At 40.0% G+C, this 72,089-nt stretch overlaps 1 protein-coding gene across 1 annotated transcript; it reads left to right on the forward strand.

Moving 5' to 3' along the window:
• Positions 1-10,874: 10,874 nt before the first annotated feature.
• Positions 10,875-37,080, forward strand: LOC126248006 (beta-1,4-N-acetylgalactosaminyltransferase bre-4-like). Its single transcript, XM_049948587.1, has 2 exons — positions 10,875-11,151; positions 35,755-37,080. Exon 2 carries the CDS (start codon positions 35,900-35,902, stop codon positions 36,902-36,904), a length of 1,005 nt encoding a protein of 334 aa, XP_049804544.1. The 5' UTR covers positions 10,875-11,151; positions 35,755-35,899; the 3' UTR covers positions 36,905-37,080.
• The last annotated feature ends 35,009 nt before the right edge of the window (positions 37,081-72,089 follow it).

Here is a 72,089-nt window from a genome sequence, read left to right on the forward strand (position 1 = left end):
AGCGAGCCGTGGTGTGGCCGGCTGCTGGCTGGCTGTGGACCCTGTGTTGGCCTCAGAGGGTCGAACCAGCGATCTGAAATGGGCTGGAACGCTGGCGTCCCACCTGCTTCTTCGTGCAGCCAGTGGTGTGACATTCCCTGCGTCCAGGAGAGCCGTCACACTTGAATCCCTTGTTAGTGAACCAGCGCCTATTTATATGTGGCTGTGCGCCTCTGTTTTGCTAACACACTGCTCTGAGTCAAGTACACATAACACCTGGCTTGCCCCAGTGGGCCCCTTCTCACTATAACTTGCGCCATGCAAACCGCTGCATTTACTCTTTTCAGCGGGTCTATGGCCTTGTGGCCTCCATTCCACTTCGCAACTGCTGGTGGTGTAACTTACTGTCAACAGGCCTGCACCTGGCTGTAGCTTGTGTGCTCAGAAATATTGCACTGAAGCTAACCTTCTCCCATCTTAACCGGTGGTGTTGCTACATTATTCCCCTCTTCGGAAGGACCCGGTCCCCAGTTCGACCTCTAACCACTCTTAAAGTTGTTTGGGTTGTCACGTACTTATGACATATTTACTATTAGAAAACTTAGATGTGGTGTAGTCCTCTTAAAACACATGACATGACACAAAACGTAAATATTCCCTACTGGATGACCACTCCACTTAATGGTAGATCAACCCCTTACCTACCCATCTTTCGCCCTCGGTATCCAATTCCCTGGGATTCGGATTACCGTCGGTTTCCTCTTGGAACTGGCTCTCTGCCTGATCATAATGAAAACAACACACAACAAAGTTAAGGCTGCGATAGCACCTGGCACAGAGGTGCTCAAAACGATTGTTACTTGTCGTTGCCTTTCCCTATACTGAGCGACATGCTGCATAAGCTGTTCAGCTGATATGCGCCCCTCTTTCTCTGAAATGAACTGGTTTATGGATTTCAACAGACCTAACTCCAGAGTTTGATTTAACAGCGTCAGATTCTGCCTTGGCAAAACTCTAAAGTTGCTTCTGGCCAGTACAGCTGTGACTGTGTAACATTCAATTCCGTGACTCCTGAAATTGACGTTGGCAGATGGAAGGTTGGTCCTATTATGTTACACGCAGTTCCATTGATTAAGATTCCACTCCCCACGAGCACTATACGTTTCGCTTTGGCGAATACTCCCTGCTCAAAACAACTTATTACTACTATTAATTTTTCGTAGGTGGAGAAGACCTAATGCATCCTGACCCATTGCCAGCTCAATTTCGGCTCCGTGATGTCCCTTGGACAGTATATTTCTTCCCTCCTGGCTAAAAGTAACTGCACCGTGTACATGTCTGGATTGGTGCTTATCACCATGGCTGGACATACCGTTACCTTCCCTCTATGGCAGCTCCGTAATTCCTCCCTTGTCATCTCGGCATCCCGGCTGTTAACTGCTGAGATCAGTAATACCTCCTCAGTTTTTACTTCTACAAACTTGCTCAACGCTCCCCTTTTCAGTGACCTGAAGACAGGGATCACCCTCACCCTTCCTCCCTCTTCAAAAAGACTGTTGTCCCTAGCAGGCTCACAATACTAAAAAAACACATACAACATATAAAAATACAATGCCTAATTAATCTACGCAAACCCAGTACATCATGCTGTACTCTATCTTCCTGGTTTTCCCTGTCCTTAACACCTCTCTTCACTCTCTGTTTCTTCCTCTTACCTTCCTCTGACATGCCTGGAATCACATCTGGACAGCCCTTAAATGGCCGCAACCACTCAGTGTGTACTATCGTTGTTCTAGTTGACAGCTGAAGCTTAACATTAATGGGGGATGTGGTTTCAACTACTTGGTATGGCCCTTGACACATCGGGACGATCTTCTTCATTTTCCCTTTTGGCATATGGGGGTTGGATATCATTACCCATTACCCCACTCTATACTGTGGTTAACTTCCTTTCCGCTTCACTGCACCTTCCTGCCTTTCCAAAGCCTTCATATTCGCCTTTTGTACCCGTTTCCAAACATCCTGAATTGTTCTTGCGAATTGACTTACAGAGTCACCAGTCCTTCCTTTCTGTAGCTTCACTAAATCAAATGGTGACGGCATTTTTCGCCCTTACACTACGTCAAACGGAGACAAACCGGTATTGGTATGGATTTTTGCATTGTATGCACATACAATATACTTCAAATACTCGTCCTACTGACGGTGATGAGAATCCACATAATAACTCAGAATCTTCCCAATTGTACTGTGTTCCCGTTCTGTCCTTCCATTCGCCTGTGGATGCAACGCACTCGTCCTCCACTTCTTTATGTTCAACAGTTTACTCAGTTCCTTCATTAAATCCGTCATGGAGTTGGTCCCTTGGTCAGTAATTATTGTCTCAAGTACACCAAACTTCAAAATCCAGTTGTTTACTAACACTTGCATGACCATTGCTGCCTATTTATTTGGCATAGCCACCATCTCCACATACCTCGAAAAATGGTCTATTATTGTCAGAACGAATCTGTTCCCCGATGGTGTTCGACTGAAAGTTCCTAAGACATCAATTCCCAGAATAGAAAATGTCGCTTCCGGCAATCGTTGTAGCTGTATCTGTTTCCAACTCAAATCTGCTATCTGAATTCTTGACATACTGATCCACATCCACTTTCCTGCCTCTCCACCAATACCTCTCCGCCACTCTCCTGTTCATCGCTCTACACCCGCCATGACCAGATAACACGTGATCATGTGCTGCTTCCTCTAAAACCTCATCACTCAGCTTCGCTGGCACTACTACCCTTGACCCTAACTTCGTTTCCCTACACAGAAGACCATCGTACATATTACATTGTGGTTGGGTCCGATACAATTTACAGCCGTTGTCAGTGTCCTGTAATTGTTGCCATACTACTAGGTCATAACCTATGACTTCTACTTTTGCCACTTTTCTACTCAGTGCATCTGCATTACCATGCTTCTTCCCAGGCTTATGCACAACCTCGTAGTCGAATTCACTAAGCCTCACAGCCCACGTAGCAGGTCTAGTGGATGGATACTTCAACCAAAACAACCACTTGAACGCAGCATGATCTGCCACTACCCTAAATCTTCTCCCATATAAATAACATTTAAAATATGTGGTTCTATAAGAGGTTTGTTTTTGTTGTTGCCCTGGATGATAATTAGACGAAATATTTCACAGGATTTGTAAGCAGTGGATCCTTGAAGTACGGCAATACACGAACACCGAGAAGTAAGTTTAAACAGTTTTATTAACAAAAGGTTGATTATAAAACACACATGCTACATGCACCCATCATCACTGTGTCTGACATCCTAATTACAGTCGTATCGAAAGGCTCCATGGTGAGGTAAGAAAAGAGACATATTCGCGCCCGAGGACTCGCTAGTTAAAACGATGCATTGTGGTTGGCGGCCAGTTGCTTACTCTCTGCGTCACACTGCAGCTGGACACAAGTGTACTGACCAAACAAACTGTCAGCATTCCAGATAGGTTGGCTCGCGAGAGGGTGTTACGTACCAAACGGCTGCGTCCAACCTGTAGACCCTTACATCACTCTCCCCAGAGAAAAAGGGCAATGATCGGTGGTTCAAAACGACTTCCTAGGCGTTATGAATCTATTTCGCCATTTGTGGCATCAGAAGGCATTGAAACATGTATTTCATTTGCAGACACAGTAACGTTAAATACAGAGAAGCGTGCCTTCAGGATGACAATTTCATATATGACAAATGCTGTTGACAAAAGACTAATTAATAAAAGCAATAAAAACATAATACTGACAATCAAGTATGCATTAACATTACTGGATGAATCGAAGGACCTAATTCTCTTTTGCTGCTTCAATGAAGTTTAACTCATTATTGGAAAAAAATTAAATTTTCATGGTTATCCTTAATTCAATTATTGGTGATCCAAACTTAAGAATCCATTCTTTTACAAAAACTTTAGCTATAGTCTCAGCGCTCTGGTCAGGTATTGGTATCATGATAAGGTATCTAGAGAAGTGATATAAGATTGCCAATATATATTTGTTTCCATCTTTAGTCTTAAGGGAAATGGCCTTGTTGCAGTGGATACTCTGGTTCCCGTGAGATCACCGAAGTTAAGCACTGTTGGGAGTGGCCGGCACTTGGATAGGCGACAATCCAGCCGCCTTGCGCTGTTGCCATTTTTTGGGGTGCACTCAGACTCGTGACGCCAATTGAGGAGCTACTCGACCGAATAGTAGCGGCTTCGGTCAAGAATACCATCATAACGACCAGGAGAGCGGTGTGCTGACCCCATGCCCCTCCTATCTGCATCCTCCTCTGAGGATGACACGGCGGTCGGATGGTCCCGCTAGGCTACTCGTGGCCTGCAGATGGAGTGATCTTTAGTCTTAAGCAATGGTTCTACAACCTCTAGTCCCACTCTTTCAAATGGTTCACATGTCTCTGGCACTTCTTGCAATGATGCTCTACTTTTTCCTGCATTATTCTGTTTGTTACATGTATCACATTGTGAAACAAACTCGAAAACGTCAGCTTTGCAGCTCGACCACCATAATATTTGAGCTATTTTAATGTTTGTTACTTTTTTACCACAATGTCCTGTGGGTGGTTTCCTTTACCAGTAACTTTGTACAATAATCCATCTTTTTCGACAAAATGTTGATCATTTTTCCATACTTTGCATTGTGGATCTTCTTCTTGAGCTGCCTGTTACTCTTCTGCTCGACTTATTGTAACACAAACATTGACTTTTCGACTCATTGCATCAGCATTCACATGTTGTTTACCAGGTCAGTGAATAACTTTAAATTTGTACACACTCAGTCTTAATGCCCATCTTGTTAAACTGGAACTTGGACCCTTGAAGCTCAATAACCATTTAAGTGCAGCATGATTTGTAATAACTGTAAACTCTCTTCCTGTTAAGAAACAACTCTTATGTGTCGCTTCAACAACCAAAGCACAAAGCTCCCTCTCAGTGGAAGTATAATCACATTCTGCTTTGTTTAATTGTGTGGAATCAAAGGAGATTAGGTGTTCATGACCATCAACTTCTTGAGACAAGATAGCACCTATGGCAAAATTGGATGCATCTGTTGAAAGAATAAAAGGTTTTCTGAAATCCGGACAGGCTAACACTGGGGCTGTGGGTAGAGCAGTTTTAAGTTCTTCCATTGCCTTTTTGCATTCTGTTGACCAATTAAATCTGGCTCCTTTCTTCAGTAGATGTGTCATTTGACGTGCTATATTCGCATAACTGGCTATAAATAGTCTGTAGAAATTTGACAAACCCAAGAATGATTGTAGTTCTTTCACAATTGACGGTTCAGGAAAATTCTTTATATCTTCAGTTAATTTTGGATCAGGTCGAATACCTTCACTAGTTATAACATGGCCAAGACAGTTAACTTTACTTTGTGCAAAATGACATTCATCTATTGATAAAGACAGGTTTGCGCTTCTTATACCCTCAAAAACAGCTTGTAGTCTCTCAGTATGCTGCCTCATGTTTTCACCAAAAATTATTATATCATCAAGGTAAACAAGTGCTTGTTTTGGGGTGAGCTCTCGTAAAACTGAATCCATCAGGCGTTGAAATGTAGCTGGAGCATTACGAAGACCAAATGGCATATGAAGATACTTGTACACTCCTGTTGCAGTTACAAATGAAGTTTTAGCTTGTTCATCTGGATGCACTGTTAACTGGTGATAACCACTTGTCAAATCACATACTGAAAAAATTCGACATCTGCCCAAGTAATCCAAGGTTTCCACTAAATTTGGTAAGGGCTAAATGTTGGGTGTGGTCACAGCATTCAAAGATCGCTAATCAACATAAAAACAGAACTGTGTTTCTCCAGAAATTGATTTCTTCTTTACAATTACAACAGGCGAAGACCACGGTGGGTCTGAAGGATCTCTTGGTTTTATCATTCCGTCTTCTTATTGTTCTTTAACCATATCTTCTACCAACTCTATTTGACTGAATGGTATTTGGTAAGGTTTCTGTGTGATTGGGGCTGCATTCCCTGTATGAATACGATGCAGAACTAAATGAGTGACAGGTAAATTTGCACGTTCTCGGAATAAATGTGCATACTCCAACAAAACAGGCGCTAAAATTTTTTGTTTATCAGCTGTCATATGTTCTATCTTCTTCCAAATCTTGCGCTTCAGTTCATTATTAACTTCGTCTTCTCATTGTAATTTTGTGGTACTGTTACAAAAATCTGTGTTTGTAACTGCAGCATTTGTTACCGCATCTGGAATCTGTATTACGTCACTTTTACTTACATTCGACACTTCAGCAACTTTCGTTCCTCATGTCAAAACAACATCCTCATTGCTCACATTCATTATTGTACCCAGGACTTTTGCGACATTCTGTCTCACCATTGTAGCGACACCTACACTTCTAGAAACATAACAATGCATTGTATCCAATAACTCACTTTTCTCGGATCGCTCAGTTAATAACAAAGTTCCTTCCTTGCATCAGGGTGACTTAACTTCAATGTAGAATGTCTTTCGTGCTCCCTTGAGAATGTGCTGAGGCTGATCAATTTGAACACCGACTCGGACGGTTTGAACTGATGCATCGTTTGGGCGGTCCATTCCCATGACATCAATATTTCAGTTCCTTTGAGTATGATCTGAAGAACGATTTCCTAGGTTGTAATTGCTACGGGCTAGTCTGACCTTTCTTTCTGCGCCAAATATCTCTGCCTCGTTAGCGGACAAGAAATCAAATCCAAGTACGCCGTCGTAAGGAGTTTCGTTATTTGAACCTATTTTCATCTTTGTCTTGGGATTGGCCAAGAATTAGTTCTACGTCAACTTCTCCATAGTTACATAGCTTTAATCCGTTTAACTATACCACTTTTAATAGTCGCGGTTTCAATTTATCCCGTTTATCTATGCCACACCACATTAATGAGGTCTGTGGTCCTGTGTCAATAAGTAGTTTGACGTTTCTCTCGCGATATACAGCATCTAATACGAAGTCATTTTCGATCTGATTTTCGATGGAACTAACAGGAATCACTGTCACTGGCAAGGGATGGACGGAGTGGTGGCCCGTACGTCCCCGTACTGACTTAAAGATCTGGCAGATTGTCTGTTGTTAGCATTACCTTTCTTCTTGTTGCAACAATCTCTCTAAACATGACCCTGCATCCCGCAATGACAGCAGATTCGATTCTCTTTACAATTCTTACGCTTGTGACCCAGCTTATTGCATTTGTAGCACTGTACTGTTTAGATTAGATTAGATTAATACTAGTTCCATGGATCATGAATACGATATTTCGTAATGATGTGGAACGAGTGAAATTTTCCAATACATCACATAATTAAGATAAATTAACAGCATAATTAAGTTAATATAACAACTTTTTTTGTTTTTTTTTAATTTTTTGTTTGTTTTTTTTCTTTTTTCTTAATTTATATCTAAAAATTCCTCTATGGAGTAGAAGGAGTTGTCATTCAGAAATTCTTTTAATTTCTTCTTAAATACTTGTTGGTTATCTGTCAGACTTTTGATACCATTTGGTAAGTTGAATAGTGAAGATCATCCTTTCTCCTAGTATTGTAGTTATGCACACTGCTATTACTTTTGAATTGGGTTTGGTTGTTAATAATAAATTTCAAAGAGTATATATACTGAGAAGCTACTGTGAATATCCCTAGATCATTAAATAAATGTCTGCAGGATGATCTTGGGTGGACTCCAGCTATTATTCTGATTACACGCTTTTGTGCAATAAATACTTTATTCCTCAGTGATGAATTACCCCAAAATATGATGCCATCTGCAAGCAATGAGTGAAAATAGGCGTAGTAAGCTAATTTACTAAGATGATTATCACCAAAATTTGCAATGACCCTTATTGCATAAGTAGCTGAAAAACGTTTCAGCATATCATCAACGTGTTTCTTCCAATTTAATCTCTCATCAATGGACACACCTAAAAATTTTGAATATTCTACCTTAGCTATATGCTTCTGATTAAGGTCTAAATTTATTAATGGTGTCATACCATTTACTGTACGGAACTGTATGTACTGTGTCTTATCAAAATTCAGTGACAGTCCGTTTACAAGGAACCACTTAGTAATTTTCTGAAAGACATTATTGACATTATTTCATCAGTTAATTCTTGTTTGCCAGGTGTGATTACTATACTTGTATCATCAGCAAAGAGAACTAACTTTGCCTATTCAGGAATATAGAATGGCAAGTTATTAATATATATTAAGAACAACAAAGGATCAAGACCGACCCTTGTGGAACCCCCTTCTTGATAGTTCCCCAGTTTGAGGAATGTGCTGCTCTTTGCATATTATGAGAACTGCTTATTTCAACTTTCTGCACTCTTCCAGTTAGGTACAAAGTAAACCATTTGTTCACTGTCCCACTCATGACACAATACTTGAGCTTGTTTAGCAGAATTTCATGATTTACACAGTCAAAAGCCTTTGAGAGATCACAAAAAATCCCAATGGGCGGTGTTAGGTTATTCAGATCATTCAAAATTTGATTGGTGAAAACATATATAGCATTTTCTGTTGAAAAACCTTTCTGGAAACCAAACTGACATTTTGTTAATACTTCATTTTTACAGATATGTGAAGCTACTCTTGAATACATTACTTTCTCAAAAATTTTGGATAAAGCTGTTAGAAGGGAGATTGGATGGTAATTGTTGACATCAGATCTATCCCCCTTTTTATGCAAAGGTATAACAATAGCATATTTCAGTTTATCAGAGAAAATGCCCTGTTCCAGAGAGATATTACACAGGTGGCTGAGAATCTTACTTATCTGTTGAGAACAAGCTTTTAGTATTTTGCTGGAAATGCCATCAATTCCATGTGAATTTTTGTTTTTAAGCAAGTTTATTATTTTCCTAATTTCAGAGGGAGAAGTGGGTGAGATTTCAATTGTTTCAAATTGCATAGGTATGGCTTCTTCCATTCACTGCCTAGCATCTTCTAATGAACACCTGGATCCTACTATATCCACAACATTTAGAAAATGATTATTAAAAATATTTTCAACTTCTGACTTTTTGTTCATAAAGTTTTCATTCAATTTGATGGTAATACTGTCTTCCTGTGCTCTTGGTTGACCTGTTTCTCTTTTAATAATATTCCAAATTGTTTTAATTTTATTATCAGAGTTGCTGATTTCAGACATGATACACATACTCCTGGATTTTTTAATAACTTTTCTTAATATAACACAGTAGTTTTTATAATTTTTGATAGTTTCTGGGTCACTACTCTTTCTTGCTGTCAAATACATTTCCCTTTTCCGGTTGCAAGATATTTTTTTACCCATAGTAAGCCATGGTTTGTTACATGGTTTCTTACGACTATATCTAACTATTTTCTTGGGGAAGCAGTTTTCAAATGCATTTACAAAAGTGTCATGAAATAAATTATATTTTAAATTGGCATCAGGCAGTACACCTCATCTCAGTCTAACTGCTGTAGGCTTTCCCTGATGTTTGCAATTGTTAAATCGTTGACTAAACGTACTACTGTGGAGGACTGTTTAGTACTGGTGAATGGAGCTATGTCATATATTGTAACTAGCTGTGCACCATGATCAGAAAGACCATTCTCAACAGGCTGAGCATTTATCTGGTTAAACTTATCTTGGTCTATAAAGAAGTTATCTATCAGTGAGCTGCTATCCTTTACCACCCGAGTAGGAAAATCAATAACGGGTGTCAAATTGAAAGAACTGAGTAATACTTCAAGGTCATTTTTCCTATTACCCTCTTTCGGAGAATCTACATTGAAGTCGCCACAAATAATAATTTGCTTCCCCCTGTCTGACACATAGCACAACAAGGAGTCCAAATTTTTCAGAAATAGATGAAAATTTCCTGATGGGGTCCTATATACAGTTACAATTATAAATGTGCCTTTATTTTATTTAAGCTCACAGGTACATGCTTCTACATGTTTCTCTACACAAAACTTTTTTGTTTCTATACTCTTTGCACAATGATAACTTTTGACATACATGGCAACTCCTCCTTTCTCCATATTTTCTCTAATTACATGTGCAGAGAGCTTATATCCACTTACATTTACCTTATCCATATCAGTAACCATGTGATGCTCAGACAGGCATAGTATATTTATTTCATCCTCAGCTTCTATATCTTCTAAATAAACCATAAGCTCATCTATTTTATTCTTTAAACTCCCAATATTTTGATGAAATATACTTACATTTTTTTTTAATTATACTTTTATGAGAACGTGTACCGGTACTTTTGGCTCTGACACTGTATTGAGCGAAAGCACGCTGAGAATGTTCGAAATCCAGCCACGAGGTAGCAGTCGAATAACGCCGTTTGCTGCCACAGTAATAAAACGTCGTCATCCAAGTCAACAGCTCCTATACATTTGTTTTTAGGGGGAGGAGGGTGTACGAAGTATTTTTAACGTTTGGAAGCCGAATGGCGACTTGTAAGAACGCGTACAATAGTTCCAGTTCAGACCCTTAATCTGAGTTTAAAAATACTTGAGTGACGCCACTGAAAACTGGGTGTCCAACATTCAGCATTTTGTCACTAAAGTATGTCACTGTGGGGTTACTTTAGCTGCGTATGTGAGCTCGGTTATACGTAATGTTACTAGTATTTCTAGATACTAGCAAACAAGGAGGTTTATTAAGAACTAGTGCTAGTAAACTTGGCCAATCATAAGATATGGCGACTGACGATATATTTGTCAAAGAATAGAAATAGCGTTCTTTTGACATAAACGTTAACTAATCCATAATGCTACTAGTCTGTTGCGGGAATTGTGGCAGATATCGAAAGTAAACGTTGACTACACGTTACTATTATCTCTGAATGTGAGCAGAAGCTTTGGCTGTAAAGAAGAAGAAGGGTGGTGTTGTACTGTGTGTTGAAAATTTCTAAATATTTGAACAAGTAATTGTTGTGTTGCGATTACGCTTGAAGTAGTTCTTTACATTTTTTATACAGCGGGCTAGTAATTATTGGGTGAAGTGCAAGTGATTTCGGTTTACGAGACATTGCTGAATGTGTGCAGAGTAAAAGCCGGCTAGAAAATTGCGTGATCCCTCAGTTCCTTTCTTGCACATGATTCGGAGATAAATTCGGTCAAGTCATTATTATACAGGTACGTGAATTAGACACCATACTTGTTTGAGGAAATAAGACACAATGAAGCAGAAAACCAAATTAGTGTTACAAGGTATGGCAACATTTTTATATACAGTTATCGGCGCTCCTGTCACTGAAGCACAACCAACTTTTTTTATAATTTACACGTTGTGGACAGACCTTCAAATCACTATATGTATATAATTTAAACTGAATACTTTCGTAATAGACCGCATTAAAGAGCGCTCAAAAACGCGTCGTTTGTAATACTTTTTGTGCAAAAGTGGCAGGAAGTCCGATAACAGTATATTAAAAAATCGAAACAGTTCAACGATCTGAATGTAAATATAAAATGTTTATCTCTTATCGTTAAAGTGAAGTTAAGGCTATCCGATTCGCTTTGCGGAAATCGGTCCAGTGTGTGGTATTTGTTATATAGGCCTATAAATTGTGATACCGTGTATGAGTATACTTCATTTTCCAAGAATAACATCGTTAAACACACGTCGTAATAGAGGAGCTGTAATAGTAACCCAAACGCTGTTACCGTATGAAGTCTGAGTTATAGGATCTGAAGTTTTATTTTTGCAGCGTACAGCTGAGCGTTAATTTGCGTAGTTTTTTTTAAATTGAAACAGTAGAGTGCAGACACTTTACGAATTACAGAATTTGTTGGACTTGATAGTCTCTATTTAACACATGGTTTAAAAAAAATCGCTGTTTAATTAAGAGACAAATGTTAACGTTAATTTACATTTACAAGAGGGGGTGGAAAACACTTGTTAAATATTTGTGCAAAGTCATTTTCGGCACACCTCCGTATGGATTAGTTTTCACTGCAAGTGTCGATCATCTTTGTTGTATTTAAACGATCACACATTACCTGTATACCCTGTAACTTTGTGGTTACAAGCACATCATAGCCAAGATTTTAGACATTACCACCCTATGCCTCTTTTATATGTTTTAAGTATCATTCGCACTAACATTCAAGAGCAACTGATAGTGTAGATTCGTTAACTAGCTATTGTATGTAGGAAATAACAAAGTTAAACAAACACACCAAATGTGTGAACTATTGCATATCATGAAGATGATCAGAGTACATTAAAAGAGACTGTATATAACTCATACAACTTGCAACTGAAAATGACTTGCATCAAATACTGACCTGTTGGGAGGGCATTACTGTCTTGAGTATGGGGAATTAATTGTAGGCAAGATGAATGTATTGCTTTTATGCAATTTTTGTGTGTAATCTATGAAAATTGTCATGAACAGCCAATCACATTGTTTGCTGCGGAATTAAGTTTGGCACTGTAAAGCTTACTTGACTCGGGTAGTAAGTTGTCAGTTGTGCCTTATAAAGATATTCATTTGTAGTAGCCTCTTAAAGGCTGGAGCATTGCCAAATTAATATTCAGTATTGCTATTTCTGTGTTTTTAAAAGTTAACTTCTTCCCATGAAATTCTTACTTGGCTCAGTACTGGCCAGAACTGCTCACTGCCATTCATATTTACTTATTTGGCTGGTTAGAGATGATGTGTGATATAGAAGAGTGAAATTGATGGTTATCCACTCCAAACCAGCATCGGGGATTGGGACTTTCCTGTATCCAGATGGTACCCTTCAAATTGAGCTGTGTGAATTGCAAGACACTCTTGCTAATTGAGAAGGATACCAGACCTGGTAATAAGTTTGTCATAGAGAATGTGAGTTGTCCAAACCTATAGACTGATAGCATACTCATTTGAACACAGGCAGATTACACCTGTATGCTCTTGTGAGCTCAAATCTGTGATTCCCAGTTAAAGTACCAATCTGCTGTATGGTATCAACATCCAGTAGGCATTAAGATGCTAGATGAAAACTAGTAGTTCTCCCCATGCGCCACAGACCTTGCCAAGATAGGGTGGACTGTGTGCCACAGTGATGTAGATAGCCTTGTCACAGGTACAACCACAACAGGGGGAAATTTGTGGAGAGGTCAGACCAATATGTGGTTCCTGAAGAGTGGTAGCAGCCTTTTAAATGGTCGCAGCTGCAACAGTCTTTGTAGTTGACTGATCTGGCCTTGTTGTGGTATTCCTGTGAATGACTGAAAGTATGGGCAAACTACAGCCATAATTTTTCCAGAGGGCATGCAGCTCTACTGCCTGGTTAAATGATGATGGCGTCCTCTTGGGTAAAGTGTTCCTGAGGTTAAAATAGTCCTTCACTACAGTCTCCTGCGGGGGACTATTCAGGAAAACCAAAACTGACACTCTACAGATCAGAGTGTGGAATGCCCTTAATTGGGTAAGTAGGCTACAAAATTTAAAAAAGGAAGGGGTAGGTTGAAGTTATAATGGGAATTTGTGAAGTCCAGTGGCGGGACTTTTTCTCTGGAAAATACGGGGTTATAAATACAAAATCAATTAGTAGTAATGCAGAAGTAGGTCTGATGATTAGTATGAAAATAGCAAAAGAATGTGGGTAAGGTACTATGAACAGCATTGTGAATGCATTATCGTAGCCAAGATAGATGTGAAGCCAACACCCATCAGAGTAGTAAAAGTTTATATGCCAACTATCTCCACAGATGATGAAGAGATCGAAGAAATATATGATCAGAAAAAGAAATTACTCAGACAGTTAAAGGAGACAAAAATTTAACTGTCATGAGGGATTGTAAATCGATAGTAGGGAAAGGAAGAGAAGGAAAAACAGTTGGTGAATGTGGACTCGAAGAAAGAAATGGAAGAGGAAACTGCCTAGAAGAATTTTGCACAGAGTATAATTTTATCATCTCTAACACTTGGTTTAAGAATCATAAAAGAAGGGTGGTACATGTCGAAGGGACTTGGAGACACTGGAAGGTTTCCGATTGATTGTATAATGGTGCGACAGAGGTTTAGGAACCAGATTTTGAACTGTAGATATAAACTGAAGATATTGGAAAAAGGTAGGACATTAAGGAGATGGGACCCAGATAAATTGAAAGAACCAGAGGTTGTTGAGAGTTTCACAGGAAGCATTATGCAGAAGTTGACTAGAACAGGGGAAGGGAATACAATATAAGATGAATGGGTAGCTTTAAGAGATGAAATAGTGAAGGCAGCAGAGGACAAAATTGGTAAAAAAGACAATGCCTAGTAGCAATCCTTACACAGGAGGTACTGAATTTAACTGATGAATGGAGAACATATAAAAATGAAGCAGGCAAAATGTAATGCAGATGTCTAAATATGAGACAAATAGAAACTGCAAAATGGATAAGTAGGAATGGCTACAGCACAAATACAGGTCTATAGAAACATGTATAATTAGGGAAAAGATATATATACCACCTGCAGCAGAATTAAAGAGGTCTTCGTAGAAAAGAGAAGCACCTGTGTAAATATTAAGCGCTCATATGGGAAAGTGAAGAAGGGAAAGGTGAAAGGAATACATGGGTGGTCAGAAAAATTCTGAAAAGCTTATAAGGGTTTTCAGGGTAGGTTGTGCTGAGAAATGATTGTAAAGAAAGGGAGACAGGAAAAGTAACCACTGGGGTAGATAGTATTACTATTAAAGAGAATGAGACCATCCTAACCAACAATACACAAGTAGCTAATATATTTAACAACCATTTCTTAAGTGTAGGAGAAAAAATCGGTGAGAATAGTTCAAAAGAAAAAGCCAGGCAGTACATGGAAGAGTCTGTTTTGAAAAAATTTAGTCAGATTAAGTTTCACCTAACAAACTTTTTTGAAATAAGCAAAATTATTAAATCTTTGATAAATAAATTTTCTGTTGTAGTAGATGACATCTCTAATAAGGTATTAAAACAGTGTGGAGCAATTGCAGCTGATGTTCTGAGTCACATGTGTAATGTATCACTAACTCAAGGTATTTTCCCAGACAGGTTAAGATATGCCATAGTCAGACCTCTCTACAAAAAAGGGGACACCACAGATGTCAATAATTATCAGCTACTATCCTTGCTTACAGCGTTTTCAAAAATCTTTGAGAAAATAATGTACTCAACAGTGGTTAGCCATCTCAGCAGTAATGGGATGCTTAGTAAATCAGTTCGGATTTCAAAAATGCTGTTCCACTGAGACAGCAATATACAATTTCACTGTCCACATAATAGAGTCTTTAAATAGTAAAATGTCACGAACAGAAATTTTCTGCGACTTGGGAAAAGCATTTGATCGTGTGAACAATGACATTATGTTACAGAAATTACAATTCTATGGTATAAATGGAATAGCATATGAGTGGCTAAGTCATACCTACAGAATGGGAAAAAAAATTTTTCTTTATATGGGTCAAGTGATTTATTTAAGTAAGTTTGCCACTTCATCTAACTGGGGTGAAATTACATTAGGTGTTCCACAGGGTTCAATAATGGGTCCGCTTCTGTTCATGGTACATTTGAACGACATCCCTTCTTATCTGAAACAAGAAGCTGAACTGACACTGTTTGCTAATGATACAAGCATCATTATTAATCCAGTAAAAGGAACTCCAATTGAAAATGATGCGAATAAGGTCTTTGAAAAAGTCATAAATTGGTTTTCTGCAAATGGGCTTGCTCTAAACTTTGAGAAAACACAGTGTATCCAATTTTCTGCTGCAAAAAGTACAGTTCCTTCAATAAATATAAAACATCAACAGAAGTCAATAGACAGGGTAGAGTATTACAAGTTTTTGGGTGTACATATTGATTCGAATCTTAATTGGAAAATTCATATTTTGGATCTTCTAAAGCGACTAGGTTCAGCAACTTTTGCAATCAGAATAATTGCCAATTTTGAGGATATAGAAATTAGTAAGCTAACATACTTTGCATACTTTCACTCTCTGACGTCATACAGAATAATATTTTGGTGTAACTCAACACTTAGACAAAAAGTATTCACTGCTCAAAAGAAAGTGGTTAGAATAATGGAGTCGACAGAAGCATCCGATCCCACGCGTCTGCTTTGACCCGTGACGTCAGGGTGTTGTCGTGTGTGACGTCATGACGGCGCGTAGTTTGGTTTGAGTGTGGCTGTCTCCAGTTCTGTTTTATCTTATTTTATTTACTTTTCTGATCTGTTCGTTCTATCTTGTGAGATTTTTTTTTTTTAATTTAAAAACACTTATTACTTATTTTAATTATCTGTTTCCTCCAATTTCTGTTTTAGTTTATTATATTTATCTTTCTGATCTGTTCGTTCTGTCCCGTGAGATTTTTTTTTTTATTTTTTTAATGCAAAAAACACTAATCAGCTACTGAAGCATCTTTATCTTCTATGGGTTGCAGGGGTTACGACCCCTGGGAGGTGGGTGGGTATTCATGCATGGCTGTCTTCACTTACACTTTGTAGCTACGCAAGGCGTCTAAATTTGTTTACATTTAGTTTGCCCTCCACCCAAAACACCCCATTTCCCGCACTTGTCCCGTTAGTGTCATTAGGCTTCTTGTGGAAAGTGTGTGTGTTTGTTTTTGTTTCCGCCATATGTGTGACGTCATGGGTCAAAGCAGACGGGCGGGATCGGACGCTTCCGTATTTCCGAATAATGTGTGGGGTTCATAGTCGCACGCTTTGTAGGCATCTTTTTAAAGGGTTGGGAATTCTTACAACAGCCTCACAGTACATTTACTCACTAATGAAATTTATTCTCAACAACATGGACCAATTTAAAAACAACAGTTACATTCATGATTATAATACCAGAAAAAAGAAAGGCTTACACTATCCTTTACTCAACCTATCTTTGGCACAGAAAGGGGTAAAATGTGCTGCTATAAAATTTTTTGACGAATTAGCAGATGAAATAAAATGTCTGACAGACATCAGTAACATCTTCAAAAATAAATTTAAATCTTATCTCCTTGACAACTCCTTGTATACCATAGATGAATTCTTGAATAGGAATAAATAAATCTATTAATATAGTATATGCATGTTGTGACATTTAAGGGAATGGGGTAAATAATAGAAATATTAATCTTTAACACTATACTGTAATATATGTATATTAAAAAATCTTGTTTCTTATGTGCACTTGTGACACATCATAACGGCTACCATACCATGCGATTGATCATTGCAACACGCAACCAACTAACTAACTAACTAACTAAAAGAAATTGAATATGTTGTGCTGTTTCTGAGCTAATTAGCATTGAAGTCAGCCAATCTGGCCATAGTACACACAAATTCAAACAGCCCACCAGATACCGTTAGCGTCAGTTGTTTTTATAGCACAGATGATAGCACACAAGACCGTTAGTCTTTGGCTCTAATTCGATCCTTACTACTGGTCCATGTCAAATTGTTCTATCACACTTGTTAGGTTTTAGGAAACCAGACAAAGAACACATTTGATAACACTATCTCTGGGAACATGATGCAGAGGTAGGTGTAGACAGGACACAACAAACTTTCAATAGGAAATTGAAAAAAAATGTAGGAAAGTCATCGAAAAGGAAGAAAGTTTTGTTGTTAGGCAGTTCTCATGCCAGAGGTGTAGGCCAACTTCTGCAGGAGGAATTAGGACCCTAGTCTGGATCAGGTGACAGAGGATTTAGGTTCACTCTGTAAAGGATTTACCAGGGAAGACACCGTGGTTATTGTGGGAGGGCCAGGGAACAGCATCAACAGAGATCCTGGGTACAGTATAGAGTGTGACCTGGTAAAGATTGCGTCGGCATCAAGACACACCAATGTTGAATTTGTATCTGTCCTGAGACGCCATGACCGGCCTCATTTGAACTCTTCTGTTGGGAGAGTTAATTTGGAGTTGGAACGGCTGCTTGGGTCGGGTGCGGGGGCTCATATTGGTGTGGTTCCTGTTGATTATCTCAGTAGGTGGGACTATACCAGGCACGGCCTACATCTCAACAGGAAAGGGAAGGGGAAACTGGCTGGGGTAATAGCAGGAAATTTAAGGGGGGGTGGCACTGCCATGAATGGTAAAATACCAGTGGTTACAGGTGTTGGAGCAGCACCTTTTTTAGGATAGGTAAGACAGAAAGGTGTCAAGTTCTACGAGAGGTCAGGATTGAAACAAATCTTCAGTTTAGGAAAGAAATTAAACAGCACAATTCTAGCACATTGGATCACCAATCACAGCTATCAATTATAAATTTTCACCAATCACCAGAAATTTTATCTCCACCAAGTTGTATCTCAGTCCTAGGTAATTGCATTGATGAATTAAAGTCACCCAACCCAGTTGACATAATCTGCCTCTCTGAACACCATGTGACCACTGGTATAGGAACTAGGCCTAAGCACAATGAGAAACTCAGCAGGAGAGTACTGCAAATGTTAGAATAAGGAAAGGTTCTCATAAAAGTATAATTAAAAATAATGTAAGTATATTTCATCAAAATATTGGGAGTTTAAAGAATAAAGTAGATGAGCTTCTGGTTTGTTTAGAAGATTTAGAAGCTGAGAATGAAATAGATAGACTATGCCTGTCTGAGCATCACATGGTTACTGATATGGATAAGGTAAATGTAAGTGGATATAAGCGACTTCAATGTAGATTCTCTGAAAGAGGGTAATAGGAAAAATGACCTTGAAGTATTACTCGGTTCTTTCAATTTGACACCCGTTATTGATTTTCCTACTCGGGTGGTAAAGGATAGCAGCTCACTGATAGATAACTTCTTTATAGACCAAGATAAGTTTAACCAGATAAATGCTCAGCCTGTTGAGAATGGTCTTTCTGATCATGGTGCACAGCTAGTTACAATATATGACATAGCTCCATTCAGCAATACTAAACAGTCCTCCAAAGTAGTACGTTCAGTCAACGATTTAACAATTGCAAATTTCAGGGAAAGCCTACAGCAGTTAGACTGGGATGAGGTGTACCGTGAACCTGATGCCAATTTAAAATATAATTTATTTCATGACATTTTTGTAAATGCATTTGAAAACTGCTTCCCCAAGAAAATAGTTAAATATACTCGTAAGAAACCTTGTAACAAACCATGGCTTACTAAGGGTATAAAAATATCTTGTAACCGGAAAAGGGAAATGTATTTGACAGCAAGAAAGAGTAGTGACCCAGAAACTATCAAAAATTATAAAAACTACTGTGTTATATTAAGAAAAGTTATTAAAAAATCCAGGAGTATGTGTATCATGTCTGAAATCAGCAACTCTGATAATAAAATTAAAACAATTTGGAATATTATTAAAAGAGAAACAGGTCAACCAAGAGCACAGGAAGACAGTATTACCATCAAATTGAATGAAAACTTTACGAACAAAAAGTCAGAAGATGAAAATATTTTTAATAATCATTTTCTAAATGTTGTGGATATAGTAGGATCCAGGTGTTCATTAGAAGATGCTAGGCTGTTAATGGAAGAGGCCATACCTATGCAATTTGATACAATTGAAATCTCACCCACTTCTCCCTCTGAAATTAGGAAAATAATAAACTTGCTTAAAAGCAAAAACTCACATGGAATTGATGGCATTTCCAGCAAAATACTAAAAGCTTGTTCTCAACAGATAAGTAAGATTCTCAGCCACCTGTGTAATAGCTCTCTGGAACAGGGCATTTTCCCTGATAGACTGAAATATTCTATTGTTATACCTTTGCATAAAAAGGGGGATAGATCTGATGTCAACAATTACCGTCCAATCTCCCTTCTAACAGCTTTATCCAAAATTTTTGAGAAAGTAATGTATTCAAGAGTAGCTTCACATATCTGTAAAAATGAAGTATTAACAAAATGTCAGTTTGGTTTCCAGAAAGGTTTTTGAACAGAAAATGCCATATATGCTTTCACCAGTCAAATTTTGAATGATCTGAATAACCGAACACCACCCATTGGGATTTTTTGTGATCTCTCAAAGGCTTTTGATTGTGTAAATTATGAAATTCTGCTAGACAAGCTCAAGTATTGTGGCATGACTGGGACAGTGCACAAATGGTTTAATTCGTACCTAACTGGAAGAGTGCAGAAAGTAGAAATAAGTAGTTCTCGTAACATGCAAAGATCAGCACATTCCTCAAACTGGGGAACTATCAAGAATGGAGTTCCACAAGGGTCAGTCTTGGGTCCTTTGTTGTTCTTATTATATATTAATGACTTGCCATTCTATATTCATGAAAAGGCAAAGTTAGTTCTCTTTGCTGATGATACAAGTATAGTAATCACACCTGACAAACAAGAATTAACTGATGAAATTGTCAATACTGTCTTTCAGAAAATTACTAAGTGGTTCCTTGTAAACGGACTCTCACTGAATTTTGATAAGACACAGTACATACAGTTCCGTACAGTAAATGGTATGACACCATTAATAAATATAGGCCTTAATCAGAAGCATATAGCTAAGGTAGAATATTCAAAATTTTTAGGTGTGTCCATTGATGAGAGATTAAATTGGAAGAAACACATTGATGATCTGCTGAAACGTTTTTCAGCTACTTATGCAATAAGGGTCATTGCAAATTTTGGTGATAAACATCTTAGTAAATTAGCTTACTACGCCTATTTTCACTCATTGCTTTCATATGGCATCATATTTTGGGGTAATTCATCACTGAGGAATAAAGTATTTATTGCACAAAAGCGTGTAATCAGAATAATAGCTGGAGTCCACCCAAGATCATCCTGCAGACATTTATTTAAGGATCTAGGGATATTCACAGTAGCTTCTCAGTATATATACTCTCTTATGAAATTTGTTATTAACAACCAAACCCAATTCAAAAGTAATAGCAGTGTGCATAACTACAATACTAGGAGAAAGGATCATCTTCACTATTCAAGATTAAATCTAACTTTGGCACAGAAAGGGGTGAATTATACTGGCACTGAAGTCTTTGCTCACTTACCAAATAGTATCAAAAGTCTGACAGATAACCAACAAGTATTTAAGAAGAAATTAAAAGAATTTCTGAATGACAACTCCTTCTACTCCATAGAGGAATTTTTAGATATAAATTAAGAAAAAAAACAAAAAATATTTAAAAAAATAAAAAAAATAAAAAAAATAAAGAAAAACAAAAAACACAATAAAATAAAGTTGTTATATTAACTTAAGTATGTTGTTAAATTAACCTAATTATGTCATGTATTGGAAAATTCGACTCGTTCCACATCATTACGAAATATCATATTCATGATCCATGGAACTAGTATTAATCTAATCTAATCTAATCTAATTTAAAATTTAACCTACTTCATGATACCTTTGTGAGTATATTTGAAAACAGTTTCCCTAAGAAAACAGTGAAATATAATTGTAAGGAACAGTGTAAAAAGCCATGGCTTACTAAAGGGATAAAAATATCTTGTAAACGGAAAAGGGAAATGTATCTTATAGCTAGGAGGAGTAATGATCCCGAAACAGTGACACATTATAAAAAGTACTGCACTGTATTAAGAAAAGTTATTAAAAAGTCCAGAAGTATGTGCATTATGTCTGAGATTAGCACATCTGATAATAAATTTAAAACAATTTGTAGTATTGTGAAAAGGGAAACAGGGCAACCTAGAGCACAGGAAGACTGTATTTCTATCATACATAATGAAAAGTTTATTAACAAGAAGTCAGAAGTAGAAAACATTTTTAATAACCAATTTTTAAATGTTGCAGAGGAAATAGGATCCAGCTATTCATCAGAAAATATAAGGCAGTGTATGGAAGAAGCAGTAGCTGTACAATTTGATAAAATTGAAATTCAACCCACCTCTCCTCACTGAAATTAGGAAAATAATAAATTCACTCAAACACTCCAACAGAGTACTAAAAGCTTGTTCCCAACAAATAAGTAGAATTCTCAGTCACATATGTAGTAGCTCACTGAGACAGGACATTTTTCCAGATAGACTGAAATATGCTATTGTTAAACCATACCATAAAACAGGGGATAGATCTGATGATAAGAACTACCACCCAATCTCACTGCTGACAGCTTTATCCAAAATTCTTGACTAAGTAATGTATTCAAGAGTTGCATCACATATTTGTAAAAATGAGGTATTAACAAAATGTCAATTTTCTTTTCAGAAAGACTTTTCAACAGAAAATGCTATATATGCTTTCACTGATCAAATATTAAATCCATTGAATAACTGAACATCACCCATTGGGATATTTTGTGATCTCTCAAAGGCTTTTGATTGTGTGGATCATGAAGTTCTTCTAGATAAATTTAAGTATTGTGGTATGAGTGGGACAGTGCACAAATGGTTTAATTCATACTTAACTGGAAGAATGCAGAAGGTTGAAATTAACATTACAGATAGTCTGCAAAAACCATCAGAGTCCTCTAACTGGGGATGTATCAAGAATGGTGTCCCAAAGGGTTCAGTCTTGGGTCCCTTATTGTTCTTAATATACACACATCAAAAAAAGTTTTGCATTAGCCCAGTTCCCAGAACTTCTGAAGACAGGTGTTGACTGTGGGTATTGTATCACCAACACAGTCCCTTTGACTGTTCAGAGATGTCACTAAACCCGCCTAAAGATGTAAACAACCATGCATGAGCAGCACCTATTAGACAGACGAGGTTCAACAGCCAATTATTCCACCAGGTGCGACATACACAGCTCGTGCTGTCTGTAGTTCAACCATGCCTAGACGGTCAAACCGTGGTTCGATCGCGTCCGCATTGTTACTTTGTGCCAGGAAGGGCTCTCAACAAGGGAAGTGTCCAGGCGTCTCGGAGTGAACCAAAGCGATGTAGTTCGAACATGGAGGAGATACAGAGAGACAGGAACTGTCGATAATATGCGTCGCTCAGGCCGCCCAGGGCTACTACTGCAGGTGATGACCACTACCTACGGATTATGGCTCGGAGGAACCCTGACAGCAACGCCACCATGTTGAGTGATGCTTTTCACGCAGCCACAGGACATCGTCTTAGGACTCAAACTGTGCGCAATAGGTTACATGATGCATAACTTCACCCCAATTCCATGGCGAGGTCCATCTTTGCAACCACGACACCATGCAGCCTGTTACAGATGGGCCCAACAATATGCCAAATGGACCACTCAGGATTGGCAACACATTCTCTTCAGCGATGAGTGTTGCATATGCCTTCAACAAGACAATCGCCATAGATGTGTTTGGAGGCAACCCAGTCAGGCTGAACGCCTAAGACACACTGTCCAGCGAGTGCAGCAAGGTGGAGGTTCCCTGCTGTTTTGGGGTGGCATTATGTGGGGCCGACGTACACCGCTGGTGGTTACGGACGGCACCATAATGGCTGTACGACACGTGAATGCCATCCTCCGACCGATAGAGCAACCATATCGGCAGCATATTGGTGAGTCATTCGTCTTCATGGGCGACTATTGGCACCCCCATCGTGCACATCTTGTGAATGACTTCCTTCAGGATAACGACATCGCTCAGCTAGAGTGGCCAGCATGTTCTCCAGACATGAACCCTATCGAACATGTCTGGGATAGATTGAAAATGGCTGTTTATGGTCGATATGACCCACCAACAACTCTGAGGGATCGACGTGGAACCACCATTGAGGTGTGGGACAATCTGGACCAACAGTGCCTTGATGAACTTGTGGATAGTATGCCTTGACAGATACAGGCATGCTTCAATGCAAGAGAACGTGCTACTGGGTATTAGAGGTACTGGTGTGTACAGCAATCTGGACCACCACCTCCGAAGGTCTTGCTGTATGGTGGTACATGTGATGTGTGGTTTTCGTGAGCAATAAAAATGGCGGAAGTGATGTTTATGTTGATCTCTATTTCAATTTTCTGTACAGATTCCGGAGCTCTCAATACCGAGGTGATGCAAAACTTTTCTTGATGTGTGTATATTAACGACTTGCCGCTCTATATTCATGAAGATGCAAAGCTAGTTCTTTTTGCTGATGATACAAGTATAGTAATCACCCCCAAGCAGCAAGAATCAGCTGAGGAAATTGCAAATAATGTCAGTGGTTCTCTGCAAATGGACTCTCAATAAATTTTGAGAAAACACAGTTTATACAATTCTGTACAGTAAATGGCATAACACCATTGATAAAAATAGACTATGAACGGAAGTTTGTTGCTAAGGCAGAATACCCAAAATTTCTTTGGTGTGCATTGATGAGAAAAATTGAATTGGATGAAACACATTGATGATCTGCTGAAACGGTTACGTTCAGCTACTTATGCTATTAGGGTTATTGCAAATTTTGGTGATAAACATATCAGTAAATTAGCCTACTATGCCTGTTTTCATTCACTGCTTTCATACGGCATATTTTGGGGCAATTCGCCATTAAGAGAGAGAGTATTCATTGCACAAAAGCGTGTAATCAGAATAATAGCTGGAGCCCACCTGAGATCACCTTGCAGACATTTATTTAAGGAACTCAAAATATTCACAGTTCCTTCGCAATACATACATTCACTTATGAAATTTGTCATTACTAACCCATCTCAGTTCAAAAATAACAGCAAAGTGCATAGCTACAACACTAGAAGAAAGGATGATATTCAGTATTCTGGATTAAGTCTCACTTTGACACAGAAAGGGGTGAATTATGCTGCCACAAAAATCTTTCGTCATTTGCCAAATAGTATTAAAAGTGTGTCAGATAGCCAACCAACATTTAAAAGCAAATTAAAAGAATTTCTGAATGACAACTCCTTTTACTTAATAGATGAATTCTTTGGTATGAAGTAGTAACTGTTAAAAAAATAATTAAATAATTATTTTGTGTAAAGAAAACTTATGTTAAAGTGACATGTTCCACGTCATTACAAAATGTATGAAATTCGTGATCTATACACTACATTAATGTATGTATGTATCTGACAGGCTGCTTGAGTTTATGCACCAGATGTTGCAGAGGGGGTAAGTGTTAGGAAGTATTTTCTGTAGGTATTTGCCTGGAGCATAGTATTGCAAGGAAATAAAATGTGGATGATAAGTTCATACAAGAAGAGAATAAAAGCTTTTAAATGTGATATTACAGAAGACTGCTGAAGATTAGGTGGGTAGATCATGTAACGACTGAGAAAGTACTGAACAGAATTGGAAAGAAATGAAATTGTGGCAAATTTGACTAAAAGGGCGCATTCAGAGGCATCAAGGAATTTAGTATTGGAGAGAAGTGTAGGGGCTAAAAATTGTAGGCAAAGGTCAAGAGATGAATGGAGTAAACAAGTTCAAATGAATGTAGATCGCAGTAGTTATTCTAAGATGAAGTGGCTTTCAGAGGATAGCCTAGCATGGAGAGATGCATCGAAGCAGTCGTACTGAAAACAACAACAGTGACATTTTATGATCCAGTTTTATCCTTCGGAAGTGGGTGGACAGCTTTTAAGCTTACCTTGTGTGCTCTTATTATCCCGAGATTGATGTACATTTGTGCTGTGTGGGTAATATGAGATTTGCATGCCCACAAAAAGTTTTATTTTGTTGATTTATGTTCAAGGACCAGTTTTGACATTTACCTTGCACCAAGTGACACCTGTGTGAAACATTACTGTGACTGCTTGGAGTTTGACAGTTGTGCCACACACACACACACACACACACACACACACACACACACACACACACACACACACACTGTATGCTCTTGTGGATATGATATGTAAGCTGCTGTTTCTTCGGAGTTGCTGCAAATTTTCCTTGTTGTTAGTTGCTGTAGATACAGTCACTGCATTGCTATCTTTCTGCCGTCGATTTAGTCTCCGCACTCGTCATTTGTTTTGTATGTGCCACTGGGAAAATGAGTTTGTATTCTTCCCATTGTCTTTAGGGAGCTTTGGAATTCATTTATTTCCATGTTTTGCGATTTTCAGGCTAAATTTATGGTCAGTGTTCTGGCAGTTCTTCTCTACACTATAGGAAGTGGTGAGCTCTTATTTCTGTCAGATGCAGGTTAGCTGTCCCCCATATTCACTACTTTGTCAAGTAGCAGAATTGCAGACAATCTCTCAGCTATGATGTGGTGACAGGTCTTGGCCTTTTACCTGGCTGCATCCCTTCTCTGTTGCTTGGGCTCATGAGGTTTCTGAGGGAGGACACTTGCTTCCTTTTGGCCACATCTTGTGGCCCACGCTAGGTCTCTTCTGCTTCATGGATGTGGAGTTTCATACTTTTAAATTAGTAGTAATTTCAGAATCCTAGTTGAACACTGATACTTGGCTTGTGAGAAGGCCTAAATTGGAGTGTTGGGTGTTGAAGTGCTGTGATTAATTTCAAAAACTGGGCATCTCTCAATGTTCTATTGCAGATATGAGAGATAGTGAAGTAGACAGAAGGGGAGGAGGAAACGAAATGAAATTTAATGGGCTGAGAGGGTGTGTGATGCTATTTTTGCGATTTCAAAATTGAATAAATTTTACAGAGAATTTAACAACATGAGCCCACTAATCAAATTCCTTCGGGTGCTGATATGCAGTCTCACATGTGTACACAGCATCTCAGTGCCCTTAACAGTAATGACTTAACGTTTGACACTGTTCACACCCCTTATATACTCTACCAACCCTGGTAACAACAGTAATTCATTCTGGTGGCCATTCAACCAGCAACTGTAATCATTTATATACCCTCCAATCAGGTGAAGTTATATAAAAGGCATAAAAATAGGACACATTGAAATAAATTAAAAAGAGAGATGTTATTTGTGGATAGTTAACTTTCAGTATGAAGTCCTAAAGCAGTGTGCTGTATCAAAGCAGCAGAAATTTGCAAATATTCAGTTCAAAGGGGCAAGGGAGAGCATGAGATATCAGGGTTATTGCTAGTGCAGTAGCATTGAGTTGCCAGTTAGGCAGCCATTATGAGCTCCATAGGTAGATAGTGCATTAAACATTTTCATGGCCACCACTAGGAATCTGTCTTGGTCAGACAACATGTTGGACTATCGAGACTTCTGATTTCTTGATGTTGTGATAATGAATTTGCTATAAGTGTTACAGTTCAGCTTCATATGAATGAGACAGTTTAACCTCTAGTGGCTGTAAACAGTCATACCTGTAACTTCCTGTTTAGCAGAGATTGGTTTACAATGGTCCGTGTGTGTTAGAAGTAATGTTCCTCACTGTTTTCTTCTGTATCAGCAGTTCATTCCTGCATCCAGCAGAGGGACCCCATAACCGTAGGCTCTAGGTGATGGGGCTCTGAAGTAAGACATTATGTACTGTTTTGTTAAAATCCTATTTAATTTTCTTAGGAGGTAGAGGACTCATTAACACTTGATACATACAGGTACCCTGTGCTGTTTCCAAGTTAATTTACTATCATTGAAGAAACCCAGAACTTTAACAGCTCCAGTGTTACTTAGTGCATCTGTGTCACTCAGGCTGCATGTCATGCACTGTAACTTCTTTTATGTTTGCATGAAACAACTTCTTGGTCTCAGACCAGAATATCTACTTGTTTTACAGCCTGCTTGTTATTCTTCCCACTAGTAAACAATATTTTGTCATCTGCAAATTATAGGTTGTGTCCATTTGAGCTTAGATCATTAACAAAATCCAGAAACAAGAACGCACTTGCAGCACATTATATTGCAACTTCTCTATGTAGGAAGCTCCTCCTTGGTCTAATACCATTTGACATCTGTTAATTAGATGTAATTGTGGGGTTGTCAGGGCAGCTCCCAAAGTTCCATACTATTTTAACTTTGTAATCAGGGCCACATGTGGAATGCAATTAAAGTCCTTACTAAGATCACAAAGTACGAGAGCTGTACACACTCTTTCTTCAAAAACTGGGATTCTTTTTTGTAGTTGGATCCAGAGCTACTGTTATTATGGACTTGCCCTTCCAAAAACAATGCTGTGCATCATGAAATAAGTTCTTGCCTTCAAAATAAGCTAATTGTTTTTATTATATGTTTCATCACCTTAGGCAGCACTGGGATTATGGAGATGGAACTGTAGCTGGAGGCTTCATTGAAGTCTCCTTTTTTGTAAACTTGTACTGTGAGTGCTGATTTTAGGGGCTTTAGGAATTCACCAGTAAATAGGCATTTATTTCAGTTAGTGGTTTGGAATTTTCATTAATTACCATTTTCGAATGTTGCAGGACATACCATAATTATCTGGATTAACTGATGATTTGTAAATTTCACAATTCTTGCTGTGTTGTTTGCAGGTTTTGCTCCTACATTGGGTACTTAACCTACAGTTGCTGCCATTATCCTTATAAAATACTGCTTAACTTTATCTAGACTATAGGTATTTCAGCAATAGGTAGGTTTTTTCCTTTGTTCACTTTCTTATGGTTCAGGGCAAACATCTCATTAAATTTTTCTTTAATGGTCTGGACATACAACTGAATGCATCACTTGGTGCCCTCTCTTCAAGTAGTTGAAACTGTTATTCAGTAGCAGAGAAATCAGTTTGTGATGCATCTAGTCTATTGTTTTAGACAACTGCTACGAAACACAAATTTTGGATGTCATGTAGGAATATGTTGGTTACTCACTAAATTGGTCCATAGCTCCATGACTGCTGCTCTGTGGTCTGTGAACATTGGCTTGACCACACTTATCTTTTAGTTCCAACTATTTAAATTTGTAAAGTGTCAAGACAGGCATAATCTCGAGCTTGTAAATAATTTGCCACATACAGTCCATAACTGCTCATTAGATTCTCACAAATATGTATGATGAAATCACCACATGGGACAGTTTTTGCTGTCAAACAAATAGTGTGGCATGGATAATTTTCCATCTGTGTAATGAAGTTTACATCTGGGGAATGATAAAGAGAAATGGCAGTAGAGTTTGTATTTGGTAACTCTGGGCAGTCAGTTCTATAATCAAATCCACACTGAAGTTTTTTAAACAATTTTTTGCTCATATAATATAAAAAAAGACGTAATGAATGATAGTGCAAAATTTGTCCTGGTGCGTTGTGCATTTGCATTAACTTTTATTTTATTTATTTATTTATTTATTTAGCCATCCGTGGACATTTTAAAATTTATGGATGTTGTCAGTTACGTGCATTCATATATTTATACAGTTTGTTCTTACGTGTAGTTAAACATTGTGACATAAGTTATTTACAAAACTTATAACTATGGCTGCATTTTTTGCTATAGTGTCAGCTCATTTTCTGTAGGAATGTTATTGATTCCCACTTTCTATAGGAAAGCTCATCACAGTGAAGTACTGGGCAATTCTCCTGAACAGAAAACTTTGTGCAACAACTTTTTAATGTCATAAATTGCTGACCATTATTTCATCTTGTACAAAAACAGCAACACCATTTTGAAGCTGTTACCCAAGCTCTTTGCTTCCAGCTTTTCAACTGTTAAGTTGTGTTATGAAAAATTCATTTGTAAAATATCAGCTAGCTTTTCATCTTTTGTTACCTTTTAGTTTACTAAGATGGGCCCAGGCTCTTTCCTCACAGTATAGCATTCCGTTTTCATCACCAGTATTCATTATTTTCCTGTGCTGTTCTGAATGTGTGCATAGTAGACTTCTGTGGATGCCTTTCATGAGCTTTTTCAATCTGCGACGTAGTCTTGTATGACTTTTTGTTAGTTATTTTGAAAATGTTCTGTTTTTCTGCAGTTAAATATGATCTGTTTCCTGCTTGTAGCTTATACTTTGCCAGTCAATATTTGTGCATATTTGAGGGTTTACACCTGCTGGTTTGCACTTGACCTAGTTGTCACTGTAGCGATGTTTCAGATTTCATCATTATTATTTTCTGTACAAAAACTGCTCATCAGAGGTGGAAATACATTCTCCAAAGTGCCTACATTGTGTTTGATTGAGGAATTAGAAACACTGTACTCACAGTAATGTGTGTGTTCACTTTCAATGTTCATGATAGTTTTGATTTTCAACTACTGGCAACAGCCTATGTTAGCCCACTCTGAGAGCTGTGCAGTCATCATACTGTAGAGCCTGTACAAGTTTTTGTCGGCAGGGACTGCAGTGGTTGCAACATTGCCAAACACTGTTCTGTACCCAGTTGTGTATATAACTTTTTCATCTTGCTATTTTATGAGATGGACAATAAAAGGTCAACAACATAAGAAAAATTTCAGGCCAGAAAGATCAGAATATTCATACTGTCATATCTCAGCTTTCATTGTCAGTCAGTAGATTACCATCCACTACCTCCTCCATCACTGTCATTGTTATAGTTGTGGAGAAATGTAAAAGTTTGTAGAGAAAAAGATAACAAAGGAAAAGATTGTCTTAAAATATGATTAAAAATATACAACGCATAAGCAGAAGATTACAGTAACAGCAATGTAGGAAAACACAGATTGCTACTTACCGAAAGAAAGACACGTCAAGTTGCAGACAGTCACAATTAAAAGACACTTACATAAAGCTTTTGGCCACAGCCTTCATCAGTAAAAGAGAGATTACAGTAGGATGAATTGCGGGAGAACATACAAAATTAGTACTTGTTACTGTTAAGTTCGATGCCTGACATAGCGACACTGGAGCTTCTCAGTGGCAGTTATATGATACAAAAGTGTTTGTTGAGATGTATTAGATGAAACATAATGTTATTGGAAAAAAATTGTTATTGCGTTGCAGTAAGTAGAGATGATTAGTACTTGTAGAAGTTAGGAAAATAATTCCAGTCATATTTAATAAAGATTGTAGGAAAAATGGACTGTATAAATGAATGGAACTTGCATGTATCTTTATGCAAAGTTTTCAGATATGAGACATGACTGTTAAAAATTAAACTGTTGATCTTACAGTATGATCAACTTTTTTCTCTCTGTCATTTCATCAGTTTGTTGTATTAGAATTCTATATTGTGTCTGCAGTTAAGTCATTAGGAACAGAGTACTGGCCTAGTCTTCACAAGATGGGAAAAAGAAGGGAATCTTGTGGTTTTAACATTTCTTGCACAGTAAAATGATTGCTGATGATTAAGATAAAGAGAATACACATTTCATGTGTTTGTGTGGAATGATGTGGAAAACTGTACTAAAGTGAAATCTGATGAGCCCAATATTGAATTCAACTCTTTAATATGAGCCCCTATTGATATATGGACACTGTAAAAATGGAAAGGTGTACAAAGTGTGACAACAACATTGCTGAGACAGAAGAAGATTGGCTACAGTGAACAGAAATGAAAATGATGTGAACAATAAAACAGCGACAATACATAAAGATTTCAACCCAGAAAGATCAGCATATTCATGAACAGGTTATTAGCACAACTTTCCAGCTGTTGATTCAAGCAGTTGTTAGTTGTATATGCATTCTATAACTACATCTACACTCCGATGGCCACCAAGCAGTGTGTGACAGAGGGCACTATTCGTGTCAAAGTCATATCCCCCCCCCCCCCTTCTGCTCCACTCGTGGATCGCGCAATGGAAAAATGACTGTCGGAACGCCTCAGTACGAGCTCCAATTTCCCTTATCTTTGATTGGTGATCATTGCGCGAGTTGAAAGTTGGTGGTGGTAATAATATACACTCTACATCCTCGGCGAAGATCAGATTTTGGAATTTAGTGAGTAGCCCCTTCCGTTTAGCGCGTCATCTGCAAGTGTGTCCCACTTCAAACTTTCTATGAGATTTTTAATGCTCTCACGATGGCTAAAAGTACCAGTCACGAATCTTGCCACTCTTCTATGGACGTTCTCAATCTCTTGAATCAGACCCAACTGGTAAGGGTCCCATACAGACGAACAATACTCTAAGACTGGATGAACTAACTTATTGTAAGCAATTTCCTTTTTAGAAGGACTGTATCACTTCAAGATACTACCAATAAACCACAATCTACAGTTCGCTTTATCCATTACTTGTGTGATCTGATCGTTCCATTTGAGATCATTTCGAATAGTCACACCCAGATACTTGACAGATGTTACCGCTTCTAAAGACTGGGCATTTATTTTGTACTCGTACATTAATGGGGATTTTTGCTTTGTTGTACGTAGTAGGTTACACTTATTAATATTGAGAGATAACTGCCAGTCATTACACCACGCATTTATTTTCTGCAAATCCTCATTGATTTGTTCACAATTTCGTGTGATACTACTTTCCTGTGGACTGCAGCATCATCAGCAAACAGTCTAATACCACTGTCAATACCATCAACCAGATCGTTTGTGTAAATCGTAAAAAGCAGCAGACGTATTACGCTGCCCTGGGGACACCTGATGTTACACTTGTTTCTGTTGAAGTCTCCCTATTCAGGACGACATACTGCTCTCTGTCTGTTAGAAAACTTTCTATCCAACCACATATATCATCGGATAGACCATAAGCTGGCACTTTTTGAGCAAGCGACAGTGCGGAACTGAGTCAAACGCCTTTCGAAGGTTGAGGAATATGGTGTCAACCTGGGAGCCAGTATCTAGAGCCTGTTGTATGTCATGCACAAAGAGGGCCAGCTGTGTCTTGGAAGACTACTGTTTCCTAAAACCATGCTGGTTTCTGCAGATGAACTTCTCAGAGTCTAGAAAGGTCATTATGTCTGAACACAAAATATGTTCCATGATTCTACAACAAATCAATGTCAGTGAAATCGGCCAGTAATTATGTGCATTCGATTTTCTTCCCTTTTTATGGGTTGCTATGACCTGGGCTTTCTTCCAGTCCCGTAAAACTTTCTGCTGTTCCATTGATCTCTGATAGATGATGAATAAGAAAGGTGCTAAATTTATAACATAGTCAACATAAAATCTTACAGGGATACCGTCTGGGCCGGATGCCTTCCTGACGTCTAAGGATCTTAACTGTTTTACAATCCCAGTTACACTAAACACTATGTTGACATGTGCATTAATCCGCAGCTGGCTGCACCCTCTTGTATTAAAAGCATTTTATGTCATGTTATATTGCTGATTATTGCTACATTTCGGTGGCTGAAATCTACAGCAGTGACAGTGCCAACCTAGGCGGTCCTCTCTCTCTCTCTCTCTCTCTCTCTCTCTCTCTCTCTCTCTCTCTCTCTCTCTAATACGTAGATTGATAACGTATGTTTCACAGAGCCAACAGGAGGATGGTTTTAAGCTAACTAATGAGAGACAAGAAAGGGGGTGATGTATTGTGAACAGTGAAATTGAAATTAGTTGATATACTTCATAGATCACTCCCGGTAGCATTTTGTTGTGAAAGATTCCCTTAAATTTCTGTTGCCACAGCTTTTACATTTTTTGATTGGAGGTTGTGGTGACCGATGGATATGTAGTGTAGTCTGAGGTCTAGTTTGTATTTGGGTGTGAGTTGTCTAAGCCAACAAATGTGATGCAAAAAAAACTTTTTTTGCAGTTTTTGCTGTATATCATGTGTCACAAAATAATTTTTATAGTTATACTGAGTATCTTGTGAAATTAAGGATTATAATTGCCATCTCTCCACATTCATTCTGCATTCCATGGTTGTGTGTGCATCACGTTTTGTCACAATAACTTCAACTCATTGCTGCTAAACTCTTTGCCTGTCTGCTTTTCTATCATTGTATACTTGCTGGCTGTTGACACATCTCTTTGTGTTCATTTTCATTGCTTCCAACATTGCTCAACCAACTGAGTAAGTAGTGGAACTGCCTCTGCTCTAGATACTTACGCATTTCCTGTATGCAATATGGAGCTTGTAAAGTAAAAGGTTTAAATCAGAACCTGGGCTGATATTCATCGTCTGTTGCTCCTGTTAGGCATCTTGTGCTTCCAAAACATTTAAAGGATAATAGATGGAAACATCACCTTCCTGTAATTGCTGTAGTCATTGTATGATATTACAGTGCTGCTTTTTACAGTGCTGCTTCTTTATTCAAGCAGAGCATCTGTTCATCTTTTGAAACCATCACACCACTGAAACTCATTACTACACCCATCTGTAGATATGTGGAAACACAGAAAGTATTTCCAACCATATTTGCTTGAGGCACTTGGCAATCTTGAAGACCTGTCTAATCAAAATTTAATATTATGTCACTATTATACAGGGTGATTCAAAAAGAATACCACAACTTTAGGAATTTAAAACTCTGCAACGACAAAAGGCAGAGCTAAGCACTATCTGTCGGCGAATTAAGGGAGCTATAAAGTTTCATTTAGTTGTACATTTGTTTGCTTGAGGCGCTGATGACTAGGCGTCAGCGTCAGTTGATGCTAAGATGGCGACCGCTCAACAGAAAGCTTTTTGTGTTATTGAGTGCGGCAGAAGTGAATCGACGACAGTTGTTCAGCGTGCATTTCGAACGAAGTATGGTGTTAAACCTCCTGATAGGTGGTGTTTTAAACGTTGGTATAAACAGTTTACAGAGAATGGGTGTTTGTGCAAAGGGAAAAGTTCTGGAGGGCCGAGAATGAGTGATGAAAATGTAGCACGCATCCAGCAAGCATTTGTTCGCAGCCCAGGAAAATCGACTCGCAGAGCTAGGAGAGAGCTGCAAATTCCACAATCAACTGTACGGAGAGTCCTACAAAAAAGGTTAGTTATGAAACCTTATCGTCTGAAACCTGAACGTCAACTACCCGAGGCGATGGATCGGCCGCCAGGCAGCCCGTGACAGAGCACTTCATCACTGGCCTCCAAGAAGCCCTGATCTTACCCCCTGCGATTTTTTCTTATGGGGGTATGTTAAGGATATGGTGTTTCGGCCACCTCTCCCAGCCACCATTGATGATTTGAAACGAGAAATAACAGCAGCTATCCAAACTGTTACGCCTGATATGCTACAGAGAGTGTGGAACGAGTTGGAGTATCGGGTTGATATTGCTCGTGTGTCTGGAGGGGGCCATATTGAACATCTCTGAACTTGTTTTTGAGTGAAAAAAAAAACCTTTTTAAATACTCTTTGTAATGATGTATAACAGAAGGTTATATTATGTTTCTTTCATTAAATACACATTTTTAAAGTTGTGGTATTCTTTTTGAATCACCCTGTATTTGGAACCTGATCGTTATCTGTGATGTATCAGAAAATAAGTAAGTTTTTAGTATCAAAATAGTTTCGTTATTTTGACTGCACCAATTGTGATATGATTTATGAAAATTGTAAAATTTATGAAGTAAATAAAATACCATTAAAATCACATATTCAGTTGTTAAGCAGTAGCTTAGTATCCATCTCTACACCTGTAGTCAATTTGTATGTCATTGTTTTTCATCATGGGACTTTTGGTGACTGCAGTTTTCATCTTTGAATTTATGTCTTAACACAAAGCAGTATACTAGTTGTAGACAGCATGATCTGACACAGGCTTTAAATCAAAACAGCATACATTCTGCCATCTTGTGTACCAGGAAGTAAGATGTACACATCAAAATGGCTCATGAGGATACTTTAAGATGATAATCACCAAAATCCATTCACGTGTGTGTGAGATGAATGACATTTTGTCATAGATAGGAAGCTATTCTTGTTCGTGTTTGTAAACTATTTTTAAATCAGTCTCTCTCTCTCTCTCTCTCTCTCTCTCTCTCTCTCTCTCTGTGTGTGTGTGTGTGTGTGTGTGTGTGTGTGTGTGTGTGTGTGTGTGTGTTTGAGAAGGAACATAACTCTCTCTTGCATATAAAATGCAATGATAGCCAGTTCCTGATGTAGATAACTTTTTGCCCAAAGCCTTAAAACTTTTAATTACCAAATTGTAGAGAGCTTAGACATACAGAAAATGTTTGCAAACTCTGCATTTGCCTTGGTTTTGGTTGTAATATAATTTTACTTCTGTCTTTCAGGTCTCTGTCCAGTACTAAATGTGTTAGACTTCTCTTGGAGAACAGCAGCTTCTTAATACTTGCAGTATCCACGTTTAAAGATGCCTGCAAAAAAATAAAAAGTAAGCTTGTGTAGCTGAGACATCTGTCTGGAACAAGAAACATAATGCTTCGAAATTTAGCATCTGTGTGTAGCCAGAAAGCATACATTATTAAAAGAGTTGTTATTGCAGTGGTGCTGATTTTCTGTGTTATATATTCGCTTCATCCAGGACGCTTTGCTTGTTATTATTCGTATATTAATGATGATGAAATTGTCAGTTCTCTGGGAATCTCACCTGCTGCAGTCAAGATGGCGGAAGATTATGGCATGCCACTTTGTTCTGTAACCTTCAATAGTTCAGTTACTGAAGTGCATTACCCTACACAAAATACTGACCTAAATGATGGCACAGTATTTGCCAAAACACTGAATATAACTGATGGAGGTGAATGGAAACCACAGAAATGTGTTTCAAAATTCAATGTTGCTGTTGTTGTTCCATACCGCAACCGTAGCAGCCAGCTACAAATTTTTCTGAAATACATGCATCCATTTCTTCAGAACCAATTGTTGAGCTACCAGATATTTGTTGTGGAACAGGCACTGGATGGAGCATTTAACAGAGCAAAGTTGCTCAATGTAGGCTTTGTGGAAGCTATGAAGATACGGCCTTTTCATTGCTTTATTTTCCATGATGTAGACTTGATTCCTCAGAAGGACAACAACATATATGCATGCACTTCTCAGCCACGACACATGTCATCATGCGTGAATACTTTCCGTTACCATTTGCCATATGAGGAACTATTTGGTGGAGCTGTTGCAATACTTCAGAATCAGTTTGAGTTAGTGAATGGATTTTCCAACAACTTTTATGGCTGGGGTGGTGAAGATGATGATTTCCACAGGCGCATTACACATAAGGGTTTGAAAGTATTACGCTTTTCTCCAAATGTTGCACAGTATTTTATGTTACCACATGCAAAAGAGCCACCAAGTGAAAGTAGATTCCAAAATCTAAAATTAGGAAGTGAGCGTTTTGAAACTGATGGTTTAAATGCTTTGAAATACACTTTGCTCAAACGTATATATCTCCCATTATATACTTGGATATTGGTAGAAGTGTAATCTGATGTATTCTCATGCTATTTGATGTCTGTATGTACCTGAAACATAATTTTTTTGTATTTTCACAAGACTGTTAATGTAGTAGATTGTAAATGTGTTATTTATTTATTTATTTTATTGTTTTGCTGTGTCCTTACAAATTCTGTATTGTATTTTCTGTAGTAGATAGATAATTGTTAATTCCTTTTATATTTTTGACCAAAGTATGCTACAGTGATAATAAAGACACAGTTTTCACAAGAAAGATTTTAAATATTGAAACTTTTGATAAATTCAGTTAAGTTCACCTGTCATTTATGTTAAGGTATGTGCTGTTACGCTTTCTTCAGTTACTTCATGGAAAAACGACGTACAATGCTTATTTACATAAAATAATTAATTTTTTTTAGTAGAAAAGTATTTGGCGTGAATAAAATATAGTAATAAGTTATAGAAAACAAAGATACTGTAACTTACCAAACGAGATAGCACTGGTATATAGACACAATAAAGAACACACAAACACACACACAAATTTCAAGCTTTCGCAACCCAAGGTTGCTTCATCAGGAAAGAGGGAAGGCGAGGGAAAGACAAAAGGATGTGGGTTTTCAGGGAGAGGGTAAGGAGTCATTCCAATCCCAGGAGCAGAAAGACTTACCTTGGGGGAAAAAAGGACAGGTATACACTCGCGCGCGCACACACACACATCCATCCGCACATATATAGAGACACAGGCAGACATGTGTAAATGCATTTACACATGTCTGCCTGTGGTTGATGTTAGTTAAGAATGCCTTTCAGGTGACAAAGACACCATTATCAACATCTCATTGAGTTTGAACGAAGTTGTGTAATAGGATATAAGAAGCTGGATGTTCCTTCTGTGACACTGGGCAGTGGTTACAAGAATGTGAAGTCGCAAGAAAACTGGGCTCCGGATGGCCTCGTGGCACTATCGAGAAGGAAGACCATTGTGTTAGGCGTAGGCTCAGGTGCATCGTACTGCATTTGCAGCAGCAGTTGGCACCACAATGACAGAACAAACTGTTGTAGTTTGAGTGCTTCAAGGACAGTTCTGAGCCAGATGTCCTGTTGAGTACATTCCACTGACCCCAAACCACCATCATTTGTGACTTCAGTGGTGTCAAATGAGAAGTCATTGGAGGGCAGGGTGGGTCTGTTGTGTTCTTTGATGAAAGTTGGTTCTGCCTCAGTGCCAGTGATGGCTGTGTGTTGGATAGGAGGCAGCCAGTTGAGGGCCTGCAACCAACCTGTCTGCATGCTAGATGCACTGGATCTACATCCGGAGATATCATCTGGGGTGCAATTTCATATGATGGCAGGAGCACCTTGGCTGCAAATTTTTATGTTAATCTGGTCATTCACCCTGTTGCACTGCCATTGTGAACAGTATTCCAGGGGATCAGGTTAACTTCCATTCGGAAAGTGGGTGCACTCAGCGACTGTTAATGTGGCTTATAAATTATAGAGTGCAGCAATCAGTTGTCCATTTTTAGATTTTATTTTGCAAATCCAGATTTTGGCTAGTGGCTAGCCATTCTCGATGCACTGTTTCTATTCTCGATGCATGTAAGTCCCTGTTGTTCGGGCGTCAGTCACATTTCTTTGAATACTACTGTATAAAGGAGCCTCCTTTTTTTATACAGTAGTATTCAAAGAAATGTGACTGATGCCCAAACAACAGGGACTTACATGCCTCAAGAATAGGAAATAGTGCATTGAGAATGACTAGCCACTAGCCGAAATCTGAATTTGCATAATAAAATCTTAAAAAAGACGACTGATTGCTGCACTCTATAATTTATAAATATTCCAGGGGATGTTTTCCAACGGGACAACACTCACCCACATATCGCTGTTGTAACTCGACACGTTTTACATAGTGTCGATGTGTCACCTTGGTCTTCTCGGTCACCAGCTCTGTCTCCAATCGAGCACATGTGGGACGTCATCAGATGACAACTTCAACATCATCCACAACCAGCATTCACTGACCAAGTGCAACAAGCGTGGAACTCAATCCCACGAACCGACATCGGGCACATGTATAAGGCACATTTCCGTGCTTGTATTCGACACTCTGGCGGTTACACTGGTTATTAATGTACCAGCATTTTACATTTGCAATGACTTGTCTTGCACTTACATTAACCTGTGGTCTTGCAGTGTTGATCACTTAAATATGCTACCTAGACAAATGTAACCGTGTGGTGGAGTTTAAACATAACAAGAACAACTTCTTGTAGTTGGGCTCAGTTACAGTTTATGTAATGCAGTCTTTAACATTTATAACTAGCTTTTTGTTTATTTAGTTAACTGTGTGCTAGTTAAGATTTTTGAACATTTATTTAACACTTTCCTATCAGTTAATTCTTTTTTTGACCATATGTGCAATTTTTGTGTAGTCTTTTTTTTTTTATTTTATTAATGTATCAAGTTCCATTAGACCAGATGTGCTCAACCTGTCAATCTCGCGACAAACTGGTTGATTGCCATGGCTTTAGTAGTCAATCTTTCAAAACCTGTGTCCAAAATCAGTGTAAATGAGATGTTTTAGGCCGGTATTACACTATCAAATTTCTTTGTCAAAGATTTGATCAAAGATGTGATCCAATATTCCGTCCAATATATTTGACAAAGATCTTTGACGTAGCGCTACAAGGGGTATTACACTGTCATCAAATTTTTCGTCAAAGTTCAAGATGGCTGACAACAACTTGTTATTAACCGCAGCAGTTCTACGTACTCCAATTGCATTGTGTGCACATGCGGAAAAGAAGTGGGGGGAAAAAATGGAACCATACATACGAGGTTGACAGTCTTAAAAGTTCTGGGATTACAACTTGATAATAAATTCAGTTGGGAGGAGCACACCACAGAACTGCAGAAACGCCTTAACAAATCTGTATTTGCAATTCGAGTGTTAGCAGACATAGGCAACATAAAAATGAAAAAGCTTGCATACTTTCATTCCATAATGTCATATGGGATAATATTTTGGGGTAAATCTTGAAGTCAAACAAAAGTTTTCAAGGTCCAAAAGCGTGTAATACGTATTATTTGTGGAGTAAATTCACGGACCTCCTGCAGAAACCTCTTCAAAGAACTGGGTATACTAACTACTGCCTCTCAGTATATTTACTTCTTAATAAAATTTGTCGTAAATAATATATCTCTTTTTCCAACAAACAACTCAGTTCATACATACAATACCAGGAACAAAAATGATCTGCACAAGGACTTAAAAGCACTTACTTTAGTTCAAAAAGGGGTCCACTACTCAGGAACACTCATCTTCAATAATTTGCCAGGAAACATAAAAAATTTAGTTAGAAATAAAGATCAGTTTATCAGTTTAAAAGGAGCCTGAAAGACTTACTAATGGCCAACTCCTTCTACTCCATTGGCGAAATTTTTAATAGAAACAAATGATGTATTGTATTTATTCATACTATTAGTATTTTTATTTCAGCTTAAAAAAAATCGACATGTTCCACATCCACGAGGATCTCCTCAGCACGGATCTATGGAACGAAAAATTAATCTAATCTGGGTGAAGCCGTGGGTTTTACGACGACACGATAAAAGCATTCAACAAAACTTGTTACGTGAGCTTACAGTGGAAGACGTCAAGTCGTACATCAATTACTTAAGAATGGATGAGCATACATTTCTGTATGTGCTCAATGAAGTGTATCCTCATATCACAAAGCACAATTTTCACTTAAGAACTGCTACATCTTCAGAAGACAGGCTCACTATAACACTCCGATTCCTTGCTACAGGAGAGGGTTATGTTATGTTATGTTAGGTTAGGTTAGGTTAGGTCTCCAATCTTCTTAATCTATTTTTGTATTCAGGGTGCCTCACGTTGTAAAGCGCCTCATCAGCTTCAGACATCTCTATTAATTCTGTAGTTGTCGGCACACACCAATTGTATTTACCGGCAATGGTTATAAAAACACTACAGACGACAGAACGCTGCAGCGATGCTAGCGCTCCGCATGGTAACATATCGCATTGCAGTGAACAGAAGACAAGCGATTTCTTTGATCAAATATACGGCCTCGGCCTAGATTTGATCAAATATTGGACGACATTTGTCAAAGATCCCTATTACACTATCAAATATCTTTGACAAAGATATTGGACAAAGAAATTTAATAGTGTAATACCGGCCTTAGTAAAATACCAGTTTGTTAATAATGAGTGTTTTGCAAAGTATTTGCAGGCGGTAAATTTGACAACATTGTCTCCAACAGTCTTTCCTCCTGCATGGTGAGGTTACTACTCGCGAGCAAGTTGACATGTTGTCAGCGGGGTTGGCGGTGAGCGGTTTGCTGCAAGATTAGATGCAGTGTGAGGGAAAACATGCTCTGCATGAAGGAGGCAACATGAATCTCTGTTTCTGAGATTCCACAAAAACAAAACTGTGCACAACAGAGATAATGATCAGTTAAATACTTTTTGCTATCGAAACTGAGATGGCTGTTTCTGTTGACATGTCAAACACCCACCACATTACTCATTTTCAAAACAGTCGCGATCAGAATAGCGTGACAACTCATACTACAGCAACAATGCAGTCCAGCGACAATGCAGTCAACACCAAGTATGCTGTACATTTGCAACAAACATCTCCAAATCACTACGACACAAAGTCTCCCCACTGCTGCCGAGTGCTACTGATCAGAACTAGGGAATCAACCTGCTTAGTTACAGTTCTCATTTTGTAACGTGTTTGTGAATAAATGAGTGCAGTGAAACACAGGAAAACATACCACTTGCATGGTGAGTGGTAAGTTTTTTGTTACAATGCTTGGAGTTAGGTGTATATGTTAGATATATAATGCTACCTTAGCCACACCTAAAAACAGTAGTAGTGAACACCATTTTAGAATGGTTCACAAAGACTTAAAATCAGAAGCAGCTGTTGGTAGTGGGATGCGGAGTAAGAAATTTTCTAATACAATGAAGATAACTTTTGGAAATTAGTTAGTGTAAAATCCTACTCAAATATTGTAAAAGTGATATTGTATGTTTTATTGTTTTTTGGATCAGTTTATGCATCTGAGACAGAATTTTCAACAATGAACATAGTGAAATCTAAGTGTAGAAATAAAATGACTGATTTTCATCTTTCAGACCGTGTAAGGTTGGATGTGACAAATTGAAGTGTTTAGCAGAAGAAACTGCTAACCCTTAATTCTGTGAAAATTAGTCTGATCACACTTGTGAATTCTCAAAGATACATTATCACGTCTTCAAATCAAATCCACTGACTGGAAAAAAATGCTACACCAAAAAATAATTAATGTAGAGTAGTGAAATTTTGGGATTACTGTTGTGATTTCAGGTGCACCACATGCTGATAACACGTAGTTCACTTTTATACCATTGGAAAATGCCGACAGCTATGCGCATTGTATTATTTTACCGTAGTTTTGTTTTTATCATCAGGTGAAAACAGTGCTATGCTATAGAGAAAACGTGGCAGTTGTAATGAAATCTTGTCATCAGATAAAGAGAAGGCTATTTGGCAAGTGTGTTAATAACAATAAAAATAATCCATTTATTGATGTCAGTGATGTTGATCCTGATTACACACCAGTAATTACATTATTTTTATAAAAATTCTGTAAGTGTGGCTTAGTATTATATTGCCACCAATGCACCCTCACATGGTTTATGCATAGCATTTAGAAAAATTTTAGGGACTTCAGTAACGTTAACAGTGCATAAACTTAACATAAAATATATCAGTAAATGCTTGTAAGGTTGTTATAACCACTTTTTCATTTCACCGTGTAACAACAAAGATACCTGTTATAGATGTGTTTGAGGGTTATCATTGTTTTCGCCCTAATGCTAAACACTCGGGCCTTGCATGATTTTTATCCTGTTTCAGCCCTCAACAAATGTTTGTGTGGTTTTATTTTGAGGAAGAAGCACAATCTACACTCACCAAAAGAATAGTAGAAAGCAGTTCATCACATCCTACTTCAGATAGGTAACAACAGACCTGAAGAAGGAACAGAATTATTGCTAAGAAGGAAAGAAAGAATCAGAGAAGGAATGCAGGCAGGCTGACCTTATAGAAACTGTAAACGGGAAGTAGTTCCTGGAGAATCTGTTGGCGAACTGCGTAAATGTCCACTGAAGTGTGAAGGAAATCTATCAAATGTCAAGAATGACATTTTTAATTTCTTCTGGAATCTAGAATTACTTTATTAGAGTTGTGACAACAATTAACTAAAACCCACTGTTTTTTCATGAATATGTTATACGTATTCCATTTAAGATTATTTTATTTTGAAAATTTAGTCTTCTAGTATTCAGTTTTGTAAACAAAAGAAAATGAACACAGAACTCAGGAACACTTTATGCTCCAACTAAACTGAGGATAAAAACTGAAATTGTTTCATAGTTAATGTTTTAGTTTTATTATAGTAATAGTTTCTTTTTCTTTCTTGCATTTAACAACTTTGTATATTCTTCCGTCATGTATTGTAATAAAAATCACATACTTGCCCTCAAAAGTTCAGGTACTCACTGGAGAAGACAGTGCTTACACAGAAACGTAGGGATGTTATAAATAAAAAAAATTCTGGGACTGACCAGCAGTGTCTAATGCATGTAAGATATGACATAGTTAAAGAAATAGTGGAACAATTTATAGAAAAAGTTATAATTAAGTCCGTTGTGATCAAAGACTTGCAGATTTAACCAAACATACAACACACAATAGCTCAAAACTCTTGTGGGTTAGCACTTTTTTCGGCCAACCCTTGCAGTTATTACAAGATTGTAATAATCTGGTCGATTATGTGCAAACACAAGTTTCTCACCAAATTATTTCAGCATTTATGATGGTGTATGTTTTAATTTCTTCGACAAGTGTAATATCTTGAAAACTGGATAGTAAGCCTACAACTTTTGATGGAGAGAAAATTACCTGGTATGTATGTAGTGTAATTAAAATGCTTAATTTTGGCCACAGTGTTGTTTTGTGCTTGAGGCTTTATGAATTTTTAAGTCAGTAGTTCTGTAAATGGCCTAAATTGCATGAAGTAGATCTGAAGCCTAAATAGGTTGAGCATCCCTTCACTTGACCGCGTGAGCCACAGCTACTAGCTATCGAGTGGGTCACTACATAGTTCACAGCGGTCTGTTAAGAAAGTTAAAAAAAATTAAACAATTTAAAATGTTATGAAAAAAAGTGATATGTCTTACTTCCACATATCAAGCCACATACAATGCGTGGCAGAGGGTGCTTGGTACCAATATTAATTTTCTGTACTTCACCATTTGTGTATTGAGTTAGAGAAAAAGGCTATATGTACAAGGTGATTCATGAGGAATGCCACACAGTTTGTGATGTGATTCCACATGTGAAAATAAACCAAAAAAGTCCTATGGAACCTGTGTCGGTTTTTCGATCATTCAGAAACTGGAGTGAGTTGAAGACTACACACATCCTGGAATGAATGGATATGAAGACAAGTGTGAATATTACTTACCAAAATGCTGTGTAGGCACGGTGATGGACAGAATAATGCAGAGTCAGATGACACCAACAGGTGACAACACTGTGACGTCGACACAGAGGCAACAGCTGCAACTGTACCCAGTGTGCGATCATGTGTTGGATCAGTGAGCAGTCATGAGGACGTGTGTGTGTCATGCATGGGTGTTGTTTAATTGAGCAAGTCCATTGTGTCTGTGAATACCAATATGCTGCATACATTCAGTCATGCAGAATACACAGGCCTGGTGGGTGTGTATGGGTACTGTAATGAGGGAGTATCATAAACGTTTTCTTGATCGACGAACCCCTTGTACCAGGGTTTTTCAAACATGACCTGAATCCAAAACAGTACCCTGTATACACGTAACATCAGAATATGAGTTTGTCCAGTCAGTTGAGGAAATGAGGGTGCCCAGTCAGTTGAGGGAATGGACGACACTGTTGCAATTATACAACTGAGTCCCACCACTATTACATGAAGCACCAGCTGTCAGCTCTATATTCCACAAACGTGAGTGTGGCATATGTTACATTCTGAGGACTTGTACCCAATCCATGTGCAGCCTTTGCAACATGTGACTCAGTAAGCACACAACAATTCTGTGAATGGCTGCCTGAATGCAAAGATGTGCAATACACTTTATTTACAAATGATGCTACATTTACACACAGTGGTATTATGAACAGCCGCAGTTCTCATACTTGGATGATAGAGAACCCACGACACTGCGGAAACAAAATTCCAAGTTTCTCAGTGAACTTCTGGTGTGGTATGATTGGTGACTTGGTGATAGGGCTTGTGTTCCTGCCAAATCGTATGAGAGCTGCAGCGTATCCACATTTCCTGTAGAAGACCTACCTGCATTTTTGGGAGACATGACGGTAGAGCAATGATGACAAATGTACCTGCAACATGATGGCTCATGGATTCACTGTACCAGACAAGTGTCCTAGTATCTGAATAACCGGTGGATTGGCCATGGCGGACTCATTAACTTGGCACTCACTCCATTGATGCTGTTGTCGGCATTGAAGCCCGCGAAGATGACATTCAATGTGCAACACCACACACCCTCTAATGTGTTAACAAGAGCATTGAGGTGGGTGGGGGACTTTTTGAACATCCCTTGTAGGATAGATCAGACATCTGTCCCACCATTATTCTGTCATCACCTCACAAATTATGTGAAATTCTTGCTGAATCATCCTGTATATACCTTGTCACACAAACTTCCTCAAATATCACCTTGTTAAGTTTGCCTGACAGGGTCTTGGGTGAAGAATGTCATCTTCATACTGCAACAATATCTAATGGTTACTGCTATATGTGTCCGGCCCCGGTAGCTGAGTGGTCAGCGTGACGGAATGTCAATCCTAAGGTCCCGGGTTCGATTCCCGGCTGGGCCGGAGATTTTCTCCGCCCAGGGACTGGGTGTCGTGTTGTCCTAATCATCATCATTTCATCCCCATCGACGTGCAGGTCGCCGAAGTGGCGTCAACTCGAAAGACCTGCACCAGGCGAATGGTCTACCCGACGGCAGGCCCTAGCCACACGGCATATGTAGTTATTCTTCGTAAACAGCATCCAATACGAGTAAACCAGTTACAGCTTTATATGTGGTTACTTGTACTTTAGTTACTTGGGCTATGCACAGCTCTGTTTAAAAAGAATACCTCGATTTAATCATAGGCTCAAACCATTTACATCTGCTTTCATGCCTCGCAGGTAATTTGCTGCAAATAATAATCTGTAGCTGTGATCCTGCAATCAAATAGTCTATGCATTGACCCAAATTGCAAGTTAATAAAATACTCAGATATACAAATTAAAGTTAAATGACAAGGGCTGTATTCTAACATCTGTAAATGATGTATATGACAGAATTGTGCTGAATAATGTTTATTTAAGGAAGGACATCTCAAATAAACAAGTGGTCTTATGACAGTCAATTGCAATACAGACAGAATATGCCCATATGAAATGCTGAAGTTGACAATGTTATGAGAATGGTAACAAAATTCTCAAACTAAATTGTAGTCAAAAATACACGAAAACCTAAGTCCGTTTCATAATCACAATGCACAAAATATTCACCAGCTCAAACACATTTCAGAGTTCAACATGATGGTTTCACAAATTAACACACACAATACAAAGAATAGTAACTCATACTCTGTCTATCCTCAGTTCCATAATACGAGGGGAAAAAGTTAGACTCCCACACTGGACTATTTTCAGACCTCTTGAAATAATAAAGGCCCTTGAGAAGTTAGTTTAGTGGCAGTTTACCACCCAGAATCAATCACCCACATGATCAAACACCACTCATTACCACAGTGAGATCTGCCTCCTTCCAGAACTCATGTAAGAGTGCCTGAATCATGCCCTTAGCTCTTCACTCAAGAAGTCCCAGTCTCCACTTGGCTCCCATAGTGTTCTGCTGCTATCTGTTTTTCCATTGGCTTGAAGGCTGTCCCCATCAAAAATGCTTCATTCTTATGGTCTACAGACATTTTTTGACTCAACTTGACCATGTCCCAAAAACTACAAATATATTACAACAATATTTAAATAAAGAAATGTCATAAATATTTGGTCACACTCAGATCATTCACAATAATTACAAATAAAGGTTTGTCAATAAATAAATAAGCTAGTATTCTTGTGCAAGTGCGCTCACATTAATTGACAAGATGTTGTTAAATATTGCTTAAACAATTATTTATACCTTCTTGACAGAAGTGTCTTGGTTCTATTTTCAATTGTGGTGTCCGGTAACACGTGCAGTTGACCACTTTTAAATTAACACCGTTTTTTGATAGCACTTGCAGTCAACATTCACATAAAGTTACTGGAAAAATAGTAAAATGTTCTCTAAATAAATAGACAAGTATGACAAAAACGTGAGCTATTCATGCTGTATTGATTTTCTGTGTAATTGTGGAGGATACGATGTCCCGACAAACATTTGCATAATGGAAAGATATAAAAAATTTAATAAATCGAGAAATAAAATAGATACATATCTTTCTGAGATGACAGCTACAGTGCAATACTATCATCTGAGATATCGTTTGTTGAAATTGCATGAACCGTTTAAAAGTTGTTAATTCAGAGGTTGGTTGTGAAAATGTTTATACACTGTGAAATATTGACTTCTGTAGTTTTAAGGACATTGAAAATATTGTTGTGTCATGGGATGTGCCTCATTTTTCTGTGACCTGAAATGTATTCAGATTTGCTTTAATACTTGACTGTAAATTATTATAGGTCTCAAAGATCTTTTTCTCAAAGCCCACGATTGCTGGTTGTTCCTCACTCTGCGGCAACCACTATCATTATTCCCAGCTTTGGGATTTATCTACATTCAGCCACACTGCTCCTCTCTGCACCTGGCTGGCAGGTACCAGACGCGATGTGCACTCGGCCCTCAGACCGCATGGCAGGTCGTCCTCAGTCACGCGAGCAAATTCACCTCCCTTCATACCATCTCTAGGCAGCCAAATCGTTTGCCTAAATTTCTGTAACATTACAATACCAAACTTTCCCAGTTAAGTTCCCCAAATAACTTTGTTACTTTCATATGAGTTATATGAACCTGTTAAAATGCTAGCACACATTCTTGAATTCAATTGATGCTTGCTGTGGTGCCTACTTCATAGAGACTCCAAACAGAGGAGCAGTACTCTAGAACTGCCCACATTATTATCTAGTATGTGATTTCCTTTATAGATACTCTGCGCTTTACCAGAACCCTTGTAACAGACCTGAGTTTTGCTGATTGATTGCTAAATATTGTATGTGAACAAAGTGAGCAGCATTACCCATAATTTTTCCTGAATCTGTGCTGATTCTTTCAGAAATGCTTCTTTTCCTCCATTATTTTCATAATGTTTGAGATTATGTTTATGATTTAGTAGACCACAATGTACAGATATTAGTGTGTAATTTTATGTATCTGTTTTTATAAACAGGATTGACCTGCAGTGTATTCCAGTTACATGGGATTATTCACTGAGTAATACATTTTCAGTAAATGTGAGCTAGGATGAAATTAATGTTGTGGCACATTCGTTACATAATTTAGCTGAATTTCATCAGAGGCAAGCAGCTCATTCAGCTTGCATAGACTGACTTGTCTTGAATTCACATCAGTATCTCTCATTTGTTAATGTGTTTAATATTTCATCTGTATGTTGAATGAAAGGTTTGGGACTGTCCATTGACTTTACATGCATCTAGAATTTCCTGGGATTTTGTAATAAATCATATGACTATGGAAATTAACATGGTTTTCTACATCTACATCCATACTCCGCAAGCCACCTGACGGTGTGTGGCGGAGGGTACCTTCAGCACCTCTATCAGTTCTCCCTTCTATTCCAGTCTCGTACTGTTCACGGAAAGAAGGATTGTCGGTATGCCTCTGTGTGGGCTCTAATCTCTCTTATCTTAGCCTCACGGTCTCTTCGAGAGATATATGTAGGAGGGAGCAATATACGTCTCTTCGAGAGATATATGTAGGAGGGAGCAATATACTGCTCGACTCCTCGGTGAAGGTATGTTCTCGAAACTTCAACAAAAGCCCGTACCGAGCTACTGAGCGTCTCCCCAGCAGAGTCTTCCACTGGAGTTTATCTATCATCTCCGTAATGCTTTCACGATTACTAAATGATCCTGTAACGAAGCGCGCTGCTCTCAGTTGGATCTTCTCTATCACTTCTATCAACCCCATCTGGTACGGGTCCCACACTGCTGAGCAGTATTCAAGCAGTGGGCGAACAAGCGTAATGAAACCTACTTCCTTTGTTTACGGATTGCATTTCCTTAGGATTCTTCCAATGAATCTCAGTCTGGCATCTGCTTTACCGACAATCAACTTCATATGATCATTCCATTTTAAATCACTCCTGATGCGTACTCCCAGATAATTTATGGAATTAACTGCTTCCAGTTGCTGACCTGCTATATTGTAGCTAAATGATAAAGGATCTTTCTTTCTATGTATTCGCAGCACATTACACTTGTCTACATTGAGATTGAATTGCCATTCCCTGCACCATGCGTCAATTCGTTGCAGATCCTCATGCATTTCAGTACAATTTTCCATTGTTACAACCTCTCGATATACTACAGCATCATCCGCAAAAAACCTCAGTGAACTTCCAATATTATCCACATGGTCATTTATGTATGTTGTGAATAGCAACGGTCCTACGACACTCCCCTACGGCTCACCTGAAATCACCCTTACTTCGGAAGACTTCTCTCCATTGAGAATGACATGCTCAATCCAATCACACAATTGGTCTGATAGTCCATATGGTCTTACTTTGTTCATTAAACGACTGTGGGGAACCGTATCGAACGCCTTGCGGAAGTCAAGAAACACGGCATCTACCTGGGAACCCGTGTCTATGGCCCTCTGAGTCTCGTGGACGAATAGCGCGAGCTGGGTTTCACACGATCGTCTTTTACGAAACCCATGCTGATTCCTACAGAGTAGATTTCTAGTCTCCAGAAAAGTAATTATACTCAAAGCTAATACTTGTTCCAAAATTCTACAACTGATCGACGTTAGAGATATAGGTCTATAGTTCTGTACATCTGTTCGACGTCCCTTCTTGAAAACGGGGATGACCTGTGCCCTTTTCCAATCCTTTGGAACACTACGCTCTTCTAGAGACCTACGGTACACCGCTGCAAGAAGCGGGGCAAGTTCCTTCGCGTACTCTGTGTAAAATCGAACTGGTATCCCATCAGGTGTAGCGGCCTTTCCTCCTTTGAGCGATTTTAATTGTTTCTCTATCCCTCTGTCGTCTATTTCGATATCTACCATTTTGTCATCTGTGCGACAATCTAGAGAAGGAACTACAGTGCAGTCTTCCTCTGTGAAACAGCTTTGGAAAAAGACATTTAGTATTTCAGCCTGTAGAGTGTCATCTTCTGTTTCAGTACCATTTTGGTCACAGAGTGTCTGGACATTTTGTTCTGATCCACCTACCGCTTTGACATAAGACCAAAATTTCTTAGGATTTTCTGCCAAGTCAGTACATAGAACTTTACTTTCGAATTCATTGGACGCCTCTCGCATAGCCCTCCTCACACTACATTTCGCTTCGCGTAACTTTTGTTTGTCTGCAAGGCTTTGGCTGTGTTTATGTTTGCTGTGAAGTTCCCTTTGCTTCCGCAGCAGTTTTCTAGCTTGGTTGTTGTACCACATCGGCTCTTTTCCATCTCTTACGATCTTGCTTGGCACAAAGTCATCTTACGCATATTGTACGATGGTTTTGAACTTTCTCCACTGATCCTCAACACTGTCTGTACTTGAGGAAAAACTTTTGTGTTGAGCCGTCAGGTACTCTGAAATCTGCTTTTTGTCACTTTTGCTAAACAGAAAAATCTTCCTACCCTTTTTAATATTTCTATTTACAGCTGAAATCATCGTTGCAGTAACCGCTTTATGATCGCTGATTCCCTGTTCTGCGTTAACTGTTTCAAATAGTTCGGGTCTGTTTGTCACCAGAAGGTCTAATATGTTATCGCCAGGAGTCGGTTCTCTGCTTAACTGCTCAAGGTAGTTTTCAGATAAAGCACTTAAAAAAATTTCACTGGGTTCTTTGTCCCTGCCACCCGTTATGAACGTTTGAGTCTCCCAGTCTGTATCCGGCAAACTAAAATCTCCACCCAACATGGTTGGGAAATCTACTCGAAATATTTTCCAAATTATCCTTCAGGTGCTCAGCCACAACAGCTGCTGAGCCAGGGGGCCTATAGAGACATCAAATTACCATGTCTGATCCTGCTTTAACCATGATCTTCACCCAAATTATTTCACATTTCGGATCTCTGTCAATTTCCTTCGATACTATTGCACTTCTTATCGCTATAAACACGCCTCCCCCTTCACTGACCAGCCTATCGCTGCGGTATACATTCCAATCTGAATTCAGAATTTCATTACTGTTTACATCTGGTTTCAGCCAACTTTCTGTCCCTAGTACTATGTGGCCATTGTGACCGTTTATTAATGAGAGCAGTTCTGGGACCTTTGTATAGGCGCTCCTGCAGTTTACTATTACCACATTAATATTGTTATCCCCTGTTGCATTTTGCCTACTCCTACCTTGCCGCGTCTCAGGAGGCGTCTTGTCGGGCCTAGGGAGGGAATTCTCTAACCTAAAAAACCCACATGTGCACTCCACACGTACTCCGCTACCCTTGTAGCTGCTTCCTGCGTGTAGTGTAAGCCTGACCCTAAAGGGACTCTGACTGTATTCAAAACAAACATGAAATCTATGGAACACTGTTACTAGCACTCGACAATTAAAGCTTCCTAAAACCAAAAGCACAAGGAAGAAGAAGTGACAAGTAAGAAAAAACAGTTAATACTTAAATTAACGTAGCTCGCTGCACAGCAGACGTGAAGCAGGCGGCAGTTACGACGACACTGACACTCCATATGCATATGTATGCACAAAATGCTGTTATATTTTCTCCATCAATTTTGATGAAGTCTTTTTCGTAGCAAGTGTGTGTCCGTTTTCACAACATTCTCCAAGTGGTGCCATTAAGTCAAGGTGGGTCATTGTTTTTTTTATTAATCAACACATTTATGTAGACTGCAGTTCATTACATCACTGATCTCTAGCCATAGTTGTTCTGCAGTTGTCACATTTGGACTAAATGTTCATTGTTTGTGTTTTAAGTGTGTTGTTACTGACTATCAGTTTCTGTCAATTAATGACTGTCTAATCATTTCCCTTTTACTTGATACTATAATACCATTGTTTATTCAAAGTGGTTGCTCATTTGTACTTCATTTTTAATGGAAAAAACTGTTAGACAGTGAGGAAGCTTTTTATAGGAATGTAATTTTTCATTTTAATGGTATGTGTTGCAATTTTCTTCCTGACTAAGTTCTTAGATATCAGCTTCTAAATTGCATTGCAAGTCGAGGGAAAGCTCTAAATCTTTTGTTCATTACCTCGGGATATGATTCTGCCCTTGATTGCTTTCAGTCTTGTTTTTTGTGCAGTGTGATCTGTCAAGCTATTACTAATTTTTCTGTCTCTTTGGGCCCCTAAGATATAGTACAAAATATTATCAATAACTGTGCAATCATTTGTGTGCTCTAGTTTGGAAGTCAACTCTTTGCAGCAGGTTGCATGTCTTGAGAAGATCAATTAGCATTTTATTTTTCAGACAACCAGTCATAGTTAATATTTATATTCCTACAGAAAATTAACTCAATGCCTTTCATAAACACCATGATTTTCAGCTCACTTACCCTATTCGAGAATTACTTCCAGCAGCGGCTCTGTCAATCACCACACCATGTTTTTGTTAAAACATGCAATGCACACTTTTTGCATACATTTATTTTTTTCCGTTAATCAAAATATTATGTGTGAAGGAGGCTGGGGTCCACAGCTCATGGTCTCACGTTCGTGTTTTCGCTTCCCGAGCACGGGGTCCTGGGTTCGATTCAGGGTCAGGTATTTTCGCCTGCCTCGAGATGACTGAGTGTTTGTGTCGTCCTCATAATTTCATCATCATTCATGCAAGTTGCGAGGTGCCAGGGCTAGCAGTGTATTTAGCACTAAATTCTCGAAACTTCATATGGAAATGATGCTCTAAGGCCCTCCCCCCTTTTCTAACTCCGACTTTTGCTGTTGCACATGGATTAAGAAGAAACGCGAACTGACTGTAATCGACCCTGCAAGTGGAGTAGAAAAGAGTTTGGCACCTGCAATAATGTAACTGGATAGAAATTAATTAGATAAAGGAAAGATTCATTAACGTAGTGAGAAATGAAAGGGTTGCTCTACTGATTAACAGAATGAAAGTTCTGTCCAAAATAACAATTTGATTTATTATGACTAAACTCAAAATTATAAACAAAACACATGAAACATTTACAATACATGAAATTGGATATTCAAATAAATGCTGTGAAGGTCAAGTTGTCCATAAACTAGATTGTGACATTTATGACCAAGTGGTATGTGGAGCCAATTCCTTGCAACTCAAATCTTACGAGAAACACCCAGCCAACCCAACATTAATTGCTGCTACAGTAGTGATAACTCAGACAATGAACACCCAAGACAGAACAAAGTTAGAAAAGACGAACAGGGGCTCTGCTGAGCTCTGATTATCACCTAGCAAAATTCCCTGATTTGCCGGTGCTGCGGACGTACATTACCAAGCTGTCTTCTTAACTGAAAGGACACGATCTGGCATACCGGAGGCAATGGCTGGTTGCTTCGACATCCCGTTGTGGTGTTGATAATGTTGTGAGTATAGCCTGAAACAAATTCTCCTGGTCTGGTTATTCCAGACTAAAGACTTCCTAGCAACACAAATACGCCTCTGAGGGAGACGAAGAAGGCTCGCTACACAATCACTGACTGTACAGTGAGTGATTTTAACAAGAGAAGTCACACAGTAACGCCAGTACAGGCAACTTTAGCCAAAACTGCTCAAGACGGACAACATAGGCCGCTTGTACGCAGAACGCTCAATTGCCAACTGTACTCGGAAAGTTACATTGAAGTCGAAACTTCAGCAACTTCGTCAAACAGTTACAATTAAATAAAAGTATAATAGACAGCCAACGGAAGGCAGGGTGTCCAGAGCAGCGAGAGCTCAGTTTTGTAACCTACTCCGACTCTCTGAAGAGCACCTGTAAAAACCGAACACAGAACATTCCCGCCCCCACGACAGTGGTCATGGTTAAACATTCCAATCAGCAACTCGAAAACCGGCGGAAAATTCCTCTCTATTGCCGACGTAGTACTATTCCACCAATGGAGATACTTGGCGCCAATTTCTGCACTGATTTTGCTACATCACGGAGCTATTCCCTGAGCAAGCCAATCACGGTTATGATTTTGCAGAAACGTGGGAATTTGCCCGCCAAGACTGCCTGGGAACACAAGTCATTCCCACACCTCGTTGGTAGCCTGCCAGAAAGTGTTTTAATTAAGTTTCTGCGAAGTAACGGAATCTCTAGCCCAGCCGCTCCATCAGGCCCCTGTGGGCGTGTCGCTGCCGCTCTTATGACAATGTCGACGTCTGGAAAGCATCCACTCGATTCCCTCACACCCGTCGGCTTAACCCTTTCAAGATCAGCAGTACCCGCCTGTCACCGGACCACCCGGGTGACGAGAGACGCTGCGTGGGAAGTCCGCGTGTGAAGGAATAGTGACTTTTCACCGCATGCAATTAGAGAGTAAAATCGAATTACTCAGAGTAAGATAGAAATATGAGAGGGGGCTCATGCCACCTCTCAAAGTGACAAGATTGGACTGAGCAAACATTGGGAATTGGTACGGGCGCTGATAACCGCACAGTTGAGCGCCCCACAATCCGAACATCATCATCGAGCTGGTGCAGGAACATAACTCTTAATTTTGAAAAAGCTACATACAGCACCTGTTGAGGACCTGTTTCTCTTGCTAGAACAATCACTTCTCTAATTTTCATGTTCGTGGCCATTTGTGTTTGATGATTGATAGACCTCGTCTCTCTTTTTTCCCCCTGGCTAATATATTTTCTTTGGTGCATTTTTAACACTACTTTCACTGGCACTCATGAAATAACTCCACAACTAAATAGCATAATTTTGGAAAGTTAGTGATTATCTGAACATATTGTTCTAAACACATCGTTTGTTAATACCCAACTCACCTGCACAGTATCCTGTCACACCATTCTTGTGCCATCTACCAACTGCTGCAGGAACCAACAGACACTGACAAATATTATTTTTAATGTCATCATAGTTTTCTATGAGCCTACTGTTGGGCAAGTCATGATGGACTGCCGTTTACCCACATGGTCGTAGGCTTTGGAGGTGATGGTGATGAATTGTACAGTGGGCTGTCAGTAAATCATCACAGGTTAAGAAAGTCTTTTACTCGTGTCAGTAACAGGCAGAAACGTAGCCTGAGAGAAGGTGGTTGTCCTCTGTGATGTACTACAGTCACACGGCTTCCTGCTGTCACCGGTTGCCTGTCAGGTAGGCAGTGCCCGATGCTGGTGGTGGCTGCTGGCATCGGCACAACCACGCTCTTGACTGGAGGTGGCATGCCAGCGGCAGTAGATGACAGAGACAATCCCTTGCTGCTCGGCTGCATCATAAAATACACCACTGTGGACAGTGTGTAAACCTTGGTGTCTGGTATCACTGCACCTGGCCTAGACTATGTTCAGCGACAATGTAGGTGCAATCCACATTTTTAACACTTTACATGTATGGAAAAAGCAGCGTGTACGCTCTGCATGCGTATTGCTTGGCATACTGCACATACTTGGACACTGCTGTGCACAAGAAACGTCTTAAAGTGAGGAACTAAATTAGGTGGTATATATGTGACAGTGGGGTGCCTAACTTTTTCCACCATAGCCCAGAAATTGTAACAGGCAGTGGTGACCTCATTCGTCCCATTTTTTTCCTTTCCAGTCAGCTCTTTCAGACACCTGCCACTGCTGTAAGGTGTCACAAATTCACCTTGCAGTAAGTGGCTGGCATATTCTGCAGGATTGGCATACTCAAAGAGTGATCTGACTTTCTGAATATACTTGCTTCATAATGCCTGGCCTTTGGGTTGATAGGCACTTTTCCATCCATGATATCGTTCAGCTGAATCGATGCTGTGTAGTTCATTACACCAGGCTAAGTTGTGGCACAACGATATGGTCTGTAAGTCTGGTAACATTAATCTGTATAGTGGAGTATTGTTGGCTACTAGTTCAGCACAGGCTTTCAGAACACATTGCTCATTAGGTGACTGCCTCTTTGCAAAATTTTTAGAACTCTGTGAAGTTCTTTCATTGTATTCTTATTTTTGTATGGGGAGAATTATACAGATATTATGTCTCAAACATTTATGATCAGAATTGCAGTACAGCAGGGGATCCCAAACTGAGATTTTTTTGTATCTTGCCCACTCATATAATATAGGATGCCTAGGAAGCTGTTTTCTCGGAACGCTAGACAGCAATTCAAGCAAATCGTATTCATGGCGTTTATTACAGTAAGTTAAATTGACAAAACTTTGTGTATTTACAAAGGTGTGTCGCAAGCAGTTGGCCACATGCGAATAATCAATGTCCTTTGGTATATACAATTTCAATGCAAGCAAAACAATACAGTTCATAAGTCACTGCTGTAGCGTTTCAATGATAGCTCGTCTTCCATTGCCCGCAGCTAGGCGGTGCGGCGCTTATATTCTCTTCGTACAGATGCCGCTCCTGTTTTGGTGTCGCCCTAATCAGTGTACTATTGGCTGATATCATATCACAGCTCTCTCTGCTCTGTCATTCTTCACCGTCATGCCGGCACTTGTTGTTATGGCAGAACAGAGTGGGCCCAGATCAACAACTAATGGCTGGAAATGAATACTTAATTATTACCATTATTTACTTATTTATTTATTTTTTTGTAAACGACTTGCACCTGACTGCAAGAGTTTAAGCTAATGGAAACTATTTCTAGTGTTTACCACCAATATCAGCTCGTTATTACAACATAATTTGGTTCAAAATAATTTTGCCTCAGTGCTTACGCCTACTTTGCTTTGGGTTCAATTTACACTCCAGCAATAGTGCCCACACTATTCATTGGAGTAAACATTTCACATACAAGTTAAGGGCATACTAATGAATGTTCTCACACGTGATCAAACAGAAGCTCAAGTTCTGCTATGTGAGCAATTCTTTTTGAAGTACTGTTAGTCAAACGCTGTTGCTTGAATGAACCAGTTTCTTGTAAGTTTCTGTCCATAACAACAAATTTCTTCTGGTTAGGATGCCAGTTGCGGGAAAATTTTCAAGTGCCGTCATTCAGCTTTCCAAACTCTACATTCTGGCATGCGATACCTTAAATGCAAGTCTAAAAGCTCCTGTAATGCGTAATACTAATCTCCAAGAACCAGTCATGAACTGTAAACCTTGCTGACCTCCACCATGGATGTGTGGCTGATGGTTCTGTATTGTTTTATAATGTAGTACCAGCAAACTTGAATTGACAGGCACTTTGCTCACCAAACATTAACAGTTTACAAACACTGGTTACATATCTACATCTACATACATACTCCGCAAGCCACCTAACGGTGTGTGGCGGAGGGTACTTTGAGTACCTCTATCGGTTCTCCCTTCTATTCCAGTCTCTTATTGTTCGTGGAAAGAAAGATTGTCGGTATCCTCTGTCTGGGCTCTAATCTTTCTGATCTTATCCTCATGGTCTCTTCACGAGGTATACGTAGGAGGGTGCAATATACTGCATGACTCCTCGGTGAAGGTATGTTCTCGTAACTTCAACAGAAGCCCGTACCGAGCTACTGAGCGTCTCTCCTGCAGAGTCTTCCACTGGAGTTTATCTATCATATCTGTAATGCTTTCGCGATTACTAAATGATCCTGTAACATAGCGCGCTGCTCTCCATTGATCTTCTCTACCTCTTCTATCAACTGGTACGGATCCCACACCGCTGAGCAATATTCAAGCAGTGGGCGAACAAGTGCACTGTAACTTACTTCCTTTGTTTACGGATTGCATTTCCTTAGGATTCTTCCAATGAATCTCTGTCTGGCATCTGCTTTACCGACGATTAATTTTATATGGTCATCCCATTTTAAATCACCTCCAGTGCCTACTCCCAGATAATTTATGATATTAACTGCTTCCAGTTGCTGACCTGCTATATGGTAGCTAAATGATAAAGGATCTTTCTTTCTATGTATTCGCAGCATATTACACTTGTTTACATTGGGATTGAATTGCCATTCCCTGCACCATGCGTCAATTTGTTGCAGATCCTCCTGCATTTCAGTACAATTTTCCATTGTTACAACCTCTCGATATACTACAGCATCATCCGCAAAAAGCCTCAGTGAACTTCCAATATTATCCACATGGTCATTTATGTATGTTGTGAATAGCAATGGTCCTACAACACTCCCCTGCGGCACACCTGAAATCACTCTTACTTCGGAAGACTTCCCTCCATTGAGAATGACATGCTGCGTTCTGTTATCCAGGAACTCTGCAATCCAATCACGCAATTGGTCTGATAGTCCATATGGTCTTACTTTGTTCATTAAACGACTGTGGGGAACCGTATCGAACGCCTTGCGGAAGTCTAGAAACACGGCATCTACCTGGGAACCCGTGTCTATGGCCCTCTGAGTCTCGTGGACGAATAGCGCGAGCTGGGTTTCACACGATCGTCTTTTTCGAAACCCATGCTGATTCCTACAGAGTAGATTTCTAGTATCCAGAAAAGTCATTATACTCGAACATAATAAGGGATCCAAAATTCTACAACTGATCAACATTAGAGATATAGGTCTATAGTTCTGTACATCTGTTTGACGTCCCTTCTTGAAAACGGGGATGACCTGTGCCCTTTTCCAATCCTTTGGAACGCTACGCTCTTCTAGAGACCTACGGTACACCGCTGCAAGAAGGGGGGCAAGTTCCTTCGTGCACTCTGTGTAAAATCGAACTGGTATCCCATCAGGTCCAGCGGCCTTTCCTCTTTTCAGCGATTTTAATTGTTTTTCTACCCCTCTGTTATCTATTTCGACATCTACAATTTTGTCATCTGTGCGACAATCTAGAGAAGGAACTACAGTAAAATCTTCCTCTGTGAAACAGCTTTGGAAAAAAGACATTTAGTATTTCGGCCTTCCTCTGTTTCAGTACCATTTTGGTCACATAGTGGCTGGACATTTTGTTTTGATCCACCTACCGCTTTGACATAAGACCAAAATTTCTTAGGATTTTCTGCCAAGTCAGTACATAGAACTTTACTTTCGAATTCATTGAACGCCTGTCGCATAGCCCTCCTCACACTACATTTCGCTTCGCGTAATTTTTGTTTGTCTGCAAGGCTTTGGCTGTGTTTATGTTTGCTGTGAAGTTCCCTTTGCTTCCGCAGCAGTTTTCTCTTACGATCTTGCTTGGCACAAAGTCATCTTACGCATATTGTACGATGGTTTTGAACTTTCTCCACTGATCCTCAACACTATCTGTACTTGAGAAAAAACTTTTGTGTTGAGCCGTCAGGTACTCTGAAATCTGCTTTTTGTCACTTTTGATAAACAGAAAAATCTTCCTACCCTTTTTAATATTTCTATTTACGGCTGAAATCATCGATGCAGTAACCGCTTTATGATCGCTGATTCCCTGTTCTGCGTTAACTGTTTCAAATAGTTCGGGTCTGTTTGTCACCAGAAGGTCTAATATGTTAGCGCTACGAGTCGATTCTCTGTTTAACTGCTCAAGGTCGCTTTCAGATAAAGCACTTAAAAAAATTTCACTAGATTCTTTGTCCCTGCCACTCGTTATAAACGTTTGAGTTTCCCAGTCTATATCCGGTAAATTAAAATCTCCATCCAGAACTATAACATGGTTGGGAAATCTACTCGAAATATTTTCCAAATTTTCCTTCAGTTGCTCTGCCACAACAGCTGCTGAGCCAGGGGAACTGTAGAGACATCCAATTACCATGTCTGAGCCTGCTTCAACCGTGACCTTCACCCAAATTATTTCACATTTCGGATCTCTGTCAATTTCCTTCGATACTATTGCACTTTTTATCGCCATAAACACACCTCCTCCTTCACTGTCCAGCCTATCTGTGCGGTATACATTCCAATCTGAATTTAGAATTTCATTACTACACTCCCGGAAATGGAAAAAAGAACACATTGACACCGGTGTGTCAGACCCACCATACTTGCTCCGGACACTGCGAGAGGGCTGTACAAGCAATGATCACACGCACGGCACAGCGGACACACCAGGAACCGCGGTGTTGGCCGTCGAATGGCGCTAGCTGCGCAGCATTTGTGCACCGCCGCCGTCAGTGTCAGCCAGTTTGCCGTGGCATACGGAGCTCCATCGCAGTCTTTAACACTGGTAGCATGCCGCGACAGCGTGGACGTGAACCGTATGTGCAGTTGACGGACTTTGAGCGAGGGCGTATAGTGGGCATGCGGGAGGCCGGGTGGACGTACCGCCGAATTGCTCAACACGTGGGGCGTGAGGTCTCCACAGTACATCGATGTTGTCGCCAGTGGTCGGCGGAAGGTGCACGTGCCCGTCGACCTGGGACCGGACCGCAGCGACGCACGGATGCACGCCAAGACCGTAGGATCCTACGCAGTGCCGTAGGGGACCGCACCGCCACTTCCCAGCAAATTAGGGACACTGTTGCTCCTGGGGTATCGGCGAGGACCATTCGCAACCGTCTCCATGAAGCTGGGCTACGGTCCCGCACACTGTTAGGCCGTCTTCCGGTCACGCCCCAACATCGTGCAGCCCGCCTCCAGTGGTGTCGCGACAGGCGTGAATGGAGGGACGAATGGAGACGTGTCGTCTTCAGCGATGAGAGTCGCTTCTGCCTTGGTGCCAATGATGGTCGTATGCGTGTTTGGCACCGTGCAGGTGAGCGCCACAATCAGGACTGCATACGACCGAGGCACACAGGGTCAACACCCGGCATCATGGTGTGGGGAGCGATCTCCTACACTGGCCGTACACCACTGGTGATCGTCGAGGGGACACTGAATAGTGCACGATACATCCAAACCGTCATCGAACCCATCGTTCTACCATTCCTAGACCGGCAAGGGAACTTGCTGTTCCAACAGGACAATGCACGTCCGCATGTATCCCGTGCCACCCAACGTGCTCTAGAAGGTGTAAGTCAACTACCCTGGCCAGCAAGATCTCCGGATCTGTCCCCCATTGAGCATGTTTGGGACTGGATGAAGCGTCGTCTCACGCGGTCTGCACGTCCTGCACGAACGCTGGTCCAACTGAGGCGCCAGGTGGAAATGGCATTGCAAGCCGTTCCACAGGACTACATCCAGCATCTCTACGATCGTCTCCATGGGAGAATAGCAGCCTGCATTGCTGCGAAAGGTGGATATACACTGTACTAGTGCCGACATTGTGCATGCTCTTTTGCCTGTGTCTATGTGCCTGTGGTTCTGTCAGTGTGATCATGTGATGTATCTGACCCCAGGAATGTGTCAATAAAGTTTCCCCTTCCTGGGTCAATGAATTCACGGTGTTCTTATTTCAATTTCCAGGAGTGTATTTACATCTGGTTTCAGCCAACTTTCTGGCCCTAGTACTATGTGGGCATTGTGACTGTTTATTAATGAGAGCAGTTCTGGGACCTTTGTATAGACGCTCCTGCAGTTTACTATTACCGCATTAATATTGTTATTCCCTGTTGCATTTTGCCTACTCCTACCTTGCCGCGTCTCAGGAGGTGTCTTGTCGGGCCTAGGGAGGGAATTCTCTAACCTAAAAAACCCATATGTGCACTCCACACGTATTCTGCTACCCTTGTAGCCGCTTCCTGCGTGTAGTGCACGCCTGACCTATTCAGGGGGACCCTACATTTCTCCACCCGATAGCGGAGGTCGAGAAATTTGCACCCCAAATCTCCGCAGAATACTCTGAGCCTCTGGTTTAAGCCTTCCACTCGGCTCCAAACCAGAGGACTGCGATCGGTTCTGGGAACGATACTTCAAATAGTTACGTACACATTGCTCATTAGGATTTCATACCGCCTGAAATATTGCAACCATGGATCCCTACCTCAAAGTGGTGGTGTTGGTTAGTGTTTAACGTCCCATCGACAACGAGGTCATTAGAGACGGAGCACAAGCTCGGGTTAGGGAAGGATTGGGAAGGAAATCGGCCGTGCCCTTTCAAAGGAACCATCCCGGCATTTGCCTGAAACGATTTAGGGAAATCACGGAAAACCTAAATCAGGATGGCCGGAGATGGGATTGAACCGTCGTCCTCCAGAATGCGAGTCCAGTGTGCTAACCGCTGCGCCACCTCGCTCGGTCCTACCTCAAAGTCCCATTTTAAGATCCTGTACAATCTGTATAATTTTGACCTTAAGAAAATGAGACACGTTGTATGCCAGAAGTTGTAGTCTAATTCACAATCGATTTATTGATCTTAAACAAGACAAGATAACCAAATTATTAAAGAATCATCATACAAAAAAATCTTTATTTTACAAAAGCCTTACTAAAATGGGATCTATGGTGGACAAAGTGATCTGCTGGGGATCGACACACGACACTAACCAGAACACTACTCGCTTTGTCTCACTTCATACACGTGAATCCAGGTTATGGCATCAAACTACGCCACCACCAAGCATCTATATTCTACCATACAAAATAAAAGGAAAAATATGCTTCGAAAGAACAGGGTGCTGAGAATTAGACAGTATATCCCTATGTCGCAGCAGCAAATACTTTACCATCCTACTGGTCAAAACGCCACACTACGATGCGTTCAGCGACTGAAGTCATGGACGGCGGAAATCTGTTATTAAATGCGCGTTCCCGAAAAATGCAAGTACGCGGTCTCGTGTTCGGTTACTTCAGAACACAGGTACTTCCCTAACAGTCTCTGAAACCCCGACGGATTCCAGTGTGCAGGTGAACCCATTTGCTGGTCTGCCAAACCAATCTGACTCCGTGCCACGACTGTGCGTGTCGGAATACGTGAAATGTTTAGACGGCCGCCTCAAGACAAATAAGTACACCCACGCGTCACTCATTGTGACCGTGCCGATATAAGCAGTTCCTTTGGCGGTTCAGAAGGTGACTGGCACAGGCTCTAAGTCGCTCCCTAGCAAAGGACACAAGTCTCACCGTTTAGGTAGAGACCTGTAGTTCTTTACTAGCAAAGTGCCAGTATAAGAGACTTGTACCAGAGTGTGACAATCTCTCTTACTCTGTGTTGCCTTCTCAGCTCGGTTCCAAAAGCACATTTCTCTTTTTTGACTTCCCCCAATTTCGCACAACCCAATCACGAGCTGGGGCCCGGCATTCTAAGCTCAGTGAATGGTCTTTGCACTGCAAACCGATTTGACCAATCAGAGACTTAAAGTTAATTGGCAGAAAATGGAAAAAAATTCAGCTTCGTGGCCTCTTTCCCACATGTTTGCCGTGTCTTTTGCTAACAAAATACAGGGTGGAAGCACAGCCCTCCATAAACAGCTTGTTATCTCGCCTGTTGCGTTCATTTCAAAGTTTGCAAAAGAACGGCCATAATCTCGCATTGACAAAACAGGTTTTGAAACAGAGTCTGCACGTCTGGGCGCCAGTTTTCCTGTCCCACAGACATTTGCAGAACGTTTACATTTCTTTTGGCGGCTTGCTTGCTAACAAGGCCTACAATGCGCTGTCAGCGACTTTTCGGCGCTAGGCCGAATACCTGGACGTCTGCCCCTGTCCGTGGCGCCAAGCTTAATGTGTTTCTGCACAATACGACCGTGGCACAGCGCCTTCTGGAAATGTCTCTTCATCGTTCTCCAGAAAAAACGCGCTTTGTCGCCCCACCAACACCATGCTTTTAATGCAGTCGTTTAAGTCGGCACCCTGTTCCTTTGAACGCAGGTAAAGCTTACCATATTTCTTTCCCTAGAGCACACAAACAAGACCATAAACTGCTGCCCACCATTTCATCAGAATGTATGAAGTCAAATCGCCGTAGTCGTATTCCCTACACCAAATCAGAAGTGAGAGTGCCCTGCAATCTCTCACAATATATCTGCATGATATGAAACAGACATACTGAAAAGCAGTACTCAGAAGTTTATCCATGTATACACAACCATAGGAAAAGGTGAAAGTTAAAAACAAATTTTAATCATAACTTACAACTGAGGAATTATACAGGGTGATTCAAAAAGAATACCACAACTTTAAAAATGTGTATTTAATGAAAGAAACATAATATAACCTTCTGTTATACATCATTACAAACAGTATTTAAAAAGTTTTTTTCACTCAAAAACAAGTTCAGAGATGTTGAATATGGCCCCCTCCAGACACTCGAGCAATATCAACCCGATACTCCAACTCGTTCCACACTCTCTGTAGCATATCAGGCGTAACAGTTTGGATAGCTGCTGTTATTTCTCGTTTCAAATCATCAATGGTGGCTGGGAGAGGTGGCCGAAACACCATATCCTTAACATACCCCCATAAGAAAAAATCGCAGGGGGTAAGATCAGGGCTTCTTGGAGGCCAGTGATGAAGTGCTCTGTCACGGGCTGCCTGGCGGCCGATCCATCGCCTCGGGTAGTTGACGTTCAGGTAGTTACGGACAGATAAGTGCCAATGTGGTGGCACTACATCCTGCTAAAATATGAATTGTTGTGCTTCTTGTTCGAGCTGAGGGAACAGCCAATTCTCTAACATCTCCAGATACTGTAGTCCAGTTACAGTAGCACCTTCGAAGAAAAAGGGACCAAAAACTTTATTGACTGAAATGGCACAGAAAACGTTCACCTTAGGCGAGTCACGTTCATACTGAGTTGTTTCCCACAGATTCTCAGTGCCCCATATACAGACATTGTGACGGTTGACTTTCCCGTTAGTGTGGAAAGTTGATTCATCACTAAACACAATCTTTGAAACGAAAGATTCATCTGTTTCCATTTGACCAAGGATAAAATCACAGAAATCGATTCTTTTAATCTTATCAGCTGCAGACAGTGCTTGAACCAATTTCAGACGATAAGGTTTCATAACTAACCTTTTTCGTAGGACTCTCCATACAGTTGATTGTGGAATTTGCAGCTCTCTCCTAGCTCTGCGAGTCGATTTTCCTGGGCTGCGAACAAATGCTTGCTGGATGCGTGCTACATTTTCATCACTCGTTCTCGGCCGTCCAGAACTTTTCCCTTTGCACAAACACCCATCCTCTGTAAACTGTTTATACCAACGTTTAATACACCACCTATCAGGAGGTTTAACACCATACTGCGTTCGAAATGCACGCTGAACAACTGTCGTCGATTCACTTCTGCCGTACTCAATAACACAAAAAGCTTTCTGTTGAGCGGTCGCCATCTTAGCATCAACTGACGCTGACGCCTAGTCAACAGCACCTAAAGCGAACAAATGTACAACTAAATGAAACTTTATAGCTCCCTTAATTCGCCGACAGATAGTGCTTAGCTCTGCCTTTTGTCGTTGCAGAGTTTTAAATTCCTAAAGTTGTGGTATTCTTTTCGAATCACCCTGTATATGCTCTACATTTTTTTAAAACTTGTTTCAGAAATGTGTTTCAAATATAGTAACAAATCACTGATGATTTAAAAGGTACTCAGTATTACAATCAAATTAAATGTAATAACAAAGAGAATAAACATGAACACAATATTAAACACCGAATACATTTGATTTTACATATTTATTGCTGGATTAACATAGTAGCGAGATTCATTGTTAACAAATGGAGGAAACTAAGACATTTTTAAGTAATTTAAAATAATGAGATTACAGACAACATTGTTAATTGTCAGATCTCAGTATAAAATACTGTTGCACTACAGTGATAATGTTAATCAGATTGCCTAGCAAAAAAGTGAAGCACACAAAAGTGGAGGTAGAAGCAAAATGACACTTAACAGGTGAAGGTATGTGATGTAATTTCAGTGATTACAATATTGGATTAAATTTACAAACAACTTGACAGTATGAACTCACTTCTCTATATAAAGTTGCACCCCCTCTCGTCTGGATGCCTGAAATGACTTGGTTTAGAACGCTGCCAAAAAGATACTGCATACACTCTTGAGGCAAACTCACCATGGCCGTTGTAATTGGTCCTGATATACTGGCACTGGGATGGAAATGACATCTGAGCTCGTCCAATCCACATTCTGTCAGTGACAGATCTGAGAATCATACTGCCCACAGGAGTATCACACCACTCCCCCCCTCCCTCCCCCCCCCCCCCAAACACACACACCGCCCTATTCCACTCGCGCATCGTGCGAGGGAAAGACGACTGTCTGAACGCCTCAGTATGAGCTCTAATTTCCCTAATCTTTGAATGGTGTTCATTGCTTAAACCTTTGACAGCTTACACTACACTCGTTCGTCCTCTGTTAGAATATTGCTGCGCGGTGTGGGATCCTTACTAGGTGGGATTGACGGAGGACATCGAAAGGGTGCAAAGAAGGGCAGCTCGTTTTGTATTATCACGTAATAGGGGAGAGAGTGTGGCAGTAATGATACGCGAGTTGGGATGGAAGTCATTAAAGCAAAGACGTTTTTCGTCGCGGCGAGATCTATTTACGAAATTTCAGTCACCAACTTTCTCTTCCGAATGCGAAAATATTTTATTGAGCCCAACCTACATAGGTAGGAATGATCATCAAATTAAAATAAGAGAAATTAGAGCTCGAACAGAAAGGTTTAGGTGTTCGTTTTTCCCGCGCGCTGTTCGGGAGTGGAATGGTAGAGAGATGGTATGATTGTGGTTCGATGAACCCTCTGCCAAGCACTTAAATGTGAATTGCAGAGTAATCATGTAGATGTAGATGTATAGAGAAAAATGCTGTGTGTGAATGAACGATGTTCTGTTGAACAATAGCACCACCATACTGTCACCTGAATGGTACCACACAAGGACGCAGGATGCCCGTGATGCGCAATCAGAGTTTCCTCAATCGCTACTAGCTGTGACCTGAAGTCATTCCTCTCAGCTCCCCCCACCATGGTGTCAGGTGTAACACCGGAGTGCCTCCAAAACACTAAGAGAATGGGACCTCTCCCCAGGTAGCCGCCACATTTACCATTGATGGTCATCTAGGACAGTGCAGAACAGCAATTCATTGCTGAGCACAATACAACTCATTCATCAGCAGCAGTCCGTGCATCCTGGTTACAGCAGCCCTCCGAAACCAGCTGTTGGTGTTGTGGTGATAATAGCAGTTGTGGTGATAACAGGAATTCCGTAGTCCAGATGCTGCTAGTCTCCGACATATGGTGCAAAGTGACCCAGAATGTTGCAGGGTATCCATTAATCGATCTTGGATGGCAGGCACAGATGTGAAGGGGTTACAGTATGCTTGATGCACAGTACGGTGATCCTCCCTTGTGAACAGACGTAGTTGGCTAGGACATACGCAACGGTTGTGCCTGCGCTCATGTTGCCATGCAGTCCAACATCATACAAAGTAAGAGCATATGGCCTATCAGACCAATTGTGTGCTGGCCGAAGTGGCCGTGCGGTTCTAGGCGCTGCAGTCTGGAACCGCGAGACCGCTACGGTCGCAGGTTCGAATCCTGCCTCGGGCATGGATGTGTGTGATGTCCTTAGGTTAGTTAGGTTTAACTAGTTCTAAGTTCTAGGGGACTAATGACCTCAGCAGTTGAGTCCCATAGTGCTCAGAGTCATTTGAACCAATTGTGTGATTGGATTGAAGAGTTCCTAGATAACAGAACACAGCATGTCATTCTCAATGGAGAGAAGTCTTCTGAAGTAAGAGTGATTTCAGGTGTGCCACGGGAGTATCGGAGGACCGTTGCTATTCACGATATACATAAATAACCTTGTGGATAATATTGGAAGTTCACTGAGGTTTTTTGCGGATGATGCTGTAGTAAATCGAGAGGTTGTAACAATGGAAAATTGTACTAAAATGCAGGAGAATCTGCAACGAATTGACGCATGGTGCAGGGAATGGCAATTGAATCTCAATGTAAACAAGTGTAATGTGCTGCGAATACATAGAAAGAAAGATCCTTTATCATTTAGCTACAATATAGCATGTCAGCAATTGTAAACAGTTAATTCCATAAATTATCTGGGAATAGGCATTAGGAGTGACTTAAAATGGAATGATCATATAAAGTTGATCGTCGGCAAAGCACATGCCAGACTGAGATTCATTGGAAGAATCCTAAGGAAATGCAATCCGAAAACAAAGGAAGTAGGTTACAGTACACTTGTTCGCCCACTGCTTGAGTACTGCTCACTGGTGTGGGATCCGTATCAGATAGGGTCGATAGAAGAGATAAAGAAGATCCAACGGTGAGCGGCACGCTTCATTACAGGATCATTTAGTAATCGCGAGAGCATTACGGAGATGATAGATAAACTCCAGTGGAAGACTCTGCTGGAGAGACGCTCAGTAGCTCGGTTCGGGCTTTTGTTAAAGTTTCGAGAACATACCTTCACCGAGGAGTCGAGCTGTATATTGCTCCCTCCTACGTATATCTCGCGAAGAGATCATGAGGATAGAATCAGAGATATTAGAGCCCACACAGAGGCATACCGACAATCTTTCTTTCCACGAACTGTACGAGACTGGAATAGAAGGGAGAACCGATGGAGGTACTCAGAGTGCTCTCCGCCACACAACTCAGGTGGCTTGCGGAGTATGGAGGTAGATGCAGATGTAGATACCGATATCTGAATGTCCCATAAATTTTGATATTGCACAATTGAGCCAACCAGCCAAATGGAGACCCTCACTGAAACCCCTTTGAAACCGTTTCAGGTGCTTGTAATGCTGTCTTTCACGAGTATGCAGCATCTCCCTTTCCTTCACATTGATAATTCAACATCTGACTCTGTCCACAACCCCTTGCATATCCTACCAACCGTTTGTAACAACTCTAGGCACAATAATACTAATGGGTTCTGGTGGCCACTCTACTCATTTACATTCCCCCTGATTCTACACTCGTTAACAAAAAAACTTGGCCATTCCTATAATATTCTTAAGCCCGGCAAATTGCTTAAACTTTCATCTCTGTAATCTGAGGCAGTTCCTTGGGAAGTCATCTGTGACTTGGTGATAAGGAACATGTCATGTGAATGCAACGGATGGCAGTTGAGACCACTCATTGCTTAAATTTCCTTTTGTCCGAATGTTGATGTGATGAGTGTAATGGAAGCACAGCTACAATTTATTTCACTTTCTAACACACTAGTAATAACAGTTCAATCCAAGAACATTTTTTGATAGGTTTCTTGGCAGACTGCCTGCCTCTGAACGCCACATGTTCCAGTGTCTCCGAAACACATTTTCTGCTACCCGGCAGCAGCTGTGTTGCTGCGCGCTCTTGCATTTTGTTGAAAATGTCTGTATAAAAAGTATAAAATGATTTGTTTTTGAGTAACATTCCACAAAAAAGTTGATGATTTGCATTGCACACTAGATAGCAAAAAATGGTTCAAATGGCTCTGAGCACTATGGGACTTAACATCTGTGGTCATTAGTCCCCTAGAACTTAGAAATACTTAAACCTAAGGACATCACAAACATCCATGCCCGTGGCAGGATTCGAACCTGCGACCGTAGCAGTCGCGCGGTTCCGGACTGCGCGCCTAGAACCGCTAGACCACCGCGGCCGGCGCACTAGATAGCAACTGAGGAAGATGACCCAGTTTATCATCATGAATGTTGTATTACACTAATATGCAAGACATGAGTGTGGCTGAAAATAAATTTTATAATTTTAAATTAGCTCACTATGTTGTGTGATGTTATTAAGTCGATGTCATCCACATGGTCATTTATGTATATTGTGAATAGCAACGGTCCTATGACACTACCCTGCGGCACACCTGAAATCACTCTTACTTCAGAAGACTTCTCTCCATTTAGAATGACATGCTGCGTTCTGTTATCTAGGAACTCTTCAATCCAATCACACAATTGGTCTGATAGTCCATATGCTCTTACTTTGTTCATTAAACGACTGTGGGGAACTGTATCGAACGCCTTGCGGAAGTCAAGAAACACAGCATCTACCTGTGAACCCGTGTCAATGGCCCTCTGAGTCTCGTGGACGAATAGCGCGAGCTGGGTTTCGCACGACCGTCTTTTTCGAAACCCATGCTGATTCCTACAGAGTAGATTTCTAGTCTCCAAAAAAGTCATTATACTCGACCATAATACGTGTTCCAAAATTCTACAACTGATCGACGTTAGAGATATAGGTCTATAGTTCTGCACATCTGTTCGACGTCCCTTCTTGAAAACGGGGATGACCTGTGCCCTTTTCCAATCCGTTGGAACGCTACGCTCTTCTAGAGACCTACGGTACACTGCTGCAAGAAGGGGGGGGCAAGTTCCTTCGCGTACTCTGTATAAAATCGAACTGGTATCCCATCAGGTCCAGCGGCCTTTCCTCTTTTGAGCGATTTTAATTGTTTCTCTATCCCTCTGTCGTCTATTTCGATATCTACCATTTTGTCATCTGTGCGACAATCTAGAGAAGGAACTACAGTGCACTCTTCCTGTGTGAAACAGCTTTGGAATAAGACATTTAGTATTTCGGCCTTTAGTCTGTCATCCTCTGTTTCAGTACCATTTTGGTCACAGAGTGTCTGGACATTTTGTTTTGATCCACCTACCGCTTTGACATAAGACCAAAATTTCTTAGGATTTTCTGCCAAGTCAGTACATAGAACTTTACTTGCGAAGTCATTGAACGCCTCTCGCATAGCCCTCCTCACACTACATTTCGCTTCGCTTGGAGGTGAGGCCGCCGAAAAAAATCCTTCACCGTCGATCACTACAAAACTGGTAGGAAACTACATTGATATCGTCATGGATGGCCGACCAGCCCAAGCTCTTGTGGACTCTGGAGCATCATATTCAGTCATTTCGGAGAAGTACCATCACCAGTTGCAGAAAACCATATTCATCGACAACAAAACATCTCTGCTGGAGGTGGCTAATGTGAAATATGTAAAACCTACAGGAAGATGTACCATTAATGTGGGTATAAGTGGCCATATACACTTTTAGAATTCATCGTCTTACAAGATTGTAGTCATGACGTCATTCTCGGATGGGACTTTTTGAAAGCTTCTCAGGCAATTATAGATTGTGGTCGCTCAAAGAGTATGCTAGACGAGATGCGATACGGTGGACAGGAAGATGTGCATCCAAGTATGTGGAGACTATGTGTGCCGGATGAAGTGATCATTCCTGCAGTCAGAACTAGAACGGTTAACTATCACGTGTCGTGCCATGCATCAACCCATGGCTCTTGTAGTGGAATGTAAGAGAAGTACACCACTGGAGAATAACTTGGTCATCCCAGCCTCTGTGTCTCATTTAAGAACGGGTTTGGTGAATTGCGTATAGTTAACTGTCGCAGTGAACTACAGTTCCTTCCAAGACGCATGTGCGTTGCAAACAAAGCCGTTAATTAAAGAACAGCTGAGCGTCATAGAAACCTCCCATGCCGAGTCTGTGGGCATAATTAGAGCTACCACTACGCGACAAGATCTTCTAGCTCGACTATCACCAGATCTCATTAAGCAACGACAGAAGAAGCTACTTGCCATTCTTCAAGAGTTCTCTGAATGCTTCAATCCACAGGTGGAGAGCAAATGAGACAAATCGATGGTGAAGCACCAGATTAGCACTGGAGACCATCAATCAATAAGCCAGAGAGCATACAGTGTGTCAGCAACAGAATGTCGAATAATTCGAGACGAGGTAGATTAAATTATGAAGAATGACATCATTCATCCATCACAGAGCCCATGGTCGTCACCAGTGGTCCTCGTCAGGAAGAAGGATGGCAGTTGGCGCTTTTGCGTTGATTACAGGAAGCTTAACAAGATAACTAAAAAGGAAGTTTACCCTCTTCCACGAATTGATGATACACTAGATTGTCTGAAAGGGGCTAAGTTTTTCTCAACCATGGACATGTGCTCAGGATACTGGCAAATCGAAGTAGATGAGGCTGATAGTGAGAAAACTGCATTCATCACCCGAGAGGGCTTGTTTGAGTTTACGGTAATGCCGTTTAGTTTGTGTAACACAG

The sequence above is a fragment of the Schistocerca nitens genome, chromosome 3, assembly GCF_023898315.1.
Source record: "Schistocerca nitens isolate TAMUIC-IGC-003100 chromosome 3, iqSchNite1.1, whole genome shotgun sequence".
NCBI lineage: Eukaryota > Metazoa > Arthropoda > Insecta > Orthoptera > Acrididae > Schistocerca > Schistocerca nitens.

Coding starts and splice junctions, on each gene's coding strand:
- LOC126248006 (XM_049948587.1), top strand. CDS start 35,900: ATGCTTCGAAATTTAGCATCTGTGTGTAGCCAGAAAGCATACATTATT.